The sequence below is a fragment of the Oncorhynchus mykiss genome, chromosome 3 (assembly GCF_057628025.1).
Source record: "Oncorhynchus mykiss isolate SJ-2025 chromosome 3, ASM5762802v1, whole genome shotgun sequence".
Taxonomy (NCBI): Eukaryota; Metazoa; Chordata; class Actinopteri; order Salmoniformes; family Salmonidae; genus Oncorhynchus; species Oncorhynchus mykiss.
Genome location: NC_143024.1, coordinates 13,072,923 through 13,141,053, shown reverse-complemented (window position 1 = coordinate 13,141,053; position 68,131 = coordinate 13,072,923). Strand labels below are relative to the sequence as shown.

The 68,131-nt window shown below is 51.6% G+C and overlaps 6 protein-coding genes and 2 long non-coding RNA genes across 8 annotated transcripts; 2 read left to right on the top strand and 6 right to left on the bottom strand.

Annotated features, from left to right (window-relative positions):
- Positions 1–10,435: 10,435 nt before the first annotated feature.
- Positions 10,436–12,781, bottom strand: LOC149984392 (uncharacterized; the record flags this gene model as incomplete). Its single annotated transcript, XM_090230549.1, has 4 exons — positions 12,715–12,781; positions 12,475–12,540; positions 12,254–12,337; positions 10,436–12,117 (listed from the first exon to the last, which is right to left on the bottom strand). Coding segments are annotated over exons 1-4 (1,893 nt in total), but the record flags the coding sequence as incomplete, so codon positions are not given.
- Positions 12,782–16,545: 3,764 nt separating this feature from the next.
- Positions 16,546–17,095, top strand: LOC149984391 (uncharacterized). Its single transcript, XR_016494900.1, has 2 exons — positions 16,546–16,952; positions 16,992–17,095. It is a non-coding gene; the product is annotated as an uncharacterized LOC149984391 (long non-coding RNA).
- Positions 17,096–17,224: 129 nt separating this feature from the next.
- Positions 17,225–19,564, bottom strand: LOC149984390 (uncharacterized; the record flags this gene model as incomplete). The annotated part of the gene is made up of 4 exons (XM_090230548.1): positions 19,504–19,564; positions 19,264–19,329; positions 19,043–19,126; positions 17,225–18,906 (listed from the first exon to the last, which is right to left on the bottom strand). Coding segments are annotated over exons 1-4 (1,893 nt in total), but the record flags the coding sequence as incomplete, so codon positions are not given.
- A 588-nt stretch (positions 19,565–20,152) lies between these two features.
- Positions 20,153–29,315, bottom strand: LOC149984389 (uncharacterized). Its single transcript, XM_090230547.1, has 5 exons — positions 29,255–29,315; positions 29,015–29,080; positions 28,794–28,877; positions 26,962–28,656; positions 20,153–20,184 (listed from the first exon to the last, which is right to left on the bottom strand). Exons 1-5 carry the CDS (start codon positions 29,313–29,315, stop codon positions 20,153–20,155), a joined length of 1,938 nt encoding a protein of 645 aa, XP_090086673.1.
- A 4,035-nt stretch (positions 29,316–33,350) lies between these two features.
- LOC149984388 (uncharacterized) lies at positions 33,351–35,742 on the bottom strand. The gene is made up of 4 exons (XM_090230536.1): positions 35,676–35,742; positions 35,436–35,501; positions 35,215–35,298; positions 33,351–35,079 (listed from the first exon to the last, which is right to left on the bottom strand). The coding sequence occupies exons 1-4, from the start codon at positions 35,734–35,736 to the stop codon at positions 33,437–33,439; spliced, it is 1,854 nt and encodes a 617-aa protein (XP_090086662.1). The 5' UTR covers positions 35,737–35,742; the 3' UTR covers positions 33,351–33,436.
- A 3,170-nt stretch (positions 35,743–38,912) lies between these two features.
- Positions 38,913–40,065, top strand: LOC149984387 (uncharacterized). The gene is made up of 2 exons (XR_016492037.1): positions 38,913–39,922; positions 39,962–40,065. It is a non-coding gene; the product is annotated as an uncharacterized LOC149984387 (long non-coding RNA).
- A 402-nt stretch (positions 40,066–40,467) lies between these two features.
- Positions 40,468–42,964, bottom strand: LOC149984386 (uncharacterized; the record flags this gene model as incomplete). Its single annotated transcript, XM_090230546.1, has 4 exons — positions 42,776–42,964; positions 42,536–42,601; positions 42,315–42,398; positions 40,468–42,179 (listed from the first exon to the last, which is right to left on the bottom strand). Coding segments are annotated over exons 1-4 (1,962 nt in total), but the record flags the coding sequence as incomplete, so codon positions are not given.
- Positions 42,965–47,737: 4,773 nt separating this feature from the next.
- On the bottom strand, positions 47,738–53,591 carry LOC149984385 (uncharacterized). The gene is made up of 5 exons (XM_090230545.1): positions 53,531–53,591; positions 53,291–53,356; positions 53,070–53,153; positions 51,207–52,934; positions 47,738–47,766 (listed from the first exon to the last, which is right to left on the bottom strand). The coding sequence occupies exons 1-5, from the start codon at positions 53,589–53,591 to the stop codon at positions 47,738–47,740; spliced, it is 1,968 nt and encodes a 655-aa protein (XP_090086671.1).
- Positions 53,592–68,131: the final 14,540 nt, after the last annotated feature.

The following is a 68,131-nucleotide window of genomic DNA, read 5'->3' as shown; positions in this document are numbered from 1 at the left end:
TTCCTACAGCATTTCTCTCCAGAAACCGTGAGAAAGTTGTCCGGCTGCGGGGACCGTGCGAGGGGATTTATACTAACGTTACTATCTGTACTTACTGGTGGCACAGACGCTGTTTCATCCTTTCCTACACTGAAATTACCCTTGCCTAACGATTGCGTCTGAAGCTGGGCTTGTAGCACAGCTATCCTCACCGTAAGGCGATCGTTCTCCTGTATGAGTACAGCGACTGCAATTAGAAGGCATCATGTTAATGTTACTACTTAGCTTCGGCTGTTGGAGGTCCTGACGAACCATGTCCAGATAAAGCGTCCGGAGTATGAGGATTCTGTGTTATGCACTATAGCCCGTTACCATATGTGATTTAATATTATCTGCTGTTGGCTTGTGTGGATGTATGTATGTGTTATGCAACATAGCTGACTTGAACCATTGTTCAGTCCTTGCCTTGACAGGAAGCCAGTGTAGGGAGGCTAGCACTGGAGTAATATGATATATTTTTGGGGTTCTAGTCAGGATTCTAGCAGCCGTATTTAGCACTAACTGAAGTTTATTTAGTGCTTTATCCGGGTAGCCGGAAAGTAAGAGCATTGCAGTAGTCTAACCTAGAAGTGACAAAAGCATGGATACATTTTTCTGCATCATTTTTGGACAGAAAGTTTGATTTTTGCAATGTTACGTAGATGGAAAAAAGCTGTCCTTGAAACAGTCTTGATATGTTCTTCAAAAGAGAGATCAGGGTCCAGAGTAACGCCGAGGGCCTTCACAGTTTTATTTGAGACGACTGTACAGCCATTAAGATTAATTGTCAGATTCAACAGAAGATCTCTTTGTTTCTTGGGACCTAGAACAAGCATCTCTGTTTTGTCCGAGTTTAAAAGTAGAACGTTTGCAGCCATCCACTTCCTTATGTCTGAAACACATGCTTCTAGCGAGGGCAATTTTGGGGCTTCACCATGTTTCATTGAAATGTTCAGCTGTGTGTCATCCGCATAGCAGTGAAAGTTAACATTATGTTTTCGAATGACATCCCCAAGAGGTAAAATATATAGTGAAAATCAATAGTGGTCCTAAAACGGAACCTTGAGGAACATCGAAATTTACAGTTGATTTGTCAGAGGACAAACCATTCACAGAGACTGTAACAGTTTTCTTCTATCTCCTCCTCTGACGAGGAAGGCAGAGGCTGCGCAACAGCCTTTTCTAAACATTTTGAGAGGAATGGAAGATTCGATATAGGCCGATAGTTTTTTATATTTTCTGGGTCAAGGTTTGGCTTTTTCAAGAGAGGCTTTATTACTGCCACTTTTAGTGAGTTTGGTACACATCCGGTGGATAGAGAGCCGTTTATTATGTTCAACATAGGAGGGCCAAGCACAGGAAACAGCTCTTTCAGTAGTTTAGTTGGAATAGGGTCCAGTATGGAGCTTGAAGGTTTAGAGGCCATGATTATTTTCATCATTGTGTCAAGGGATATAGTACTAAAACACTTGAGTGTCTCTCTTGATCCTAGGTCCTGGCAGAGTTGTGCAGACTCAGGACAACTGAGCTTTGAAGGAATACGCAGATTTAAAGAGGAGTCCGTAATTTACTTTGTAATAATCATCTTTTCCTCAAAGAAGTTCATGAATTTATTACTGCTGAGGTGAAAGCCATCCTCTCTTGGGGAATGCTGCTTTTTAGTTAGCTTTGCGACAGTATCAAAAACGAATTTCGGATTGTTCTTATTTTCCTCAATTAAGTTGGAAAAATAGGATGATCGAGCAGCAGCAAGGGCTCTTCGATACTGCACGGTACTGTCTTTCCAAGCTAGTCGGAAGACTTCCAGTTTGGTGTGGCGCCATTTCCGTTCCAATTTTCTGGAAGCTTGCTTCAGAGCTCGGGTATTTTCTGTATACCAGGGAGCTAGTTTCTTATGAGAAATGTTTTTAGTTTTTAGGGGTGCAACTGCATCTAGGGTATTGCGCAAGGTTAAATTGAGTTCCTCAGTTAGGTGGTTAACTGATTTTTGTCCTCTGGCGTCCTTGGGTAGACAGAGGGAGTCTGGAAGGACATCAAGGAATCTTTGTGTTGTCTGTGAATTTATAGCACGACTTTTGATGTTCCTTGGTTGGGGTCTGAGCAGATTATTTGTTGCAATTGCAAACGTAATAAAATGGTGGTCCGATAGTCCAGGATTATGAGGGAAAACATTAAGATCCACAACATTTATTCCATGGGACAAAACTAGGTCCAGAGTATGACTGTGACAGTGAGTAGGTCCAGAGACATGTCGGCTGATTATTCGTTTTAAGTCTAATACTGCGGGTAATGGAGTCGCCAATGACTAGAGTTTTCAATTTGTCAGAGCTAATGGTGGGAAGCTTCGGCGTCTCTGACCCCGTAACGGGAGGAGTAGAGACAAGAGAAGGCTCGGCCTTTGACTCCGACTCGCTGCTTAATGGGGAAAACCGGTTGAAGTTTGTCGGCTGAATGAGCGACACCGGTTGAGCATTCCTACAGCATTTCTCTCCAGAAACCGTGAGAAAGTTGTCCGGCTGCGGGGACCGTGCGAGGGGATTTATACTAACGTTACTATCTGTACTTACTGGTGGCACAGACGCTGTTTCATCCTTTCCTACACTGAAATTACCCTTGCCTAACGATTGCGTCTGAAGCTGGGCTTGTAGCACAGCTATCCTCACCGTAAGGCGATCGTTCTCCTGTATGAGTACAGCGACTGCAATTAGAAGGCATCATGTTAATGTTACTACTTAGCTTCGGCTGTTGGAGGTCCTGACGAACCATGTCCAGATAAAGCGTCCGGAGTATGAGGATTCTGTGTTATGCACTATAGCCCGTTACCATATGTGATTTAATATTATCTGCTGTTGGCTTGTGTGGATGTATGTATGTGTTATGCAACATAGCTGACTTGAACCATTGTTCAGTTTCAGGGCCATGGGCCTTTCTCATGATGGAAAAATACAGAACTGTGCAATGAGTTGGGGGGGGGCACATTCAGAACAGTCTTTTGTTAGATAACAGGAGCCAGGTGCCTGATAACTGCATATTCTACACAGCTACAACGACTGACCGCTGAAGTGCTTAAGGGGCTGGGACCAGCCTCTGCGCCAACAATCAACGATAGGCTGGGTGAGTCTAAACCACGCCCAGTCTACTCTGACAGGCCGGCTCGGAAGCAGGAACTACTGTCAGAGTATATTAAATATCTTTGTCAGGAACAAGTCAGTTCTGTTTTGCCCTGCGAGGTGGGACAGAGCCCATATATACGAAAATTGCATTTACCACTTATTGCTTAGCTAATAAAAGCCTCATTGTGATATTTATCCTGATACCAGATTCGAATTGACGCAACCCTGACACGAGTGAAAAAATTGAGGGAAAAACCAAAAATATAAACGGTAATTAAAAAGTAAAAACCGTAAAGTTGTCATGTAGCAACAAAACACCGCAACACGTAAACAAGTCTGCAAGTTGTGACCGGAAATGGCGTCAAAATGCTGTTGAGGTATCATGTGATGCTACTAGCATAAATGGACCAACACTGAGCACATGTAGCTTAAGTCAATTGGTAATTTAAAACACAGGGGTCTGAGTAATATTGCTGGCGCATGGATATAATGCAAAATAAATGTTGCCATCACCCCAGTTACTCAAGTCAGGTCATACACCTCAACTCCAAGTAGGAACCACCAAAACAATACAGAGGACACAAGTATTACAGTTAATGTTTAATTGAGCCAAAACAAGCAAATGCAGTTACACACTGGACTAGAGTACCCATGAACTCTTGCATGTCCCACGTCAGATATCCATGGCGTCGTCGCCGGACGGGCCGGTCGCAGCTTCAGAGGTGGCGCCGTCGCCAGACGGTCGCAGCTTCAGAGGTGGCGCCGTCGCCAGACGGGCCGGTCGCAGCTTCAGAGGTGGCGCCGTCGCCAGACGGGCCGGTCGCAGCTTCAGAGGTGGCGCCGTCGCCAGACGGGCCGGTCGCAGCTTCAGAGGTGGCGCCGTCGCCAGACGGGCCGGTCGCAGCTTCAGAGGTGGCGCCGTCGCCAGACGGGCCGGTCGCAGCTTCAGAGGTGGCGCCGTCGCCAGACGGGCCGGTCGCAGCTTCAGAGGTGGCGCCGTCGCCAGACGGGCCGGTCGCAGCTTCAGAGGTGGCGCCGTCGCCAGACGGGCCGGTCGCAGCTTCAGAGGTGGCGCCGTCGCCAGACGGGCCGGTCGCAGCTTCAGAGGTGGCGCCGTCGCCAGACGGGCCGGTCGCAGCTTCAGAGGTGGCGCCGTCGCCAGACGGGCCGGTCGCAGCTTCAGAGGTGGCGCCGTCGCCAGACGGGCCGGTCGCAGCTTCAGAGGTGGCGCCGTCGCCAGACGGGCCGGTCGCAGCTTCAGAGGTGGCGCCGTCGCCAGACGGGCCGGTCGCAGCTTCAGAGGTGGCGCCGTCGCCAGACGGGCCGGTCGCAGCTTCAGAGGTGGCGCCGTCGCCAGACGGGCCGGTCGCAGCTTCAGAGGTGGCGCCGTCGCCAGACGGGCCGGTCGCAGCTTCAGAGGTGGCGCCGTCGCCAGACGGGCCGGTCGCAGCTTCAGAGGTGGCGCCGTCGCCAGACGGGCCGGTCGCAGCTTCAGAGGTGGCGCCGTCGCCAGACGGGCCGGTCGCAGCTTCAGAGGTGGCGCCGTCGCCAGACGGGCCGGTCGCAGCTTCAGAGGTGGCGCCGTCGCCAGACGGGCCGGTCGCAGCTTCAGAGGTGGCGCCGTCGCCAGACGGGCCGGTCGCAGCTTCAGAGGTGGCGCCGTCGCCAGACGGGCCGGTCGCAGCTTCAGAGGTGGCGCCGTCGCCAGACGGGCCGGTCGCAGCTTCAGAGGTGGCGCCGTCGCCAGACGGGCCGGTCGCAGCTTCAGAGGTGGCGGCGTCGTCCGAGGACATGCGCCTCAGCTTCTCCTCAGGACAGGGCATCATTTGCCGGAGAGCTACCATGGTTTGGAGAAGCTTGGGATTCTACTTCATTGGTCTCTAAATACTCTTGAGAAAAAAACAAAAGGAACAGTTGGGTATTCTACAGCAACACATCTGTTCTACACGGTCTAGGCCAAATTGCTAATCGAATTTTGAGCAACATGAACCCAACAGTTTTCAAAGTATATGTTTCAGGCCGTACCTTCTCTGGCTTGTTTAGCGTCAGACCCTATGGATCGGAGCAAGGCCAGGGCATGCACAATGGAGACGTCATTTGACGACAGCTCTGAAAAATGTAGGTTAAGGTTTGACAACATTATTTAGACTGAGTTACTCTATGCTGTTGAATGAGTGTCAAACACAGCAGCACCATAGACAGTGACAAAGAACATAGCTAGAAGGGTTGCGGAAAGAAACACTTACCTCCAAGTCTCCTCTGCAGAGAGACTTGATCTTGCTTCTGGGACTTTCCAACAGGGTAACAAGAAACTGAGGAGAAAGTGTTGACAGAAGTTGAGTTCACACAAAATAGCTACATATATTAATAGCAGTGAAGAATAAAAGATGACCAACGCGGAAGATACAGACAGTCAAATATTAATACCCAACTTATAAAGTTAAGCATATTTACCAAACAAATCCCTTAAACATTAGTGAACCAACCTTTGACAACCCCCACAGTCATCACAACGAGCAGCAATTCTCTCACACCTCCCATGATCATGAAAATAGTCTGTGTTATCAACAGGTAATGTCTTCCCATGGCCTGTATGAGGCTTATATAGGCCACTAATGACCTTAGTTTACCTGACAAACATGGCTTAACGATCAATTAACAAGCTTGATTGAGTTGTTACGTTCAGATAGAAATAGACCATGTAGAACATATGTTGATTCTTATCAAGTTGGTGGGCAGGCAATCTTTTCTACTCCATATATTGCATTTATATCTGTAATGATTAACCCTAATGGTCTCAGATCAGCAGTAGAAAGAAGTATTCCTAATTATTTTAGGTGTAATCTTCAAAGATATTAGGGGGAAATAAACACTGTACCCAAATCCACGTTTTACGTTTTTCAGACAGTGAGAGAGAAGAGGGAGGGATAGGGGGAAGCACAACAGGCCCACACTCATCCTCTCGTACCACCAGGTTCCCTTCCAGCAGATACTGGACTTCAGAGGAACTTCTGCTGCTATACCCCATCTTTACCTTTACCCACAAAGGTCCTAAACGGTAGAAAGTGTCCGGCCAACAGACAGACGCACACCTTATGACGGCAATAACCTGTAGTCCAAGGGGATAGTAGCACTTCACTGAGAGCAAAACAGACAGGGACCAAAAGATGTGGAAGAAGCAATTAGGAGGCCTGCGTCTTGTGACCGTAGCGTACGTGTAGGTATGTACGGCAGGACCAAATCAGAGAGATAGGTACGAGCAAGCCCATGTAATGCTTTGTAGGTTAGCAGTAAAACCTTGAAATCAGCCCTTGCCTTGACAGGAAGCCAGTGTAGGGAGGCTAGCACTGGAGTAATATGATATATTTTTGGGGTTCTAGTCAGGATTCTAGCAGCCGTATTTAGCACTAACTGAAGTTTATTTAGTGCTTTATCCGGGTAGCCGGAAAGTAAGAGCATTGCAGTAGTCTAACCTAGAAGTGACAAAAGCATGGATACATTTTTCTGCATCATTTTTGGACAGAAAGTTTGATTTTTGCAATGTTACGTAGATGGAAAAAAGCTGTCCTTGAAACAGTCCTGATATGTTCTTCAAAAGAGAGATCAGGGTCCAGAGTAACGCCGAGGACCTTCACAGTTTTATTTGAGACGACTGTACAGCCATTAAGATTAATTGTCAGATTCAACAGAAGATCTCTTTGTTTCTTGGGACCTAGAACAAGCATCTCTGTTTTGTCCGAGTTTAAAAGTAGAACGTTTGCAGCCATCCACTTCCTTATGTCTGAAACACATGCTTCTAGCGAGGGCAATTTTGGGGCTTCACCATGTTTCATTGAAATGTTCAGCTGTGTGTCATCCGCATAGCAGTGAAAGTTAACATTATGTTTTCGAATGACATCCCCAAGAGGTAAAATATATAGTGAAAATCAATAGTGGTCCTAAAACGGAACCTTGAGGAACATCGAAATTTACAGTTGATTTGTCAGAGGACAAACCATTCACAGAGACTGTAACAGTTTTCTTCTATCTCCTCCTCTGACGAGGAAGGCAGAGGCTGCGCAACAGCCTTTTCTAAACATTTTGAGAGGAATGGAAGATTCGATATAGGCCGATAGTTTTTTATATTTTCTGGGTCAAGGTTGGGCTTTTTCAAGAGAGGCTTTATTACTGCCACTTTTAGTGAGTTTGGTACACATCCGGTGGATAGAGAGCCGTTTATTATGTTCAACATAGGAGGGCCAAGCACAGGAAACAGCTCTTTCAGTAGTTTAGTTGGAATAGGGTCCAGTATGGAGCTTGAAGGTTTAGAGGCCATGATTATTTTCATCATTGTGTCAAGGGATATAGTACTAAAACACTTGAGTGTCTCTCTTGATCCTAGGTCCTGGCAGAGTTGTGCAGACTCAGGACAACTGAGCTTTGAAGGAATACGCAGATTTAAAGAGGAGTCCGTAATTTACTTTGTAATAATCATCTTTTCCTCAAAGAAGTTCATGAATTTATTACTGCTGAGGTGAAAGCCATCCTCTCTTGGGGAATGCTGCTTTTTAGTTAGCTTTGCGACAGTATCAAAAACGAATTTCGGATTGTTCTTATTTTCCTCAATTAAGTTGGAAAAATAGGATGATCGAGCAGCAGCAAGGGCTCTTCGATACTGCACGGTACTGTCTTTCCAAGCTAGTCGGAAGACTTCCAGTTTGGTGTGGCGCCATTTCCGTTCCAATTTTCTGGAAGCTTGCTTCAGAGCTCGGGTATTTTCTGTATACCAGGGAGCTAGTTTCTTATGAGAAATGTTTTTAGTTTTTAGGGGTGCAACTGCATCTAGGGTATTGCGCAAGGTTAAATTGAGTTCCTCAGTTAGGTGGTTAACTGATTTTTGTCCTCTGGCGTCCTTGGGTAGACAGAGGGAGTCTGGAAGGACATCAAGGAATCTTTGTGTTGTCTGTGAATTTATAGCACGACTTTTGATGTTCCTTGGTTGGGGTCTGAGCAGATTATTTGTTGCAATTGCAAACGTAATAAAATGGTGGTCCGATAGTCCAGGATTATGAGGGAAAACATTAAGATCCACAACATTTATTCCATGGGACAAAACTAGGTCCAGAGTATGACTGTGACAGTGAGTAGGTCCAGAGACATGTCGGCTGATTATTCGTTTTAAGTCTAATACTGCGGGTAATGGAGTCGCCAATGACTAGAGTTTTCAATTTGTCAGAGCTAATGGTGGGAAGCTTCGGCGTCTCTGACCCCGTAACGGGAGGAGTAGAGACAAGAGAAGGCTCGGCCTTTGACTCCGACTCGCTGCTTAATGGGGAAAACCGGTTGAAGTTTGTCGGCTGAATGAGCGACACCGGTTGAGCATTCCTACAGCATTTCTCTCCAGAAACCGTGAGAAAGTTGTCCGGCTGCGGGGACCGTGCGAGGGGATTTATACTAACGTTACTATCTGTACTTACTGGTGGCACAGACGCTGTTTCATCCTTTCCTACACTGAAATTACCCTTGCCTAACGATTGCGTCTGAAGCTGGGCTTGTAGCACAGCTATCCTCACCGTAAGGCGATCGTTCTCCTGTATGAGTACAGCGACTGCAATTAGAAGGCATCATGTTAATGTTACTACTTAGCTTCGGCTGTTGGAGGTCCTGACGAATCATGTCCAGATAAAGCGTCCGGAGTATGAGGATTCTGTGTTATGCACTATAGCCCGTTACCATATGTGATTTAATATTATCTGCTGTTGGCTTGTGTGGATGTATGTGTTATGCAACATAGCTGACTTGAACCATTGTTCAGTTTCAGGGCCATGGGCCTTTCTCATGATGGAAAAATACAGAACTGTGCAATGAGTTGGGGGGGGGCACATTCAGAACAGTCTTTTGTTAGATAACAGGAGCCAGGTGCCTGATAACTGCATATTCTACACAGCTACAACGACTGACCGCTGAAGCGCTTAAGGGGCTGGGACCAGCCTCTGCGCCAACAATCAACGATAGGCTGGGTGAGTCTAAACCACGCCCAGTCTACTCTGACAGGCCGGCTCGGAAGCAGGAACTACTGTCAGAGTATATTAAATATCTTTGTCAGGAACAAGTCAGTTCTGTTTTGCCCTGCGAGGTGGGACAGAGCCCATATATACGAAAATTGCATTTACCACTTATTGCTTAGCTAATAAAAGCCTCATTGTGATATTTATCCTGATACCAGATTCGAATTGACGCAACCCTGACACGAGTGAAAAAATTGAGGGAAAAACCAAAAATATAAACGGTAATTAAAAAGTAAAAACCGTAAAGTTGTCATGTAGCAACAAAACACCGCAACACGTAAACAAGTCTGCAAGTTGTGACCGGAAATGGCGTCAAAATGCTGTTGAGGTATCATGTGATGCTACTAGCATAAATGGACCAACACTGAGCACATGTAGCTTAAGTCAATTGGTAATTTAAAACACAGGGGTCTGAGTAATATTGCTGGCGCATGGATATAATGCAAAATAAATGTTGCCATCACCCCAGTTACTCAAGTCAGGTCATACACCTCAACTCCAAGTAGGAACCACCAAAACAATACAGAGGACACAAGTATTACAGTTAATGTTTAATTGAGCCAAAACAAGCAAATGCAGTTACACACTGGACTAGAGTACCCATGAACTCTTGCATGTCCCACGTCAGATATCCATGGCGTCGTCGCCGGACGGGCCGGTCGCAGCTTCAGAGGTGGCGTCGTCGCCAGACGGGCCGGTCGCAGCTTCAGAGGTGGCGTCGTCGCCAGACGGGCCGGTCGCAGCTTCAGAGGTGGCGTCGTCGCCAGACGGGCCGGTCGCAGCTTCAGAGGTGGCGTCGTCGCCAGACGGGCCGGTCGCAGCTTCAGAGGTGGCGTCGTCGCCAGACGGGCCGGTCGCAGCTTCAGAGGTGGCGTCGTCGCCAGACGGGCCGGTCGCAGCTTCAGAGGTGGCGTCGTCGCCAGACGGGCCGGTCGCAGCTTCAGAGGTGGCGTCGTCGCCAGACGGGCCGGTCGCAGCTTCAGAGGTGGCGTCGTCGCCAGACGGGCCGGTCGCAGCTTCAGAGGTGGCGTCGTCGCCAGACGGGCCGGTCGCAGCTTCAGAGGTGGCGTCGTCGCCAGACGGGCCGGTCGCAGCTTCAGAGGTGGCGTCGTCGCCAGACGGGCCGGTCGCAGCTTCAGAGGTGGCGTCGTCGCCAGACGGGCCGGTCGCAGCTTCAGAGGTGGCGTCGTCGCCAGACGGGCCGGTCGCAGCTTCAGAGGTGGCGTCGTCGCCAGACGGGCCGGTCGCAGCTTCAGAGGTGGCGTCGTCGCCAGACGGGCCGGTCGCAGCTTCAGAGGTGGCGTCGTCGCCAGACGGGCCGGTCGCAGCTTCAGAGGTGGCGTCGTCGCCAGACGGGCCGGTCGCAGCTTCAGAGGTGGCGTCGTCGCCAGACGGGCCGGTCGCAGCTTCAGAGGTGGCGTCGTCGCCAGACGGGCCGGTCGCAGCTTCAGAGGTGGCGTCGTCGCCAGACGGGCCGGTCGCAGCTTCAGAGGTGGCGTCGTCGCCAGACGGGCCGGTCGCAGCTTCAGAGGTGGCGTCGTCGCCAGACGGGCCGGTCGCAGCTTCAGAGGTGGCGTCGTCGCCAGACGGGCCGGTCGCAGCTTCAGAGGTGGCGTCGTCGCCAGACGGGCCGGTCGCAGCTTCAGAGGTGGCGTCGTCGCCAGACGGGCCGGTCGCAGCTTCAGAGGTGGCGTCGTCGCCAGACGGGCCGGTCGCAGCTTCAGAGGTGGCGTCGTCGCCAGACGGGCCGGTCGCAGCTTCAGAGGTGGCGTCGTCGCCAGACGGGCCGGTCGCAGCTTCAGAGGTGGCGTCGTCGCCAGACGGGCCGGTCGCAGCTTCAGAGGTGGCGTCGTCGCCAGACGGGCCGGTCGCAGCTTCAGAGGTGGCGTCGTCGCCAGACGGGCCGGTCGCAGCTTCAGAGGTGGCGTCGTCGCCAGACGGGCCGGTCGCAGCTTCAGAGGTGGCGTCGTCGCCAGACGGGCCGGTCGCAGCTTCAGAGGTGGCGTCGTCGCCAGACGGGCCGGTCGCAGCTTCAGAGGTGGCGTCGTCGCCAGACGGGCCGGTCGCAGCTTCAGAGGTGGCGTCGTCGCCAGACGGGCCGGTCGCAGCTTCAGAGGTGGCGTCGTCGCCAGACGGGCCGGTCGCAGCTTCAGAGGTGGCGTCGTCGCCAGACGGGCCGGTCGCAGCTTCAGAGGTGGCGTCGTCGCCAGACGGGCCGGTCGCAGCTTCAGAGGTGGCGTCGTCGCCAGACGGGCCGGTCGCAGCTTCAGAGGTGGCGTCGTCGCCAGACGGGCCGGTCGCAGCTTCAGAGGTGGCGTCGTCGCCAGACGGGCCGGTCGCAGCTTCAGAGGTGGCGTCGTCGCCAGACGGGCCGGTCGCAGCTTCAGAGGTGGCGTCGTCGCCAGACGGGCCGGTCGCAGCTTCAGAGGTGGCGTCGTCGCCAGACGGGCCGGTCGCAGCTTCAGAGGTGGCGTCGTCGCCAGACGGGCCGGTCGCAGCTTCAGAGGTGGCGTCGTCGCCAGACGGGCCGGTCGCAGCTTCAGAGGTGGCGTCGTCGCCAGACGGGCCGGTCGCAGCTTCAGAGGTGGCGTCGTCGCCAGACGGGCCGGTCGCAGCTTCAGAGGTGGCGTCGTCGCCAGACGGGCCGGTCGCAGCTTCAGAGGTGGCGTCGTCGCCAGACGGGCCGGTCGCAGCTTCAGAGGTGGCGTCGTCGCCAGACGGGCCGGTCGCAGCTTCAGAGGTGGCGTCGTCGCCAGACGGGCCGGTCGCAGCTTCAGAGGTGGCGTCGTCGCCAGACGGGCCGGTCGCAGCTTCAGAGGTGGCGTCGTCGTCCGAGGACATGCGCCTCAGCTTCTCCTCAGAGGACAGGGCATCATTTGCCGGAGAGCTACCATGGTTTGGAGAAGCTTGGGATTCTACTTCATTGGTCTCTAAATACTCTTGAGAAAAAAACAAAAGGAACAGTTGGTTATTCTACAGCAACACATCTGTTCTACACGGTCTAGGCCAAATTGCTAATCGAATTTTGAGCAACATGAACCCTACAGTTTTCAAAGTATATGTTTCAGGCCGTACCTTCTCTGGCTTGTTTAGCGTCAGACCCTATGGATCGGAGCAAGGCCAGGGCATGCACAATGGAGACGTCATTTGACGACAGCTCTGAAAAATGTAGGTTAAGGTTTGACAACATTATTTAGACTGAGTTACTCTATGCTGTTGAATGAGTGTCAAACACAGCAGCACCATAGACAGTGACAAAGAACATAGCTAGAAGGGTTGCGGAAAGAAACACTTACCTCCAAGTCTCCTCTGCAGAGAGACTTGATCTTGCTTCTGGGACTTTCCAACAGGGTAACAAGAAACTGAGGAGAAAGTGTTGACAGAAGTTGAGTTCACACAAAATAGCTACATATATTAATAGCAGTGAAGAATAAAAGATGACCAACGCGGAAGATACAGACAGTCAAATATTAATACCCAACTTATAAAGTTAAGCATATTTACCAAACAAATCCCTTAAACATTAGTGAACCAACCTTTGACAACCCCCACAGTCATCACAACGAGCAGCAATTCTCTCACACCTCCCATGATCATGAAAATAGTCTGTGTTATCAACAGGTAATGTCTTCCCATGGCCTGTATGAGGCTTATATAGGCCACTAATGACCTTAGTTTACCTGACAAACATGGCTTAACGATCAATTAACAAGCTTGATTGAGTTGTTACGTTCAGATAGAAATAGACCATGTAGAACATATGTTGATTCTTATCAAGTTGGTGGGCAGGCAATCTTTTCTACTCCATATATTGCATTTATATCTGTAATGATTAACCCTAATGGTCTCAGATCAGCAGTAGAAAGAAGTATTCCTAATTATTTTAGGTGTAATCTTCAAAGATATTAGGGGGAAATAAACACTGTACCCAAATCCACGTTTTACGTTTTTCAGACAGTGAGAGAGAAGAGGGAGGGATAGGGGGAAGCACAACAGGCCCACACTCATCCTCTCGTACCACCAGGTTCCCTTCCAGCAGATACTGGACTTCAGAGGAACTTCTGCTGCTATACCCCATCTTTACCTTTACCCACAAAGGTCCTAAACGGTAGAAAGTGTCCGGCCAACAGACAGACGCACACCTTATGACGGCAATAACCTGTAGTCCAAGGGGATAGTAGCACTTCACTGAGAGCAAAACAGACAGGGACCAAAAGCTGTGGAAGAAGCAATTAGGAGGCCTGCGTCTTGTGACCGTAGCGTACGTGTAGGTATGTACGGCAGGACCAAATCAGAGAGATAGGTACGAGCAAGCCCATGTAATGCTTTGTAGGTTAGCAGTAAAACCTTGAAATCAGCCCTTGCCTTGACAGGAAGCCAGTGTAGGGAGGCTAGCACTGGAGTAATATGATATATTTTTGGGGTTCTAGTCAGGATTCTAGCAGCCGTATTTAGCACTAACTGAAGTTTATTTAGTGCTTTATCCGGGTAGCCGGAAAGTAAGAGCATTGCAGTAGTCTAACCTAGAAGTGACAAAAGCATGGATACATTTTTCTGCATCATTTTTGGACAGAAAGTTTGATTTTTGCAATGTTACGTAGATGGAAAAAAGCTGTCCTTGAAACAGTCTTGATATGTTCTTCAAAAGAGAGATCAGGGTCCAGAGTAACGCCGAGGGCCTTCACAGTTTTATTTGAGACGACTGTACAGCCATTAAGATTAATTGTCAGATTCAACAGAAGATCTCTTTGTTTCTTGGGACCTAGAACAAGCATCTCTGTTTTGTCCGAGTTTAAAAGTAGAACGTTTGCAGCCATCCACTTCCTTATGTCTGAAACACATGCTTCTAGCGAGGGCAATTTTGGGGCTTCACCATGTTTCATTGAAATGTTCAGCTGTGTGTCATCCGCATAGCAGTGAAAGTTAACATTATGTTTTCGAATGACATCCCCAAGAGGTAAAATATATAGTGAAAATCAATAGTGGTCCTAAAACGGAACCTTGAGGAACATCGAAATTTACAGTTGATTTGTCAGAGGACAAACCATTCACAGAGACTGTAACAGTTTTCTTCTATCTCCTCCTCTGACGAGGAAGGCAGAGGCTGCGCAACAGCCTTTTCTAAACATTTTGAGAGGAATGGAAGATTCGATATAGGCCGATAGTTTTTTATATTTTCTGGGTCAAGGTTTGGCTTTTTCAAGAGAGGCTTTATTACTGCCACTTTTAGTGAGTTTGGTACACATCCGGTGGATAGAGAGCCGTTTATTATGTTCAACATAGGAGGGCCAAGCACAGGAAACAGCTCTTTCAGTAGTTTAGTTGGAATAGGGTCCAGTATGGAGCTTGAAGGTTTAGAGGCCATGATTATTTTCATCATTGTGTCAAGGGATATAGTACTAAAACACTTGAGTGTCTCTCTTGATCCTAGGTCCTGGCAGAGTTGTGCAGACTCAGGACAACTGAGCTTTGAAGGAATACGCAGATTTAAAGATGAGTCCGTAATTTACTTTGTAATAATCATCTTTTCCTCAAAGAAGTTCATGAATGTATTACTGCTGAGGTGAAAGCCATCCTCTCTTGGGGAATGCTGCTTTTTAGTTAGCTTTGCGACAGTATCAAAAACGAATTTCGGATTGTTCTTATTTTCCTCAATTAAGTTGGAAAAATAGGATGATCGAGCAGCAGCAAGGGCTCTTCGATACTGCACGGTACTGTCTTTCCAAGCTAGTCGGAAGACTTCCAGTTTGGTGTGGCGCCATTTCCGTTCCAATTTTCTGGAAGCTTGCTTCAGAGCTCGGGTATTTTCTGTATACCAGGGAGCTAGTTTCTTATGAGAAATGTTTTTAGTTTTTAGGGGTGCAACTGCATCTAGGGTATTGCGCAAGGTTAAATTGAGTTCCTCAGTTAGGTGGTTAACTGATTTTTGTCCTCTGGCGTCCTTGGGTAGACAGAGGGAGTCTGGAAGGACATCAAGGAATCTTTGTGTTGTCTGTGAATTTATAGCACGACTTTTGATGTTCCTTGGTTGGGGTCTGAGCAGATTATTTGTTGCAATTGCAAACGTAATAAAATGGTGGTCCGATAGTCCAGGATTATGAGGGAAAACATTAAGATCCACAACATTTATTCCATGGGACAAAACTAGGTCCAGAGTATGACTGTGACAGTGAGTAGGTCCAGAGACATGTCGGCTGATTATTCGTTTTAAGTCTAATACTGCGGGTAATGGAGTCGCCAATGACTAGAGTTTTCAATTTGTCAGAGCTAATGGTGGGAAGCTTCGGCGTCTCTGACCCCGTAACGGGAGGAGTAGAGACAAGAGAAGGCTCGGCCTTTGACTCCGACTCGCTGCTTAATGGGGAAAACCGGTCGAAGTTTGTCGGCTGAATGAGCGACACCGGTTGAGCATTCCTACAGCATTTCTCTCCAGAAACCGTGAGAAAGTTGTCCGGCTGCGGGGACCGTGCGAGGGGATTTATACTAACGTTGCTATCTGTACTTACTGGTGGCACAGACGCTGTTTCATCCTTTCCTACACTGAAATTACCCTTGCCTAACGATTGCGTCTGAAGCTGGGCTTGTAGCACAGCTATCCTCACCGTAAGGCGATCGTTCTCCTGTATGAGTACAGCGACTGCAATTAGAAGGCATCATGTTAATGTTACTACTTAGCTTCGGCTGTTGGAGGTCCTGACGAACCATGTCCAGATAAAGCGTCCGGAGTATGAGGATTCTGTGTTATGCACTATAGCCCGTTACCATATGTGATTTAATATTATCTGCTGTTGGCTTGTGTGGATGTATGTATGTGTTATGCAACATAGCTGACTTGAACCATTGTTCAGTTTCAGGGCCATGGGCCTTTCTCATGATGGAAAAATACAGAACTGTGCAATGAGTTGGGGGGGGGCACATTCAGAACAGTCTTTTGTTAGATAACAGGAGCCAGGTGCCTGATAACTGCATATTCTACACAGCTACAACGACTGACCGCTGAAGCGCTTAAGGGGCTGGGACCAGCCTCTGCGCCAACAATCAACGATAGGCTGGGTGAGTCTAAACCACGCCCAGTCTACTCTGACAGGCCGGCTCGGAAGCAGGAACTACTGTCAGAGTATATTAAATATCTTTGTCAGGAACAAGTCAGTTCTGTTTTGCCCTGCGAGGTGGGACAGAGCCCATATATACGAAAATTGCATTTACCACTTATTGCTTAGCTAATAAAAGCCTCATTGTGATATTTATCCTGATACCAGATTCGAATTGACGCAACCCTGACACGAGTGAAAAAATTTAGGGAAAAACCAAAAATATAAACGGTAATTAAAAAGTAAAAACCGTAAAGTTGTCATGTAGCAACAAAACACCGCAACACGTAAACAAGTCTGCAAGTTGTGACCGGAAATGGCGTCAAAATGCTGTTGAGGTATCATGTGATGCTACTAGCATAAATGGACCAACACTGAGCACATGTAGCTTAAGTCAATTGGTAATTTAAAACACAGGGGTCTGAGTAATATTGCTGGCGCATGGATATAATGCAAAATAAATGTTGCCATCACCCCAGTTACTCAAGTCAGGTCATACACCTCACCTCCAAGTAGGAACCACCAAAACAATACAGAGGACACAAGTATTACAGTTAATGTTTAATTGAGCCAAAACAAGCAAATGCAGTTACACACTGGACTAGAGTACCCATGAACTCTTGCATGTCCCACGTCAGATATCCATGGCGTCGTCGCCGGACGGGCCGGTCGCAGCTTCAGAGGTGGCGTCGTCGCCGGACGGGCCGGTCGCAGCTTCAGAGGTGGCGTCGTCGCCAGACGGGCCGGTCGCAGCTTCAGAGGTGGCGTCGTCGCCAGACGGGCCGGTCGCAGCTTCAGAGGTGGCGTCGTCGCCAGACGGGCCGGTCGCAGCTTCAGAGGTGGCGTCGTCGCCAGACGGGCCGGTCGCAGCTTCAGAGGTGGCGTCGTCGCCAGACGGGCCGGTCGCAGCTTCAGAGGTGGCGTCGTCGCCAGACGGGCCGGTCGCAGCTTCAGAGGTGGCGTCGTCGCCAGACGGGCCGGTCGCAGCTTCAGAGGTGGCGTCGTCGCCAGACGGGCCGGTCGCAGCTTCAGAGGTGGCGTCGTCGCCAGACGGGCCGGTCGCAGCTTCAGAGGTGGCGTCGTCGCCAGACGGGCCGGTCGCAGCTTCAGAGGTGGCGTCGTCGCCAGACGGGCCGGTCGCAGCTTCAGAGGTGGCGTCGTCGCCAGACGGGCCGGTCGCAGCTTCAGAGGTGGCGTCGTCGCCAGACGGGCCGGTCGCAGCTTCAGAGGTGGCGTCGTCGCCAGACGGGCCGGTCGCAGCTTCAGAGGTGGCGTCGTCGCCAGACGGGCCGGTCGCAGCTTCAGAGGTGGCGTCGTCGCCAGACGGGCCGGTCGCAGCTTCAGAGGTGGCGTCGTCGCCAGACGGGCCGGTCGCAGCTTCAGAGGTGGCGTCGTCGCCAGACGGGCCGGTCGCAGCTTCAGAGGTGGCGTCGTCGCCAGACGGGCCGGTCGCAGCTTCAGAGGTGGCGTCGTCGCCAGACGGGCCGGTCGCAGCTTCAGAGGTGGCGTCGTCGCCAGACGGGCCGGTCGCAGCTTCAGAGGTGGCGTCGTCGCCAGACGGGCCGGTCGCAGCTTCAGAGGTGGCGTCGTCGCCAGACGGGCCGGTCGCAGCTTCAGAGGTGGCGTCGTCGCCAGACGGGCCGGTCGCAGCTTCAGAGGTGGCGTCGTCGCCAGACGGGCCGGTCGCAGCTTCAGAGGTGGCGTCGTCGCCAGACGGGCCGGTCGCAGCTTCAGAGGTGGCGTCGTCGCCAGACGGGCCGGTCGCAGCTTCAGAGGTGGCGTCGTCGCCAGACGGGCCGGTCGCAGCTTCAGAGGTGGCGTCGTCGCCAGACGGGCCGGTCGCAGCTTCAGAGGTGGCGTCGTCGCCAGACGGGCCGGTCGCAGCTTCAGAGGTGGCGTCGTCGCCAGACGGGCCGGTCGCAGCTTCAGAGGTGGCGTCGTCGCCAGACGGGCCGGTCGCAGCTTCAGAGGTGGCGTCGTCGCCAGACGGGCCGGTCGCAGCTTCAGAGGTGGCGTCGTCGCCAGACGGGCCGGTCGCAGCTTCAGAGGTGGCGTCGTCGCCAGACGGGCCGGTCGCAGCTTCAGAGGTGGCGTCGTCGCCAGACGGGCCGGTCGCAGCTTCAGAGGTGGCGTCGTCGCCAGACGGGCCGGTCGCAGCTTCAGAGGTGGCGTCGTCGCCAGACGGGCCGGTCGCAGCTTCAGAGGTGGCGTCGTCGCCAGACGGGCCGGTCGCAGCTTCAGAGGTGGCGTCGTCGCCAGACGGGCCGGTCGCAGCTTCAGAGGTGGCGTCGTCGCCAGACGGGCCGGTCGCAGCTTCAGAGGTGGCGTCGTCGCCAGACGGGCCGGTCGCAGCTTCAGAGGTGGCGTCGTCGCCAGACGGGCCGGTCGCAGCTTCAGAGGTGGCGTCGTCGCCAGACGGGCCGGTCGCAGCTTCAGAGGTGGCGTCGTCGCCAGACGGGCCGGTCGCAGCTTCAGAGGTGGCGTCGTCGCCAGACGGGCCGGTCGCAGCTTCAGAGGTGGCGGCGTCGTCCGAGGACATGCGCCTCAGCTTCTCCTCAGAGGACAGGGCATCATTTGCCGGAGAGCTACCATGGTTTGGAGAAGCTTGGGATTCTACTTCATTGGTCTCTAAATACTCTTGAGAAAAAAACAAAAGGAACAGTTGGGTATTCTACAGCAACACATCTGTTCTACACGGTCTAGGCCAAATTGCTAATCGAATTTTGAGCAACATGAACCCTACAGTTTTCAAAGTATATGTTTCAGGCCGTACCTTCTCTGGCTTGTTTAGCGTCAGACCCTATGGATCGGAGCAAGGCCAGGGCATGCACAATGGAGACGTCATTTGATGACAGCTCTGAAAAATGTAGGTTAAGGTTTGACAACATTATTTAGACTGAGTTACTCTATGCTGTTGAATGAGTGTCAAACACAGCAGCACCATAGACAGTGACAAAGAACATAGCTAGAAGGGTTGCGGAAAGAAACACTTACCTCCAAGTCTCCTCTGCAGAGAGACTTGATCTTGCTTCTGGGACTTTCCAACAGGGTAACAAGAAACTGAGGAGAAAGTGTTGACAGAAGTTGAGTTCACACAAAATAGCTACATATATTAATAGCAGTGAAGAATAAAAGATGACCAACGCGGAAGATACAGACAGTCAAATATTAATACCCAACTTATAAAGTTAAGCATATTTACCAAACAAATCCCTTAAACATTAGTGAACCAACCTTTGACAACCCCCACAGTCATCACAACGAGCAGCAATTCTCTCACACCTCCCATGATCATGAAAATAGTCTGTGTTATCAACAGGTAATGTCTTCCCATGGCCTGTATGAGGCTTATATAGGCCACTAATGACCTTAGTTTACCTGACAAACATGGCTTAACGATCAATTAACAAGCTTGATTGAGTTGTTACGTTCAGATAGAAATAGACCATGTAGAACATATGTTGATTCTTATCAAGTTGGTGGGCAGGCAATCTTTTCTACTCCATATATTGCATTTATATCTGTAATGATTAACCCTAATGGTCTCAGATCAGCAGTAGAAAGAAGTATTCCTAATTATTTTAGGTGTAATCTTCAAAGATATTAGGGGGAAATAAACACTGTACCCAAATCCACGTTTTACGTTTTTCAGACAGTGAGAGAGAAGAGGGAGGGATAGGGGGAAGCACAACAGGCCCACACTCATCCTCTCGTACCACCAGGTTCCCTTCCAGCAGATACTGGACTTCAGAGGAACTTCTGCTGCTATACCCCATCTTTACCTTTACCCACAAAGGTCCTAAACGGTAGAAAGTGTCCGGCCAACAGACAGACGCACACCTTATGACGGCAATAACCTGTAGTCCAAGGGGATAGTAGCACTTCACTGAGAGCAAAACAGACAGGGACCAAAAGCTGTGGAAGAAGCAATTAGGAGGCCTGCGTCTTGTGACCGTAGCGTACGTGTAGGTATGTACGGCAGGACCAAATCAGAGAGATAGGTACGAGCAAGCCCATGTAATGCTTTGTAGGTTAGCAGTAAAACCTTGAAATCAGCCCTTGCCTTGACAGGAAGCCAGTGTAGGGAGGCTAGCACTGGAGTAATATGATATATTTTTGGGGTTCTAGTCAGGATTCTAGCAGCCGTATTTAGCACTAACTGAAGTTTATTTAGTGCTTTATCCGGGTAGCCGGAAAGTAAGAGCATTGCAGTAGTCTAACCTAGAAGTGACAAAAGCATGGATACATTTTTCTGCATCATTTTTGGACAGAAAGTTTGATTTTTGCAATGTTACGTAGATGGAAAAAAGCTGTCCTTGAAACAGTCTTGATATGTTCTTCAAAAGAGAGATCAGGGTCCAGAGTAACGCCGAGGGCCTTCACAGTTTTATTTGAGACGACTGTACAGCCATTAAGATTAATTGTCAGATTCAACAGAAGATCTCTTTGTTTCTTGGGACCTAGAACAAGCATCTCTGTTTTGTCCGAGTTTAAAAGTAGAACGTTTGCAGCCATCCACTTCCTTATGTCTGAAACACATGCTTCTAGCGAGGGCAATTTTGGGGCTTCACCATGTTTCATTGAAATGTTCAGCTGTGTGTCATCCGCATAGCAGTGAAAGTTAACATTATGTTTTCGAATGACATCCCCAAGAGGTAAAATATATAGTGAAAATCAATAGTGGTCCTAAAACGGAACCTTGAGGAACATCGAAATTTACAGTTGATTTGTCAGAGGACAAACCATTCACAGAGACTGTAACAGTTTTCTTCTATCTCCTCCTCTGACGAGGAAGGCAGAGGCTGCGCAACAGCCTTTTCTAAACATTTTGAGAGGAATGGAAGATTCGATATAGGCCGATAGTTTTTTATATTTTCTGGGTCAAGGTTTGGCTTTTTCAAGAGAGGCTTTATTACTGCCACTTTTAGTGAGTTTGGTACACATCCGGTGGATAGAGAGCCGTTTATTATGTTCAACATAGGAGGGCCAAGCACAGGAAACAGCTCTTTCAGTAGTTTAGTTGGAATAGGGTCCAGTATGGAGCTTGAAGGTTTAGAGGCCATGATTATTTTCATCATTGTGTCAAGGGATATAGTACTAAAACACTTGAGTGTCTCTCTTGATCCTAGGTCCTGGCAGAGTTGTGCAGACTCAGGACAACTGAGCTTTGAAGGAATACGCAGATTTAAAGATGAGTCCGTAATTTACTTTGTAATAATCATCTTTTCCTCAAAGAAGTTCATGAATGTATTACTGCTGAGGTGAAAGCCATCCTCTCTTGGGGAATGCTGCTTTTTAGTTAGCTTTGCGACAGTATCAAAAACGAATTTCGGATTGTTCTTATTTTCCTCAATTAAGTTGGAAAAATAGGATGATCGAGCAGCAGCAAGGGCTCTTCGATACTGCACGGTACTGTCTTTCCAAGCTAGTCGGAAGACTTCCAGTTTGGTGTGGCGCCATTTCCGTTCCAATTTTCTGGAAGCTTGCTTCAGAGCTCGGGTATTTTCTGTATACCAGGGAGCTAGTTTCTTATGAGAAATGTTTTTAGTTTTTAGGGGTGCAACTGCATCTAGGGTATTGCGCAAGGTTAAATTGAGTTCCTCAGTTAGGTGGTTAACTGATTTTTGTCCTCTGGCGTCCTTGGGTAGACAGAGGGAGTCTGGAAGGACATCAAGGAATCTTTGTGTTGTCTGTGAATTTATAGCACGACTTTTGATGTTCCTTGGTTGGGGTCTGAGCAGATTATTTGTTGCAATTGCAAACGTAATAAAATGGTGGTCCGATAGTCCAGGATTATGAGGGAAAACATTAAGATCCACAACATTTATTCCATGGGACAAAACTAGGTCCAGAGTATGACTGTGACAGTGAGTAGGTCCAGAGACATGTCGGCTGATTATTCGTTTTAAGTCTAATACTGCGGGTAATGGAGTCGCCAATGACTAGAGTTTTCAATTTGTCAGAGCTAATGGTGGGAAGCTTCGGCGTCTCTGACCCCGTAACGGGAGGAGTAGAGACAAGAGAAGGCTCGGCCTTTGACTCCGACTCGCTGCTTAATGGGGAAAACCGGTCGAAGTTTGTCGGCTGAATGAGCGACACCGGTTGAGCATTCCTACAGCATTTCTCTCCAGAAACCGTGAGAAAGTTGTCCGGCTGCGGGGACCGTGCGAGGGGATTTATACTAACGTTGCTATCTGTACTTACTGGTGGCACAGACGCTGTTTCATCCTTTCCTACACTGAAATTACCCTTGCCTAACGATTGCGTCTGAAGCTGGGCTTGTAGCACAGCTATCCTCACCGTAAGGCGATCGTTCTCCTGTATGAGTACAGCGACTGCAATTAGAAGGCATCATGTTAATGTTACTACTTAGCTTCGGCTGTTGGAGGTCCTGACGAACCATGTCCAGATAAAGCGTCCGGAGTATGAGGATTCTGTGTTATGCACTATAGCCCGTTACCATATGTGATTTAATATTATCTGCTGTTGGCTTGTGTGGATGTATGTATGTGTTATGCAACATAGCTGACTTGAACCATTGTTCAGTTTCAGGGCCATGGGCCTTTCTCATGATGGAAAAATACAGAACTGTGCAATGAGTTGGGGGGGGGCACATTCAGAACAGTCTTTTGTTAGATAACAGGAGCCAGGTGCCTGATAACTGCATATTCTACACAGCTACAACGACTGACCGCTGAAGCGCTTAAGGGGCTGGGACCAGCCTCTGCGCCAACAATCAACGATAGGCTGGGTGAGTCTAAACCACGCCCAGTCTACTCTGACAGGCCGGCTCGGAAGCAGGAACTACTGTCAGAGTATATTAAATATCTTTGTCAGGAACAAGTCAGTTCTGTTTTGCCCTGCGAGGTGGGACAGAGCCCATATATACGAAAATTGCATTTACCACTTATTGCTTAGCTAATAAAAGCCTCATTGTGATATTTATCCTGATACCAGATTCGAATTGACGCAACCCTGACACGAGTGAAAAAATTTAGGGAAAAACCAAAAATATAAACGGTAATTAAAAAGTAAAAACCGTAAAGTTGTCATGTAGCAACAAAACACCGCAACACGTAAACAAGTCTGCAAGTTGTGACCGGAAATGGCGTCAAAATGCTGTTGAGGTATCATGTGATGCTACTAGCATAAATGGACCAACACTGAGCACATGTAGCTTAAGTCAATTGGTAATTTAAAACACAGGGGTCTGAGTAATATTGCTGGCGCATGGATATAATGCAAAATAAATGTTGCCATCACCCCAGTTACTCAAGTCAGGTCATACACCTCACCTCCAAGTAGGAACCACCAAAACAATACAGAGGACACAAGTATTACAGTTAATGTTTAATTGAGCCAAAACAAGCAAATGCAGTTACACACTGGACTAGAGTACCCATGAACTCTTGCATGTCCCACGTCAGATATCCATGGCGTCGTCGCCGGACGGGCCGGTCGCAGCTTCAGAGGTGGCGTCGTCGCCAGACGGGCCGGTCGCAGCTTCAGAGGTGGCGTCGTCGCCAGACGGTCCGGTCGCAGCTTCAGAGGTGGCGTCGTCGCCAGACGGTCCGGTCGCAGCTTCAGAGGTGGCGTCGTCGCCAGACGGGCCGGTCGCAGCTTCAGAGGTGGCGTCGTCGCCAGACGGGCCGGTCGCAGCTTCAGAGGTGGCGTCGTCGCCAGACGGGCCGGTCGCAGCTTCAGAGGTGGCGTCGTCGCCAGACGGGCCGGTCGCAGCTTCAGAGGTGGCGTCGTCGCCAGACGGGCCGGTCGCAGCTTCAGAGGTGGCGTCGTCGCCAGACGGGCCGGTCGCAGCTTCAGAGGTGGCGTCGTCGCCAGACGGGCCGGTCGCAGCTTCAGAGGTGGCGTCGTCGCCAGACGGGCCGGTCGCAGCTTCAGAGGTGGCGTCGTCGCCAGACGGGCCGGTCGCAGCTTCAGAGGTGGCGTCGTCGCCAGACGGGCCGGTCGCAGCTTCAGAGGTGGCGTCGTCGCCAGACGGGCCGGTCGCAGCTTCAGAGGTGGCGTCGTCGCCAGACGGGCCGGTCGCAGCTTCAGAGGTGGCGTCGTCGCCAGACGGGCCGGTCGCAGCTTCAGAGGTGGCGTCGTCGCCAGACGGGCCGGTCGCAGCTTCAGAGGTGGCGTCGTCGCCAGACGGGCCGGTCGCAGCTTCAGAGGTGGCGTCGTCGCCAGACGGGCCGGTCGCAGCTTCAGAGGTGGCGTCGTCGCCAGACGGGCCGGTCGCAGCTTCAGAGGTGGCGTCGTCGCCAGACGTGCCGGTCGCAGCTTCAGAGGTGGCGTCGTCGCCAGACGGGCCGGTCGCAGCTTCAGAGGTGGCGTCGTCGCCAGACGGGCCGGTCGCAGCTTCAGAGGTGGCGTCGTCGCCAGACGGGCCGGTCGCAGCTTCAGAGGTGGCGTCGTCGCCAGACGGGCCGGTCGCAGCTTCAGAGGTGGCGTCGTCGCCAGACGGGCCGGTCGCAGCTTCAGAGGTGGCGTCGTCGCCAGACGGGCCGGTCGCAGCTTCAGAGGTGGCGTCGTCGCCAGACGGGCCGGTCGCAGCTTCAGAGGTGGCGTCGTCGCCAGACGGGCCGGTCGCAGCGTCAGAGGTGGCGTCGTCGCCAGACGGGCCGGTCGCAGCGTCAGAGGTGGCGTCGTCGCCAGACGGGCCGGTCGCAGCGTCAGAGGTGGCGTCGTCGCCAGACGGGCCGGTCGCAGCGTCAGAGGTGGCGTCGTCGCCAGACGGGCCGGTCGCAGCGTCAGAGGTGGCGTCGTCGCCAGACGGGCCGGTCGCAGCGTCAGAGGTGGCGTCGTCGCCAGACGGGCCGGTCGCAGCGTCAGAGGTGGCGTCGTCGCCAGACGGGCCGGTCGCAGCGTCAGAGGTGGCGTCGTCGCCAGACGGGCCGGTCGCAGCGTCAGAGGTGGCGTCGTCGCCAGACGGGCCGGTCGCAGCGTCAGAGGTGGCGTCGTCGCCAGACGGGCCGGTCGCAGCGTCAGAGGTGGCGTCGTCGCCAGACGGGCCGGTCGCAGCGTCAGAGGTGGCGTCGTCGCCAGACGGGCCGGTCGCAGCGTCAGAGGTGGCGTCGTCGCCAGACGGGCCGGTCGCAGCGTCAGAGGTGGCGTCGTCGCCAGACGGAACGGTCGCAGCGTCAGAGGTGGCGTCGTCGCCAGACGGGCCGGTCGCAGCGTCAGAGGTGGCGTCGTCGCCAGACGGGCCGGTCGCAGCGTCAGAGGTGGCGTCGTCGCCAGACGGGCCGGTCGCAGCGTCAGAGGTGGCGTCGTCGCCAGACGGGCCGGTCGCAGCGTCAGAGGTGGCGTCGTCGCCAGACGGGCCGGTCGCAGCGTCAGAGGTGGCGTCGTCGCCAGACGGGCCGGTCGCAGCGTCAGAGGTGGCGTCGTCGCCAGACGGGCCGGTCGCAGCGTCAGAGGTGGCGTCGTCGCCAGACGGGCCGGTCGCAGCGTCAGAGGTGGCGTCGTCGCCAGACGGGCCGGTCGCAGCTTCAGAGGTGGCGTCGTCGCCAGACGGGCCGGTCGCAGCTTCAGAGGTGGCGCCGTCGCCAGACGGGCCGGTCGCAGCTTCAGAGGTGGCGCCGTCGCCAGACGGGCCGGTCGCAGCTTCAGAGGTGGCGCCGTCGCCAGACGGGCCGGTCGCAGCTTCAGAGGTGGCGCCGTCGCCAGACGGGCCGGTCGCAGCTTCAGAGGTGGCGCCGTCGCCAGACGGGCCGGTCGCAGCTTCAGAGGTGGCGCCGTCGCCAGACGGGCCGGTCGCAGCTTCAGAGGTGGCGCCGTCGCCAGACGGGCCGGTCGCAGCTTCAGAGGTGGCGCCGTCGCCAGACGGGCCGGTCGCAGCTTCAGAGGTGGCGCCGTCGCCAGACGGGCCGGTCGCAGCTTCAGAGGTGGCGCCGTCGCCAGACGGGCCGGTCGCAGCTTCAGAGGTGGCGTCGTCGCCAGACGGGCCGGTCGCAGCTTCAGAGGTGGCGTCGTCGCCAGACGGGCCGGTCGCAGCTTCAGAGGTGGCGCCGTCGCCAGACGGGCCGGTCGCAGCTTCAGAGGTGGCGCCGTCGCCAGACGGGCCGGTCGCAGCTTCAGAGGTGGCGCCGTCGCCAGACGGGCCGGTCGCAGCTTCAGAGGTGGCGCCGTCGCCAGACGGGCCGGTCGCAGCTTCAGAGGTGGCGCCGTCGCCAGACGGGCCGGTCGCAGCGTCAGAGGTGGCGTCGTCGCCAGACGGGCCGGTCGCAGCGTCAGAGGTGGCGTCGTCGCCAGACGGGCCGGTCGCAGCGTCAGAGGTGGCGTCGTCGCCAGACGGGCCGGTCGCAGCGTCAGAGGTGGCGCCGTCGCCAGACGGGCCGGTCGCAGCGTCAGAGGTGGCGCCGTCGCCAGACGGGCCGGTCGCAGCGTCAGAGGTGGCGCCGTCGCCAGACGGGCCGGTCGCAGCTTCAGAGGTGGCGCCGTCGCCAGACGGGCCGGTCGCAGCTTCAGAGGTGGCGCCGTCGCCAGACGGGCCGGTCGCAGCTTCAGAGGTGGCGCCGTCGCCAGACGGGCCGGTCGCAGCTTCAGAGGTGGCGTCGTCGCCAGACGGGCCGGTCGCAGCTTCAGAGGTGGCGTCGTCGCCAGACGGGCCGGTCGCAGCTTCAGAGGTGGCGTCGTCGCCAGACGGGCCGGTCGCAGCTTCAGAGGTGGCGTCGTCGCCAGACGGGCCGGTCGCAGCTTCAGAGGTGGCGTCGTCGCCAGACGGGCCGGTCGCAGCTTCAGAGGTGGCGTCGTCGCCAGACGGGCCGGTCGCAGCTTCAGAGGTGGCGTCGTCGCCAGACGGGCCGGTCGCAGCTTCAGAGGTGGCGTCGTCGCCAGACGGGCCGGTCGCAGCTTCAGAGGTGGCGTCGTCGCCAGACGGGCCGGTCGCAGCTTCAGAGGTGGCGTCGTCGCCAGACGGGCCGGTCGCAGCTTCAGAGGTGGCGTCGTCGCCAGACGGGCCGGTCGCAGCTTCAGAGGTGGCGTCGTCGCCAGACGGGCCGGTCGCAGCTTCAGAGGTGGCGTCGTCGCCAGACGGGCCGGTCGCAGCTTCAGAGGTGGCGTCGTCGCCAGACGGGCCGGTCGCAGCTTCAGAGGTGGCGTCGTCGCCAGACGGGCCGGTCGCAGCTTCAGAGGTGGCGTCGTCGCCAGACGGGCCGGTCGCAGCTTCAGAGGTGGCGTCGTCGCCAGACGGGCCGGTCGCAGCTTCAGAGGTGGCGTCGTCGCCAGACGGGCCGGTCGCAGCTTCAGAGGTGGCGTCGTCGCCAGACGGGCCGGTCGCAGCTTCAGAGGTGGCGTCGTCGCCAGACGGGCCGGTCGCAGCTTCAGAGGTGGCGTCGTCGCCAGACGGGCCGGTCGCAGCTTCAGAGGTGGCGTCGTCGCCAGACGGGCCGGTCGCAGCTTCAGAGGTGGCGTCGTCGCCAGACGGGCCGGTCGCAGCTTCAGAGGTGGCGTCGTCGCCAGACGGGCCGGTCGCAGCTTCAGAGGTGGCGTCGTCGCCAGACGGGCCGGTCGCAGCTTCAGAGGTGGCGTCGTCGCCAGACGGGCCGGTCGCAGCTTCAGAGGTGGCGTCGTCGCCAGACGGGCCGGTCGCAGCTTCAGAGGTGGCGTCGTCGCCAGACGGGCCGGTCGCAGCTTCAGAGGTGGCGTCGTCGCCAGACGGGCCGGTCGCAGCTTCAGAGGTGGCGTCGTCGCCAGACGGGCCGGTCGCAGCTTCAGAGGTGGCGTCGTCGCCAGACGGGCCGGTCGCAGCTTCAGAGGTGGCGTCGTCGCCAGACGGGCCGGTCGCAGCTTCAGAGGTGGCGTCGTCGCCAGACGGGCCGGTCGCAGCTTCAGAGGTGGCGTCGTCGCCAGACGGGCCGGTCGCAGCTTCAGAGGTGGCGTCGTCGCCAGACGGGCCGGTCGCAGCTTCAGAGGTGGCGTCGTCGCCAGACGGGCCGGTCGCAGCTTCAGAGGTGGCGTCGTCGCCAGACGGGCCGGTCGCAGCTTCAGAGGTGGCGTCGTCGCCAGACGGGCCGGTCGCAGCTTCAGAGGTGGCGTCGTCGCCAGACGGGCCGGTCGCAGCTTCAGAGGTGGCGTCGTCGCCAGACGGGCCGGTCGCAGCTTCAGAGGTGGCGTCGTCGCCAGACGGGCCGGTCGCAGCTTCAGAGGTGGCGTCGTCGCCAGACGGGCCGGTCGCAGCTTCAGAGGTGGCGTCGTCGCCAGACGGGCCGGTCGCAGCTTCAGAGGTGGCGTCGTCGCCAGACGGGCCGGTCGCAGCTTCAGAGGCGGCGTCGTCCGAGGACATGCGCCTCAGCTTCTCCTCAGAGGACAGGGCATCATTTGCCAGAGAGCTACCATGGTTTGGAGAAGCTTGGGATTCTACTTCATTGGTCTCTAAATACTCTTGAGAAAAAAAACAAAAGGAACAGTTGGGTATTCTACAGCAACACATCTGTTCTACACGGTCTAGGCCAAATTGCTAATCGAATTTTGAGCAACATGAACCCTACAGTTTTCAAAGTATATGTTTCAGGCCGTACCTTCTCTGGCTTGTTTAGCGTCAGACCCTATGGATCGGAGCAAGGCCAGGGCATGCACAATGGAGACGTCATTTGATGACAGCTCTGAAAAATGTAGGTTAAGGTTTGACAACATTATTTAGACTGAGTTACTCTATGCTGTTGAATGAGTGTCAAACACAGCAGCACCATAGACAGTGACAAAGAACATAGCTAGAAGGGTTGCGGAAAGAAACACTTACCTCCAAGTCTCCTCTGCAGAGAGACTTGATCTTGCTTCTGGGACTTTCCAACAGGGTAACAAGAAACTGAGGAGAAAGTGTTGACAGAAGTTGAGTTCACACAAAATAGCTACATATATTAATAGCAGTGAAGAATAAAAGATGACCAACGCGGAAGATACAGACAGTCAAATATTAATACCCAACTTATAAAGTTAAGCATATTTACCAAACAAATCCCTTAAACATTAGTGAACCAACCTTTGACAACCCCCACAGTCATCACAACGAGCAGCAATTCTCTCACACCTCCCATGATCATGAAAATAGTCTGTGTTATCAACAGGTAATGTCTTCCCATGGCCTGTATGAGGCTTATATAGGCCACTAATGACCTTAGTTTACCTGACAAACATGGCTTAACGATCAATTAACAAGCTTGATTGAGTTGTTACGTTCAGATAGAAATAGACCATGTAGAACATATGTTGATTCTTATCAAGTTGGTGGGCAGGCAATCTTTTCTACTCCATATATTGCATTTATATCTGTAATGATTAACCCTAATGGTCTCAGATCAGCAGTAGAAAGAAGTATTCCTAATTATTTTAGGTGTAATCTTCAAAGATATTAGGGGGAAATAAACACTGTACCCAAATCCACGTTTTACGTTTTTCAGACAGTGAGAGAGAAGAGGGAGGGATAGGGGGAAGCACAACAGGCCCACACTCATCCTCTCGTACCACCAGGTTCCCTTCCAGCAGATACTGGACTTCAGAGGAACTTCTGCTGCTATACCCCATCTTTACCTTTACCCACAAAGGTCCTAAACGGTAGAAAGTGTCCGGCCAACAGACAGACGCACACCTTATGACGGCAATAACCTGTAGTCCAAGGGGATAGTAGCACTTCACTGAGAGCAAAACAGACAGGGACCAAAAGATGTGGAAGAAGCAATTAGGAGGCCTGCGTCTTGTGACCGTAGCGTACGTGTAGGTATGTACGGCAGGACCAAATCAGAGAGATAGGTACGAGCAAGCCCATGTAATGCTTTGTAGGTTAGCAGTAAAACCTTGAAATCAGCCCTTGCCTTGACAGGAAGCCAGTGTAGGGAGGCTAGCACTGGAGTAATATGATATATTTTTGGGGTTCTAGTCAGGATTCTAGCAGCCGTATTTAGCACTAACTGAAGTTTATTTAGTGCTTTATCCGGGTAGCCGGAAAGTAAGAGCATTGCAGTAGTCTAACCTAGAAGTGACAAAAGCATGGATACATTTTTCTGCATCATTTTTGGACAGAAAGTTTGATTTTTGCAATGTTACGTAGATGGAAAAAAGCTGTCCTTGAAACAGTCTTGATATGTTCTTCAAAAGAGAGATCAGGGTCCAGAGTAACGCCGAGGGCCTTCACAGTTTTATTTGAGACGACTGTACAGCCATTAAGATTAATTGTCAGATTCAACAGAAGATCTCTTTGTTTCTTGGGACCTAGAACAAGCATCTCTGTTTTGTCCGAGTTTAAAAGTAGAACGTTTGCAGCCATCCACTTCCTTATGTCTGAAACACATGCTTCTAGCGAGGGCAATTTTGGGGCTTCACCATGTTTCATTGAAATGTTCAGCTGTGTGTCATCCGCATAGCAGTGAAAGTTAACATTATGTTTTCGAATGACATCCCCAAGAGGTAAAATATATAGTGAAAATCAATAGTGGTCCTAAAACGGAACCTTGAGGAACATCGAAATTTACAGTTGATTTGTCAGAGGACAAACCATTCACAGAGACTGTAACAGTTTTCTTCTATCTCCTCCTCTGACGAGGAAGGCAGAGGCTGCGCAACAGCCTTTTCTAAACATTTTGAGAGGAATGGAAGATTCGATATAGGCCGATAGTTTTTTATATTTTCTGGGTCAAGGTTGGGCTTTTTCAAGAGAGGCTTTATTACTGCCACTTTTAGTGAGTTTGGTACACATCCGGTGGATAGAGAGCCGTTTATTATGTTCAACATAGGAGGGCCAAGCACAGGAAACAGCTCTTTCAGTAGTTTAGTTGGAATAGGGTCCAGTATGGAGCTTGAAGGTTTAGAGGCCATGATTATTTTCATCATTGTGTCAAGGGATATAGTACTAAAACACTTGAGTGTCTCTCTTGATCCTAGGTCCTGGCAGAGTTGTGCAGACTCAGGACAACTGAGCTTTGAAGGAATACGCAGATTTAAAGAGGAGTCCGTAATTTACTTTGTAATAATCATCTTTTCCTCAAAGAAGTTCATGAATTTATTACTGCTGAGGTGAAAGCCATCCTCTCTTGGGGAATGCTGCTTTTTAGTTAGCTTTGCGACAGTATCAAAAACGAATTTCGGATTGTTCTTATTTTCCTCAATTAAGTTGGAAAAATAGGATGATCGAGCAGCAGCAAGGGCTCTTCGATACTGCACGGTACTGTCTTTCCAAGCTAGTCGGAAGACTTCCAGTTTGGTGTGGCGCCATTTCCGTTCCAATTTTCTGGAAGCTTGCTTCAGAGCTCGGGTATTTTCTGTATACCAGGGAGCTAGTTTCTTATGAGAAATGTTTTTAGTTTTTAGGGGTGCAACTGCATCTAGGGTATTGCGCAAGGTTAAATTGAGTTCCTCAGTTAGGTGGTTAACTGATTTTTGTCCTCTGGCGTCCTTGGGTAGACAGAGGGAGTCTGGAAGGACATCAAGGAATCTTTGTGTTGTCTGTGAATTTATAGCACGACTTTTGATGTTCCTTGGTTGGGGTCTGAGCAGATTATTTGTTGCAATTGCAAACGTAATAAAATGGTGGTCCGATAGTCCAGGATTATGAGGGAAAACATTAAGATCCACAACATTTATTCCATGGGACAAAACTAGGTCCAGAGTATGACTGTGACAGTGAGTAGGTCCAGAGACATGTCGGCTGATTATTCGTTTTAAGTCTAATACTGCGGGTAATGGAGTCGCCAATGACTAGAGTTTTCAATTTGTCAGAGCTAATGGTGGGAAGCTTCGGCGTCTCTGACCCCGTAACGGGAGGAGTAGAGACAAGAGAAGGCTCGGCCTTTGACTCCGACTCGCTGCTTAATGGGGAAAACCGGTTGAAGTTTGTCGGCTGAATGAGCGACACCGGTTGAGCATTCCTACAGCATTTCTCTCCAGAAACCGTGAGAAAGTTGTCCGGCTGCGGGGACCGTGCGAGGGGATTTATACTAACGTTACTATCTGTACTTACTGGTGGCACAGACGCTGTTTCATCCTTTCCTACACTGAAATTACCCTTGCCTAACGATTGCGTCTGAAGCTGGGCTTGTAGCACAGCTATCCTCACCGTAAGGCGATCGTTCTCCTGTATGAGTACAGCGACTGCAATTAGAAGGCATCATGTTAATGTTACTACTTAGCTTCGGCTGTTGGAGGTCCTGACGAACCATGTCCAGATAAAGCGTCCGGAGTATGAGGATTCTGTGTTATGCACTATAGCCCGTTACCATATGTGATTTAATATTATCTGCTGTTGGCTTGTGTGGATGTATGTATGTGTTATGCAACATAGCTGACTTGAACCATTGTTCAGTTTCAGGGCCATGGGCCTTTCTCATGATGGAAAAATACAGAACTGTGCAATGAGTTGGGGGGGGGCACATTCAGAACAGTCTTTTGTTAGATAACAGGAGCCAGGTGCCTGATAACTGCATATTCTACACAGCTACAACGACTGACCGCTGAAGCGCTTAAGGGGCTGGGACCAGCCTCTGCGCCAACAATAGGCTGGGTGAGTCTAAACCACGCCCAGTCTACTCTGACAGGCCGGCTCGGAAGCAGGAACTACTGTCAGAGTATATTAAATATCTTTGTCAGGAACAAGTCAGTTCTGTTTTGCCCTGCGAGGTGGGACAGAGCCCATATATACGAAAATTGCATTTACCACTTATTGCTTAGCTAATAAAAGCCTCATTGTAATATTTATCCTGATACCAGATTCGAATTGACGCAACCCTGACACGAGTGAAAAAATTGAGGGAAAAACCAAAAATATAAACGGTAATTAAAAAGTAAAAACCGTAAAGTTGTCATGTAGCAACAAAACACCGCAACACGTAAACAAGTCTGCAAGTTGTGACCGGAAATGGCGTCAAAATGCTGTTGAGGTATCATGTGATGCTACTAGCATAAATGGACCAACACTGAGCACATGTAGCTTAAGTCAATTGGTAATTTAAAACACAGGGGTCTGAGTAATATTGCTGGCGCATGGATATAATGCAAAATAAATGTTGCCATCACCCCAGTTACTCAAGTCAGGTCATACACCTCACCTCCAAGTAGGAACCACCAAAACAATACAGAGGACACAAGTATTACAGTTAATGTTTAATTGAGCCAAAACAAGCAAATGCAGTTACACACTGGACTAGAGTACCCATGAACTCTTGCATGTCCCACGTCAGATATCCATGGCGTCGTCGCCGGACGGGCCGGTCGCAGCTTCAGAGGTGGCGTCGTCGCCAGACGGGCCGGTCGCAGCTTCAGAGGTGGCGTCGTCGCCAGACGGGCCGGTCGCAGCTTCAGAGGTGGCGTCGTCGCCAGACGGGCCGGTCGCAGCTTCAGAGGTGGCGTCGTCGCCAGACGGGCCGGTCGCAGCTTCAGAGGTGGCGTCGTCGCCAGACGGGCCGGTCGCAGCTTCAGAGGTGGCGTCGTCGCCAGACGGGCCGGTCGCAGCTTCAGAGGTGGCGTCGTCGCCAGACGGGCCGGTCGCAGCTTCAGAGGTGGCGTCGTCGCCAGACGGGCCGGTCGCAGCTTCAGAGGTGGCGTCGTCGCCAGACGGGCCGGTCGCAGCTTCAGAGGTGGCGTCGTCGCCAGACGGGCCGGTCGCAGCTTCAGAGGTGGCGTCGTCGCCAGACGGGCCGGTCGCAGCTTCAGAGGTGGCGTCGTCGCCAGACGGGCCGGTCGCAGCTTCAGAGGTGGCGTCGTCGCCAGACGGGCCGGTCGCAGCTTCAGAGGTGGCGTCGTCGCCAGACGGGCCGGTCGCAGCTTCAGAGGTGGCGTCGTCGCCAGACGGGCCGGTCGCAGCTTCAGAGGTGGCGTCGTCGCCAGACGGGCCGGTCGCAGCTTCAGAGGTGGCGTCGTCGCCAGACGGGCCGGTCGCAGCTTCAGAGGTGGCGTCGTCGCCAGACGGGCCGGTCGCAGCTTCAGAGGTGGCGTCGTCGCCAGACGGGCCGGTCGCAGCTTCAGAGGTGGCGTCGTCGCCAGACGGGCCGGTCGCAGCTTCAGAGGTGGCGTCGTCGCCAGACGGGCCGGTCGCAGCTTCAGAGGTGGCGTCGTCGCCAGACGGGCCGGTCGCAGCTTCAGAGGTGGCGTCGTCGCCAGACGGGCCGGTCGCAGCTTCAGAGGTGGCGTCGTCGCCAGACGGGCCGGTCGCAGCTTCAGAGGTGGCGTCGTCGCCAGACGGGCCGGTCGCAGCTTCAGAGGTGGCGTCGTCGCCAGACGGGCCGGTCGCAGCTTCAGAGGTGGCGTCGTCGCCAGACGGGCCGGTCGCAGCTTCAGAGGTGGCGTCGTCGCCAGACGGGCCGGTCGCAGCTTCAGAGGTGGCGTCGTCGCCAGACGGGCCGGTCGCAGCTTCAGAGGTGGCGTCGTCGCCAGACGGGCCGGTCGCAGCTTCAGAGGTGGCGTCGTCGCCAGACGGGCCGGTCGCAGCTTCAGAGGTGGCGTCGTCGCCAGACGGGCCGGTCGCAGCTTCAGAGGTGGCGTCGTCGCCAGACGGGCCGGTCGCAGCTTCAGAGGTGGCGTCGTCGCCAGACGGGCCGGTCGCAGCTTCAGAGGTGGCGTCGTCGCCAGACGGGCCGGTCGCAGCTTCAGAGGTGGCGTCGTCGCCAGACGGGCCGGTCGCAGCTTCAGAGGTGGCGTCGTCGCCAGACGGGCCGGTCGCAGCTTCAGAGGTGGCGTCGTCGCCAGACGGGCCGGTCGCAGCTTCAGCGTCGTCCGAGGACATGCGCCTCAGCTTCTCCTCAGAGGACAGGGCATCATTTGCCGGAGAGCTACCATGGTTTGGAGAAGCTTGGGATTCTACTTCATTGGTCTCTAAATACTCTTGAGAAAAAACAAAAGGAACAGTTGGGTATTCTACAACAACACATCTGTTCTACACGGTCTAGGCCAAATTGCTAATCGAATTTTGAGCAACATGAACCCTACAGTTTTCAAAGTATATGTTTCAGGCCGTACCTTCTCTGGCTTGTTTAGCGTCAGACCCTATGGATCGGAGCAAGGCCAGGGCATGCACAATGGAGACGTCATTTGATGACAGCTCTGAAAAATGTAGGTTAAGGTTTGACAACATTATTTAGACTGAGTTACTCTATGCTGTTGAATGAGTGTCAAACACAGCAGCACCATAGACAGTGACAAAGAACATAGCTAGAAGGGTTGCGGAAAGAAACACTTACCTCCAAGTCTCCTCTGCAGAGAGACTTGATCTTGCTTCTGGGACTTTCCAACAGGGTAACAAGAAACTGAGGAGAAAGTGTTGACAGAAGTTGAGTTCACACAAAATAGCTACATATATTAATAGCAGTGAAGAATAAAAGATGACCAACGCGGAAGATACAGACAGTCAAATATTAATACCCAACTTATAAAGTTAAGCATATTTACCAAACAAATCCCTTAAACATTAGTGAACCAACCTTTGACAACCCCCACAGTCATCACAACGAGCAGCAATTCTCTCACACCTCCCATGATCATGAAAATAGTCTGTGTTATCAACAGGTAATGTCTTCCCATGGCCTGTATGAGGCTTATATAGGCCACTAATGACCTTAGTTTACCTGACAAACATGGCTTAACGATCAATTAACAAGCTTGATTGAGTTGTTACGTTCAGATAGAAATAGACCATGTAGAACATATGTTGATTCTTATCAAGTTGGTGGGCAGGCAATCTTTTCTACTCCATATATTGCATTTATATCTGTAATGATTAACCCTAATGGTCTCAGATCAGCAGTAGAAAGAAGTATTCCTAATTATTTTAGGTGTAATCTTCAAAGATATTAGGGGGAAATAAACACTGTACCCAAATCCACGTTTTACGTTTTTCAGACAGTGAGAGAGAAGAGGGAGGGATAGGGGGAAGCACAACAGGCCCACACTCATCCTCTCGTACCACCAGGTTCCCTTCCAGCAGATACTGGACTTCAGAGGAACTTCTGCTGCTATACCCCATCTTTACCTTTACCCACAAAGGTCCTAAACGGTAGAAAGTGTCCGGCCAACAGACAGACGCACACCTTATGACGGCAATAACCTGTAGTCCAAGGGGATAGTAGCACTTCACTGAGAGCAAAACAGACAGGGACCAAAAGATGTGGAAGAAGCAATTAGGAGGCCTGCGTCTTGTGACCGTAGCGTACGTGTAGGTATGTACGGCAGGACCAAATCAGAGAGATAGGTACGAGCAAGCCCATGTAATGCTTTGTAGGTTAGCAGTAAAACCTTGAAATCAGCCCTTGCCTTGACAGGAAGCCAGTGTAGGGAGGCTAGCACTGGAGTAATATGATATATTTTTGGGGTTCTAGTCAGGATTCTAGCAGCCGTATTTAGCACTAACTGAAGTTTATTTAGTGCTTTATCCGGGTAGCCGGAAAGTAAGAGCATTGCAGTAGTCTAACCTAGAAGTGACAAAAGCATGGATACATTTTTCTGCATCATTTTTGGACAGAAAGTTTGATTTTTGCAATGTTACGTAGATGGAAAAAAGCTGTCCTTGAAACAGTCTTGATATGTTCTTCAAAAGAGAGATCAGGGTCCAGAGTAACGCCGAGGGCCTTCACAGTTTTATTTGAGACGACTGTACAGCCATTAAGATTAATTGTCAGATTCAACAGAAGATCTCTTTGTTTCTTGGGACCTAGAACAAGCATCTCTGTTTTGTCCGAGTTTAAAAGTAGAACGTTTGCAGCCATCCACTTCCTTATGTCTGAAACACATGCTTCTAGCGAGGGCAATTTTGGGGCTTCACCATGTTTCATTGAAATGTTCAGCTGTGTGTCATCCGCATAGCAGTGAAAGTTAACATTATGTTTTCGAATGACATCCCCAAGAGGTAAAATATATAGTGAAAATCAATAGTGGTCCTAAAACGGAACCTTGAGGAACATCGAAATTTACAGTTGATTTGTCAGAGGACAAACCATTCACAGAGACTGTAACAGTTTTCTTCTATCTCCTCCTCTGACGAGGAAGGCAGAGGCTGCGCAACAGCCTTTTCTAAACATTTTGAGAGGAATGGAAGATTCGATATAGGCCGATAGTTTTTTATATTTTCTGGGTCAAGGTTGGGCTTTTTCAAGAGAGGCTTTATTACTGCCACTTTTAGTGAGTTTGGTACACATCCGGTGGATAGAGAGCCGTTTATTATGTTCAACATAGGAGGGCCAAGCACAGGAAACAGCTCTTTCAGTAGTTTAGTTGGAATAGGGTCCAGTATGGAGCTTGAAGGTTTAGAGGCCATGATTATTTTCATCATTGTGTCAAGGGATATAGTACTAAAACACTTGAGTGTCTCTCTTGATCCTAGGTCCTGGCAGAGTTGTGCAGACTCAGGACAACTGAGCTTTGAAGGAATACGCAGATTTAAAGAGGAGTCCGTAATTTACTTTGTAATAATCATCTTTTCCTCAAAGAAGTTCATGAATTTATTACTGCTGAGGTGAAAGCCATCCTCTCTTGGGGAATGCTGCTTTTTAGTTAGCTTTGCGACAGTATCAAAAACGAATTTCGGATTGTTCTTATTTTCCTCAATTAAGTTGGAAAAATAGGATGATCGAGCAGCAGCAAGGGCTCTTCGATACTGCACGGTACTGTCTTTCCAAGCTAGTCGGAAGACTTCCAGTTTGGTGTGGCGCCATTTCCGTTCCAATTTTCTGGAAGCTTGCTTCAGAGCTCGGGTATTTTCTGTATACCAGGGAGCTAGTTTCTTATGAGAAATGTTTTTAGTTTTTAGGGGTGCAACTGCATCTAGGGTATTGCGCAAGGTTAAATTGAGTTCCTCAGTTAGGTGGTTAACTGATTTTTGTCCTCTGGCGTCCTTGGGTAGACAGAGGGAGTCTGGAAGGACATCAAGGAATCTTTGTGTTGTCTGTGAATTTATAGCACGACTTTTGATGTTCCTTGGTTGGGGTCTGAGCAGATTATTTGTTGCAATTGCAAACGTAATAAAATGGTGGTCCGATAGTCCAGGATTATGAGGGAAAACATTAAGATCCACAACATTTATTCCATGGGACAAAACTAGGTCCAGAGTATGACTGTGACAGTGAGTAGGTCCAGAGACATGTCGGCTGATTATTCGTTTTAAGTCTAATACTGCGGGTAATGGAGTCGCCAATGACTAGAGTTTTCAATTTGTCAGAGCTAATGGTGGGAAGCTTCGGCGTCTCTGACCCCGTAACGGGAGGAGTAGAGACAAGAGAAGGCTCGGCCTTTGACTCCGACTCGCTGCTTAATGGGGAAAACCGGTTGAAGTTTGTCGGCTGAATGAGCGACACCGGTTGAGCATTCCTACAGCATTTCTCTCCAGAAACCGTGAGAAAGTTGTCCGGCTGCGGGGACCGTGCGAGGGGATTTATACTAACGTTACTATCTGTACTTACTGGTGGCACAGACGCTGTTTCATCCTTTCCTACACTGAAATTACCCTTGCCTAACGATTGCGTCTGAAGCTGGGCTTGTAGCACAGCTATCCTCACCGTAAGGCGATCGTTCTCCTGTATGAGTACAGCGACTGCAATTAGAAGGCATCATGTTAATGTTACTACTTAGCTTCGGCTGTTGGAGGTCCTGACGAACCATGTCCAGATAAAGCGTCCGGAGTATGAGGATTCTGTGTTATGCACTATAGCCCGTTACCATATGTGATTTAATATTATCTGCTGTTGGCTTGTGTGGATGTATGTATGTGTTATGCAACATAGCTGACTTGAACCATTGTTCAGTTTCAGGGCCATGGGCCTTTCTCATGATGGAAAAATACAGAACTGTGCAATGAGTTGGGGGGGGGCACATTCAGAACAGTCTTTTGTTAGATAACAGGAGCCAGGTGCCTGATAACTGCATATTCTACACAGCTACAACGACTGACCGCTGAAGCGCTTAAGGGGCTGGGACCAGCCTCTGCGCCAACAATCAACGATAGGCTGGGTGAGTCTAAACCACGCCCAGTCTACTCTGACAGGCCGGCTCGGAAGCAGGAACTACTGTCAGAGTATATTAAATATCTTTGTCAGGAACAAGTCAGTTCTGTTTTGCCCTGCGAGGTGGGACAGAGCCCATATATACGAAAATTGCATTTACCACTTATTGCTTAGCTAATAAAAGCCTCATTGTGATATTTATCCTGATACCAGATTCGAATTGACGCAACCCTGACACGAGTGAAAAAATTGAGGGAAAAACCAAAAATATAAACGGTAATTAAAAAGTAAAAACCGTAAAGTTGTCATGTAGCAAAGTAGGCAACAAAACACCGCAACACGTAAACAAGTCTGCAAGTTGTGACCGGAAATGGCGTCAAAATGCTGTTGAGGTATCATGTGATGCTACTAGCATAAATGGACCAACACTGAGCACATGTAGCTTAAGTCAATTGGTAATTTAAAACACAGGGGTCTGAGTAATATTGCTGGCGCATGGATATAATGCAAAATAAATGTTGCCATCACCCCAGTTACTCAAGTCAGGTCATACACCTCAACTCCAAGTAGGAACCACCAAAACAATACAGAGGACACAAGTATTACAGTTAATGTTTAATTGAGCCAAAACAAGCAAATGCAGTTACACACTGGACTAGAGTACCCATGAACTCTTGCATGTCCCACGTCAGATATCCATGGCGTCGTCGCCGGACGGGCCGGTCGCAGCTTCAGAGGTGGCGTCGTCGCCGGACGGGCCGGTCGCAGCTTCAGAGGTGGCGTCGTCGCCAGACGGGCCGGTCGCAGCTTCAGAGGTGGCGTCGTCGCCAGACGGGCCGGTCGCAGCTTCAGAGGTGGCGTCGTCGCCAGACGGGCCGGTCGCAGCTTCAGAGGTGGCGTCGTCGCCAGACGGGCCGGTCGCAGCTTCAGAGGTGGCGTCGTCGCCAGACGGGCCGGTCGCAGCTTCAGAGGTGGCGTCGTCGCCAGACGGGCCGGTCGCAGCTTCAGAGGTGGCGTCGTCGCCAGACGGGCCGGTCGCAGCTTCAGAGGTGGCGTCGTCGCCAGACGGGCCGGTCGCAGCTTCAGAGGTGGCGTCGTCGCCAGACGGGCCGGTCGCAGCTTCAGAGGTGGCGTCGTCGCCAGACGGGCCGGTCGCAGCTTCAGAGGTGGCGTCGTCGCCAGACGGGCCGGTCGCAGCTTCAGAGGTGGCGTCGTCGCCAGACGGGCCGGTCGCAGCTTCAGAGGTGGCGTCGTCGCCAGACGGGCCGGTCGCAGCTTCAGAGGTGGCGTCGTCGCCAGACGGGCCGGTCGCAGCTTCAGAGGTGGCGTCGTCGCCAGACGGGCCGGTCGCAGCTTCAGAGGTGGCGTCGTCGCCAGACGGGCCGGTCGCAGCTTCAGAGGTGGCGTCGTCGCCAGACGGGCCGGTCGCAGCTTCAGAGGTGGCGTCGTCGCCAGACGGGCCGGTCGCAGCTTCAGAGGTGGCGTCGTCGCCAGACGGGCCGGTCGCAGCTTCAGAGGTGGCGTCGTCGCCAGACGGGCCGGTCGCAGCTTCAGAGGTGGCGTCGTCGCCAGACGGGCCGGTCGCAGCTTCAGAGGTGGCGTCGTCGCCAGACGGGCCGGTCGCAGCTTCAGAGGTGGCGTCGTCGCCAGACGGGCCGGTCGCAGCTTCAGAGGTGGCGTCGTCGCCAGACGGGCCGGTCGCAGCTTCAGAGGTGGCGTCGTCGCCAGACGGGCCGGTCGCAGCTTCAGAGGTGGCGTCGTCGCCAGACGGGCCGGTCGCAGCTTCAGAGGTGGCGTCGTCGCCAGACGGGCCGGTCGCAGCTTCAGAGGTGGCGTCGTCGCCAGACGGGCCGGTCGCAGCTTCAGAGGTGGCGTCGTCGCCAGACGGGCCGGTCGCAGCTTCAGAGGTGGCGTCGTCGCCAGACGGGCCGGTCGCAGCTTCAGAGGTGGCGTCGTCGCCAGACGGGCCGGTCGCAGCTTCAGAGGTGGCGTCGTCGCCAGACGGGCCGGTCGCAGCTTCAGAGGTGGCGTCGTCGCCAGACGGGCCGGTCGCAGCTTCAGAGGTGGCGTCGTCGCCAGACGGGCCGGTCGCAGCTTCAGAGGTGGCGTCGTCGCCAGACGGGCCGGTCGCAGCTTCAGAGGTGGCGTCGTCGCCAGACGGGCCGGTCGCAGCTTCAGAGGTGGCGTCGTCGCCAGACGGGCCGGTCGCAGCTTCAGAGGTGGCGTCGTCGCCAGACGGGCCGGTCGCAGCTTCAGAGGTGGCGTCGTCGCCAGACGGGCCGGTCGCAGCTTCAGAGGTGGCGTCGTCGCCAGACGGGCCGGTCGCAGCTTCAGAGGTGGCGTCGTCGCCAGACGGGCCGGTCGCAGCTTCAGAGGTGGCGTCGTCGCCAGACGGGCCGGTCGCAGCTTCAGAGGTGGCGTCGTCGCCAGACGGGCCGGTCGCAGCTTCAGAGGTGGCGTCGTCGCCAGACGGGCCGGTCGCAGCTTCAGAGGTGGCGTCGTCGCCAGACGGGCCGGTCGCAGCTTCAGAGGTGGCGTCGTCGCCAGACGGGCCGGTCGCAGCTTCAGAGGTGGCGTCGTCGCCAGACGGGCCGGTCGCAGCTTCAGAGGTGGCGTCGTCGCCAGACGGGCCGGTCGCAGCTTCAGAGGTGGCGTCGTCGCCAGACGGGCCGGTCGCAGCTTCAGAGGTGGCGTCGTCGCCAGACGGGCCGGTCGCAGCTTCAGAGGTGGCGTCGTCGCCAGACGGGCCGGTCGCAGCTTCAGAGGTGGCGTCGTCGCCAGACGGGCCGGTCGCAGCTTCAGAGGTGGCGTCGTCGCCAGACGGGCCGGTCGCAGCTTCAGAGGTGGCGTCGTCGCCAGACGGGCCGGTCGCAGCTTCAGCGTCGTCCGAGGACATGCGCCTCAGCTTCTCCTCAGAGGACAGGGCATCATTTGCCGGAGAGCTACCATGGTTTGGAGAAGCTTGGGATTCTACTTCATTGGTCTCTAAATACTCTTGAGAAAAAACAAAAGGAACAGTTGGGTATTCTACAGCAACACATCTGTTCTACACGGTCTAGGCCAAATTGCTAATCGAATTTTGAGCAACATGAACCCTACAGTTTTCAAAGTATATGTTTCAGGCCGTACCTTCTCTGGCTTGTTTAGCGTCAGACCCTATGGATCGGAGCAAGGCCAGGGCATGCACAATGGAGACGTCATTTGATGACAGCTCTGAAAAATGTAGGTTAAGGTTTGACAACATTATTTAGACTGAGTTACTCTATGCTGTTGAATGAGTGTCAAACACAGCAGCACCATAGACAGTGACAAAGAACATAGCTAGAAGGGTTGCGGAAAGAAACACTTACCTCCAAGTCTCCTCTGCAGAGAGACTTGATCTTGCTTCTGGGACTTTCCAACAGGGTAACAAGAAACTGAGGAGAAAGTGTTGACAGAAGTTGAGTTCACACAAAATAGCTACATATATTAATAGCAGTGAAGAATAAAAGATGACCAATGCGGAAGATACAGACAGTCAAATATTAATACCCAACTTATAAAGTTAAGCATATTTACCAAACAAATCCCTTACACATTAGTGAACCAACCTTTGACAACCCCCACAGTCATCACAACGAGCAGCAATTCTCTCACACCTCCCATGATCATGAAAATAGTCTGTGTTATCAACAGGTAATGTCTTCCCATGGCCTGTATGAGGCTTATATATGACAAACATGGCTTAACGATCAATTAACAAGCTTGATTGAGTTGTTACGTTCAGATAGAAATAGACCATGTAGAACATATGTTGATTCTTATCAAGTTGGTGGGAAGGCAATCTTTTCTACTCCATATATTGCATTTATATCTGTAATGATTAACCCTAATGGTCTCAGATCAGCAGTAGAAAGAAGTATTCCTAATTATTTTAGGTGTAATCTTCAAAGATATTAGGGGGAAATAAACACTGCACCCAAATCCACGTTTTACAATGCTCCTGGGAAATGGGTAGGCCTCCACCTATAGTCCTTCACAGTTTTACAGCTGTGATATATTTATTTATTTACATAGATCACATACATAAATAAATATGTTAGCTGTAGGTAGCGTTGAGATAAAATTCCCATATTCTATTGCTACTAACATAAATCCTAATATATCATGTTTTCCTCATTTGCTCTGTAGGAGGTTCGTCATATGAAGGACATTCAAGTGGATGTGACCCCTAACCTGCAATAGGGGCTCAGTGAGGTGACAGACATCCTGTAATGGATCTCCAGCTAGTGTCTGAGGACCTGGAGAAGGCTGTGTCTACAGCTGTGGGGCAGGACAAGCATGGTAACCTAACCTCACTGTATGAAGGATTTTATTGTTATGGATAGTCATCTCCAATCTGTTCAAATATCACTGTTGTTGATAACACACATTACCAAAATGATTCACACTTGTCTTCCTATTTCCACATAATCTGTCATGGTTCCCCACCCCAACAGGGCATAAAACCAACCTCTCTTTATTGCTACTGCTAATACACCCAAATCCAACAGCGTTTGAGTATCTTTTTGCTGTTCTTCTAACCCTGAATGGCAACATTTTATCCTAGTACACAAGCATGTCACTTTATCCATCCACACCCACTCTACTGCCGCATGGCCACTGCGGCTGAGACTTTCACCCTCTCGTTACAGGTATAGCAGGTTACCCTCTACAGGTTTGGGTTTACCTTCCGGGACTTACCATATACCACAAAGCTACGACCGGTCGTAATACAATGGGACTACTGAATAAGCTCAGGCTTTCTAGGTTTGTACCCTATAATTGGTTCAGCCTACGACTCTCATCTCCCCAAGATGTCAGAATTAGTGATAACGGGTGTAGGAACTTTGCTTACCTTGTTTCTGTTTCACTGTTTCTTAATCTCTAGTTCGACTGCAAATCGCGGTGAACCCTGCTCGCAGTGCCAACTGTTAGGTTCTAATTCTCAGAGTAAAAACTCGACGGACACCATGAATGCTTGAACCAAGTTTATTCTTCCCAGAGGGTCAAGACAGCTGCATTAGACAAAAAACATATTCACACAAGCACTGATATTTAATCCTCTCTCCTATGCTGAGTCTGCTCCTATACCTCTAAACAGCCAATGCATCTCTGTTGCTAGACAGAACCTTGGTGATATCTGTTCTTCCTCACTTCATCTGACCTGACCGCTACCCCAAAGTGCTCACTCCTCCCCAACTCAAGGCTGACATGGTGATTGGTACCAGACTGTGTCTCTTCTCATCCCAGAGGATCCCACCCATAGGATGCCTGATGGCTAACAATAACATATCCTGACATAATGTAAACGTTATACATTAAGCTCTCTCCCTCAGTGACATGAATTAGTATATTTCATATTTTCAGAACCCAACAGTAGGTTTTAAGGTGTGGCTGCATGTTTGTCGTGGACGCATCGTCACTCTTGATGTTCTTTTTCCAAGTCTGAACTGGCCGTTCTTGTCTTTCCTCAACTAATTGAAACCTCAGGGACAGACATCCTGAACGACTCTGATGTCAGAGCTCCCATCAGCCTCGCTGTGAGTAAAGCCTACCTGCTCCTGTAGTGGTCTCCATATGACAAATGGCACCCTATTCCCTATTTAGTACACTACGTTTGACCAGATCCTTATAGGCCCTGATCAAAAGTAGTTCACTACATAGGGAATAGGGTGCTATCTGGGATGCAAGCATGGTGTAGATTTTCCACAGGAAGTTGACTGTCCAGACAGACTTACACACCATATTCCGATCTATTCCCGATTAGTGTAAAATACATGCATATTCTACACAGTGATGATGAGGATGATTTCCTTATTTTGCCATTTGAGTTAATCAACCTCAGAAGAGAAGTAGAGTGTTTGTTTCTCAATCCCACGCTTGGCAGGAACCTCCGATGTTGATGCTGGGCGGGAGCAAAAATGGGCTCCCGATTGAAAGACTCTGGTCTACTTTAGAGGTCTAGCACTGTATTTCTGTTCAGGCGTACCACGGGTCTACTCTAGGACATTGATTATATTAAGAGTGAATATCTATTCAGGCGTACCACAGTCACCACCATGCTATGGAGGTCCTGGTTCAGTCTCTGCTGGATCTAGACGTGCGGGAAAGCCAGGGGCGCACCCCTCTGGACCTGGCTGCCTTAAAAAGCCATGTGGAGTGTGTTGACGTCCTCATCAACCAGGAAGCCTCCATCCTGGTTAAAGACTTCACTCTGAAGAGGACCCCCATCCACGCTGCAGGTAGACATTTATTTTATTTATTTATTTATTTTTAGCAGAGGTGTATTTAGAGGGCAAGTTGGTTAGGATGATATCTATGAGGGTGCCCGTGTTTAAGGCTTTGGGGAGGTACCTGGTAGGTTCATTGATAATTTGTGTGAGGTTGAGGGCATCAAGTTTAGATTGTAGGATGGCTGGGGTGTTAAGCATGTTCCAGTTTAGGTCGCCTAGCAGCACAAGCTCTGAAGATAGATGGGGGGCAATCAGTTCACATATGGTGTCCAGAGCACAGCTGGGGGCAGAGGGTGGTCTATAGCAGGCGGCAACGGTGAGAGACTTGTTTTTAGAGAGGTGGATTTTTAACAGTAGAAGTTCAAATTGTTTGGGTACAGACCTGGATAGTAGGACAGAACTCTGCAGGCTATCTTTGCAGTAGATTGCAACACCGCCCCCTTTGGCAGTTCTATCTTGTCTGAAAATGTTGTAGTTTGGAATTAAAATGTATGAATTTTTGGTGGTCTTCCTAAGCCAGGATTCAGACACAGCTAGAACATCCGGGTTGGCAGAGTGTGCTAAAGCAGTGAATAGAACAAACTTAGGGAGGAGGCTTCTAATGTTAACATGCATGAAACCAAGGCTATTACGGTTACAGAAGTCGTCAAAAGAGAGCGCCTGGGGGATAGGAGTGGAGCTAGGCACTGCAGGGCCTGGATTCACCTCTACATCGCCAGAGGAACAGAGTAGGAGTAGAATAAGGGTGCGGCTAAAAGCAATAAGAATTGGTCGTTTAGAACGTCTGGAACAGAGAGTAAAAGGAGGTTCCTGGGGGCGATAAAATAGCATCAAGGTATAATGTACAGACAAAGGTAAGGTAGGATGTGAATACAGTGGAGGTAAACCTAGGTATTGAGTGATGAAGAGAGAGATATTGTCTCTAGAAACATCATTGAAACCAGGAGATGTCATTGCATGTGTGGGTGGTGGAACTAATAGGTTGGATAAGGTATAATGAGCAGGACTAGAGGCTCTACAGTGAAATAAGCCAATAAACACTAACCAGAACAGCAATGGACAAGGCATATTGACATTAAGGAGAGGCATGCTCAGTCGAGTGATCAAAAGGGTCCAGTGAGTGGAGAGGTTGGTTGGGGGTCACGGCAATTTAGACAGCTAAATCGGTAGCAAGCTAGCATAGGAGCAAGCTAGCATAAGATGGAGGTCTGTTATTAGCCAACTCTTGCGTTCCGTCAGTAGATTAGTGGGTTTCCGTGTGGTAGAGGGGATTAATCCAAATCACACAACAACAACAAAAATAAAAACAATAGAAATAGTTATAGAGGCCCAAGAAGAAAAATAAGTAAATAAAAATAAAATAAACATAGAGCTTCTGTAATTAAAATGTTTTCCTGACCAAGATGGCCATTTGTTTGGTCATGTTGCTAGGACGACAATGTCCACTCTAGGGATGTTACATGGTATCGTGTGAAAATACCCACGAGACACTGATCTAAGGTCATTTTTTGTCATGTTCTCCACTAATGATTGAGGATCTAGAGAGGGTAAGCTGATCCTAGATCAGTGCACAGGGGAGACTTCTATCCAGAGCCAGGTACACAGCTAGCAGGTGACAGGCTTCGATGGCCTCAGCCCCAAAATTCTTTATTATCTGCTGTGTTAACATCATGAGGATGTCATCTACCAACACCACTGTTCTAGAAATCTGTCTGTTCATGTGAAGGTTATAGTCGTCCAGCAATCTGCTCATATCCTCTCTGTTTATCCTACTCTAGCTACCAACGGTCAATCATCTGACATTCTTATATCCTCTCTGTTTATCCTCCTCTAGTTACCAATGGTCAATCATCTCACATTCTTATATCCTCTCTGTTTATCTTCCTCTGGCAACCAACGGTCATTCGGAGTGTTTGCGTTTGCTGATTGGAAATGCTGACCTCCAGAGTGCAGTGGACATTCAAGACGGGAATAGTCACTTGGGTTTTGGATACAATTCCTGAAATAAAGAGATTTTGAAACTGGGGCTGCATCCCAAATGGCAACCTATACCCTACTTGGTACAGTACTTTAAACCAAAGTCCTATGGGCTCAGGTCAAGAGTAGTGTACCATATAGGGAATAGGTTGCCATTTGGGACTCAGCCTGGTTATTACCAGTTTGTAATATGACCTGTTGTCTTGTGTATCAGAACCCCTCTGACGCTGTCGGTGCTGAGCGGCCACACAGACTGTGTGTACTCACTGTTTCAACAAGGGAGCCAGCGTAGAAGCCAAAGACAAATGGCACAGAACAGCTCTACACAGAAGGGTTGCGAGGAGAGTTGGCTGTACGCGCTCACACACAGAAAGAGAGGGGGAGGCTTGTTCTGATCTAGGGATGGGGCCATTGAACTACTAGGGATGGCTTTGGTGTGGGATCTAGCATGGAATATGAATTATGCCCAAATATACCTATTATGATTCCTTATTATTTAATTGATTATAAATTATTGAAATCCATTCTTGCCTCCCCTCCTTTCCCTTCCCTTCCTCCTAGGCGGTGATCTTCACCTTTACCCACAAAGGTCCTAAACGGTAGAAAGTGTCCGGCCAACAGACAGACGCACACCTTATGACGGCAATAACCTGTAGTCCGAGGGGATAGTAGCACTTCACTGAGAGCAAAACAGACAGGGACCAAAAGATGTGGAAGAAGCAATTAGGAGTCCAGAGACAATTACTCGATGCCGACACATCTTTCTAGCTGATTTACACGCTGAAGCTATGTTGGTGGTGATCTCTGACTGTTTCATCCTAACATCGTTGGTGCCGACGTGGATAACAATATCTCTATACTCGCCAGTTTTAGCTTTAGCCAGCACCATCTTCAGATTAGCTCTAACGTCGGTTGCCCTGCCCCCTGGTAAACAGTGTATGATCGCTGGATGATTCGTTTTAAGTCTAATACTGCGGGTAATGGAGTCGCCAATGACTAGAGTTTTCAATTTGTCAGAGCTAATGGTGGGAAGCTTCGGCGTCTCTGACCCCGTAACGGGAGGAGTAGAGACAAGAGAAGGCTCGGCCTTTGACTCCGACTCGCTGCTTAATGGGGAAAACCGGTTGAAGTTTGTCGGCTGAATGAGCGACACCGGTTGAGCATTCCGACAGCATTTCCCTCCAGAAACCGTGAGAAAGTTGTCCGGCTGCGGGGACCGTGCGAGGGGATTTATACTAACGTTACTATCTGTACTTACTGGTGGCACAGACGCTGTTTCATCCTTTCCTACACTGAAATTACCCTTGCCTAACGATTGCGTCTGAAGCTGGGCTTGTAGCACAGCTATCCTCACCGTAAGGCGATCGTTCTCCTGTATGAGTACAGCGACTGCAATTAGAAGGCATCACGTTAATGTTACTACTTAGCTTCGGCTGTTGGAGGTCCTGACGAACCATGTCCAGATAAAGCGTCCGGAGTATGAGGATTCTGTGTTATGCACTATAGCCCGTTACCATATGTGATTTAATATTATCTGCTGTTGGCTTGTGTGGATGTATGTATGTGTTATGCAACATAGCTGACTTGAACCATTGTTCAGTTTCAGGGCCATGGGCCTTTCTCATGATGGAAAAAAACAGAACTGTGCAATGAGTTGGGGGGGGGCACATTCAGAACAGTCTTTTGTTAGATAACAGGAGCCAGGTGCCTGATAACTGCATATTCTACACAGCTACAACGACTGACCGCTGAAGCGCTTAAGGGGCTGGGACCAGCCTCTGCGCCAACAATCAACGATAGGCTGGGTGAATCTAAACCACGCCCAGTCTACTCTGACAGGCCGGCTCGGAAGCAGGAACTACTTCTGTCAGAGTATATTAAATATCTTTGTCAGGAACAAGTCAGTTCTGTTTTGCCCTGCGAGGTGGGACAGAGCCCATATATACGAAAATTGCATTTACCACTTATTGCTTAGCTAATAAAAAAGCCTCATTGTCATATTTATCCTGATACCAGATTCGAATTGACGCAACCCTGACACAAGGGGAAAAACCAAATACATAAACGGTAATTAAAAAGTAAAAACCGTAAAGTTGTCATGTAGCAAAGTAGGCAACAAAACACCGCAACAAGTCTGCAAGTTGTGACCGGAAATGGCGTCAAAATGCTGTTGAGGTATCATGTGATGCTACTAGCATAAATGGACCAACACTGAGCACATGTAGCTTAAGTCAATTGGTAATTTAAAACACAGGGGTCTGAGTAATATTGCTGGCGCATGGATATAATGCAAAATAAATGTTGCCATCACCCCAGTTACTCAAGTCAGGTCATACACCTCAACTCCAAGTAGGAACCACCAAAACAATACAGAGGACACAAGTATTACAGTTAATGTTTAATTGAGCCAAAACAAGCAAATGCAGTTACACACTGGACTAGAGTACCCATGAACTCTTGCATGTCCCACGTCAGATATCCATGGCGTCGTCGCCGGACGGGCCGGTCGCAGCTTCAGAGGTGGCGTCGTCGCCAGACGGGCCGGTCGCAGCTTCAGAGGTGGCGTCGTCGCCGGACGGGCCGGTCGCAGCTTCAGAGGTGGCGTCGTCGCCGGACGGGCCGGTCGCAGCTTCAGAGGTGGCGTCGTCGCCGGACGGGCCGGTCGCAGCTTCAGAGGTGGCGTCGTCGCCGGACGGGCCGGTCGCAGCTTCAGAGGTGGCGTCGTCGCCAGACGGGCCGGTCGCAGCTTCAGAGGTGGCGTCGTCGCCAGACGGGCCGGTCGCAGCTTCAGAGGTGGCGTCGTCGCCAGACGGGCCGGTCGCAGCTTCAGAGGTGGCGTCGTCGCCAGACGGGCCGGTCGCAGCTTCAGAGGTGGCGTCGTCGCCAGACGGGCCGGTCGCAGCTTCAGAGGTGGCGTCGTCGCCAGACGGGCCGGTCGCAGCTTCAGAGGTGGCGTCGTCGCCAGACGGGCCGGTCGCAGCTTCAGAGGTGGCGTCGTCGCCAGACGGGCCGGTCGCAGCTTCAGAGGTGGCGTCGTCGCCAGACGGGCCGGTCGCAGCTTCAGAGGTGGCGTCGTCGCCAGACGGGCCGGTCGCAGCTTCAGAGGTGGCGTCGTCGCCAGACGGGCCGGTCGCAGCTTCAGAGGTGGCGTCGTCGCCAGACGGGCCGGTCGCAGCTTCAGAGGTGGCGTCGTCGCCAGACGGGCCGGTCGCAGCTTCAGAGGTGGCGTCGTCGCCAGACGGGCCGGTCGCAGCTTCAGAGGTGGCGTCGTCGCCAGACGGGCCGGTCGCAGCTTCAGAGGTGGCGTCGTCGCCAGACGGGCCGGTCGCAGCTTCAGAGGTGGCGTCGTCGCCAGACGGGCCGGTCGCAGCTTCAGAGGTGGCGTCGTCGCCAGACGGGCCGGTCGCAGCTTCAGAGGTGGCGTCGTCGCCAGACGGGCCGGTCGCAGCTTCAGAGGTGGCGTCGTCGCCAGACGGGCCGGTCGCAGCTTCAGAGGTGGCGTCGTCGCCAGACGGGCCGGTCGCAGCTTCAGAGGTGGCGTCGTCGCCAGACGGGCCGGTCGCAGCTTCAGAGGTGGCGTCGTCGCCAGACGGGCCGGTCGCAGCTTCAGAGGTGGCGTCGTCGCCAGACGGGCCGGTCGCAGCTTCAGAGGTGGCGTCGTCGCCAGACGGGCCGGTCGCAGCTTCAGAGGTGGCGTCGTCGCCAGACGGGCCGGTCGCAGCTTCAGAGGTGGCGTCGTCGCCAGACGGGCCGGTCGCAGCTTCAGAGGTGGCGTCGTCGCCAGACGGGCCGGTCGCAGCTTCAGAGGTGGCGTCGTCGCCAGACGGGCCGGTCGCAGCTTCAGAGGTGGCGTCGTCGCCAGACGGGCCGGTCGCAGCTTCAGAGGTGGCGTCGTCGCCAGACGGGCCGGTCGCAGCTTCAGAGGTGGCGTCGTCGCCAGACGGGCCGGTCGCAGCTTCAGAGGTGGCGTCGTCGCCAGACGGGCCGGTCGCAGCTTCAGAGGTGGCGTCGTCGCCAGACGGGCCGGTCGCAGCTTCAGAGGTGGCGTCGTCGCCAGACGGGCCGGTCGCAGCTTCAGAGGTGGCGTCGTCGCCAGACGGGCCGGTCGCAGCTTCAGAGGTGGCGTCGTCGCCAGACGGGCCGGTCGCAGCTTCAGAGGTGGCGTCGTCGCCAGACGGGCCGGTCGCAGCTTCAGAGGTGGCGTCGTCGCCAGACGGGCCGGTCGCAGCTTCAGAGGTGGCGTCGTCGCCAGACGGGCCGGTCGCAGCTTCAGAGGTGGCGTCGTCGCCAGACGGGCCGGTCGCAGCTTCAGAGGTGGCGTCGTCGCCAGACGGGCCGGTCGCAGCTTCAGAGGTGGCGTCGTCGCCAGACGGGCCGGTCGCAGCTTCAGAGGTGGCGTCGTCGCCAGACGGGCCGGTCGCAGCTTCAGAGGTGGCGTCGTCGCCAGACGGGCCGGTCGCAGCTTCAGAGGTGGCGTCGTCGCCAGACGGGCCGGTCGCAGCTTCAGAGGTGGCGTCGTCGCCAGACGGGCCGGTCGCAGCTTCAGAGGTGGCGTCGTCGCCAGACGGGCCGGTCGCAGCTTCAGAGGTGGCGTCGTCGCCAGACGGGCCGGTCGCAGCTTCAGAGGTGGCGTCGTCGCCAGACGGGCCGGTCGCAGCTTCAGAGGTGGCGTCGTCGCCAGACGGGCCGGTCGCAGCTTCAGAGGTGGCGTCGTCGCCAGACGGGCCGGTCGCAGCTTCAGAGGTGGCGTCGTCGCCAGACGGGCCGGTCGCAGCTTCAGAGGTGGCGTCGTCGCCAGACGGGCCGGTCGCAGCTTCAGAGGTGGCGTCGTCGCCAGACGGGCCGGTCGCAGCTTCAGAGGTGGCGTCGTCGCCAGACGGGCCGGTCGCAGCTTCAGAGGTGGCGTCGTCGCCAGACGGGCCGGTCGCAGCTTCAGAGGTGGCGTCGTCGCCAGACGGGCCGGTCGCAGCTTCAGAGGTGGCGTCGTCGCCAGACGGGCCGGTCGCAGCTTCAGAGGTGGCGTCGTCGCCAGACGGGCCGGTCGCAGCTTCAGAGGTGGCGTCGTCGCCAGACGGGCCGGTCGCAGCTTCAGAGGTGGCGTCGTCGCCAGACGGGCCGGTCGCAGCTTCAGAGGTGGCGTCGTCGCCAGACGGGCCGGTCGCAGCTTCAGAGGTGGCGTCGTCGCCAGACGGGCCGGTCGCAGCTTCAGAGGTGGCGTCGTCGCCAGACGGGCCGGTCGCAGCTTCAGAGGTGGCGTCGTCGCCAGACGGGCCGGTCGCAGCTTCAGAGGTGGCGTCGTCGCCAGACGGGCCGGTCGCAGCTTCAGAGGTGGCGTCGTCGCCAGACGGGCCGGTCGCAGCTTCAGAGGTGGCGTCGTCGCCAGACGGGCCGGTCGCAGCTTCAGCGTCGTCCGAGGACATGCGCCTCAGCTTCTCCTCAGAGGACAGGGCATCATTTGCCGGAGAGCTACCATGGTTTGGAGAAGCTTGGGATTCTACTTCATTGGTCTCTAAATACTCTTGAGAAAAAACAAAAGGAACAGTTGGGTATTCTACAGCAACACATCTGTTCTACACGGTCTAGGCCAAATTGCTAATCGAATTTTGAGCAACATGAACCCAACAGTTTTCAAAGTATATGTTTCAGGCCGTACCTTCTCTGGCTTGTTTAGCGTCAGACCCTATGGATCGGAGCAAGGCCAGGGCATGCACAATGGAGACGTCATTTGATGACAGCTCTGAAAAATGTAGGTTAAGGTTTGACAACATTATTTAGACTGAGTTACTCTATGCTGTTGAATGAGTGTCAAACACAGCAGCACCATAGACAGTGACAAAGAACATAGCTAGAAGGGTTGCGGAAAGAAACACTTACCTCCAAGTCTCCTCTGCAGAGAGACTTGATCTTGCTTCTGGGACTTTCCAACAGGGTAACAAGAAACTGAGGAGAAAGTGTTGACAGAAGTTGAGTTCACACAAAATAGCTACATATATTAATAGCAGTGAAGAATAAAAGATGACCAACGCGGAAGATACAGACAGTCAAATATTAATACCCAACTTATAAAGTTAAGCATATTTACCAAACAAATCCCTTAAACATTAGTGAACCAACCTTTGACAACCCCCACAGTCATCACAACGAGCAGCAATTCTCTCACACCTCCCATGATCATGAAAATAGCCTGTGTTATCAACAGGTAATGTCTTCCCATGGCCTGTATGAGGCTTATATAGGCCACTAATGACCTTAGTTTACCTGACAAACATGGCTTAACGATCAATTAACAAGCTTGATTGAGTTGTTACGTTCAGATAGAAATAGACCATGTAGAACATATGTTGATTCTTATCAAGTTGGTGGGCAGGCAATCTTTTCTACTCCATATATTGCATTTATATCTGTAATGATTAACCCTAATGGTCTCAGATCAGCAGTAGAAAGAAGTATTCCTAATTATTTTAGGTGTAATCTTCAAAGATATTAGGGGGAAATAAACACTGTACCCAAATCCACGTTTTACGTTTTTCAGACAGTGAGAGAGAAGAGGGAGGGATAGGGGGAAGCACAACAGGCCCACACTCATCCTCTCGTACCACCAGGTTCCCTTCCAGCAGATACTGGACTTCAGAGGAACTTCTGCTGCTATACCCCATCTTTACCTTTACCCACAAAGGTCCTAAACGGTAGAAAGTGTCCGGCCAACAGACAGACGCACACCTTATGACGGCAATAACCTGTAGTCCAAGGGGATAGTAGCACTTCACTGAGAGCAAAACAGACAGGGACCAAAAGATGTGGAAGAAGCAATTAGGAGGCCTGCGTCTTGTGACCGTAGCGTACGTGTAGGTATGTACGGCAGGACCAAATCAGAGAGATAGGTACGAGCAAGCCCATGTAATGCTTTGTAGGTTAGCAGTAAAACCTTGAAATCAGCCCTTGCCTTGACAGGAAGCCAGTGTAGGGAGGCTAGCACTGGAGTAATATGATATATTTTTGGGGTTCTAGTCAGGATTCTAGCAGCCGTATTTAGCACTAACTGAAGTTTATTTAGTGCTTTATCCGGGTAGCCGGAAAGTAAGAGCATTGCAGTAGTCTAACCTAGAAGTGACAAAAGCATGGATACATTTTTCTGCATCATTTTTGGACAGAAAGTTTGATTTTTGCAATGTTACGTAGATGGAAAAAAGCTGTCCTTGAAACAGTCTTGATATGTTCTTCAAAAGAGAGATCAGGGTCCAGAGTAACGCCGAGGGCCTTCACAGTTTTATTTGAGACGACTGTACAGCCATTAAGATTAATTGTCAGATTCAACAGAAGATCTCTTTGTTTCTTGGGACCTAGAACAAGCATCTCTGTTTTGTCCGAGTTTAAAAGTAGAACGTTTGCAGCCATCCACTTCCTTATGTCTGAAACACATGCTTCTAGCGAGGGCAATTTTGGGGCTTCACCATGTTTCATTGAAATGTTCAGCTGTGTGTCATCCGCATAGCAGTGAAAGTTAACATTATGTTTTCGAATGACATCCCCAAGAGGTAAAATATATAGTGAAAATCAATAGTGGTCCTAAAACGGAACCTTGAGGAACATCGAAATTTACAGTTGATTTGTCAGAGGACAAACCATTCACAGAGACTGTAACAGTTTTCTTCTATCTCCTCCTCTGACGAGGAAGGCAGAGGCTGCGCAACAGCCTTTTCTAAACATTTTGAGAGGAATGGAAGATTCGATATAGGCCGATAGTTTTTTATATTTTCTGGGTCAAGGTTTGGCTTTTTCAAGAGAGGCTTTATTACTGCCACTTTTAGTGAGTTTGGTACACATCCGGTGGATAGAGAGCCGTTTATTATGTTCAACATAGGAGGGCCAAGCACAGGAAACAGCTCTTTCAGTAGTTTAGTTGGAATAGGGTCCAGTATGGAGCTTGAAGGTTTAGAGGCCATGATTATTTTCATCATTGTGTCAAGGGATATAGTACTAAAACACTTGAGTGTCTCTCTTGATCCTAGGTCCTGGCAGAGTTGTGCAGACTCAGGACAACTGAGCTTTGAAGGAATACGCAGATTTAAAGAGGAGTCCGTAATTTACTTTGTAATAATCATCTTTTCCTCAAAGAAGTTCATGAATTTATTACTGCTGAGGTGAAAGCCATCCTCTCTTGGGGAATGCTGCTTTTTAGTTAGCTTTGCGACAGTATCAAAAACGAATTTCGGATTGTTCTTATTTTCCTCAATTAAGTTGGAAAAATAGGATGATCGAGCAGCAGCAAGGGCTCTTCGATACTGCACGGTACTGTCTTTCCAAGCTAGTCGGAAGACTTCCAGTTTGGTGTGGCGCCATTTCCGTTCCAATTTTCTGGAAGCTTGCTTCAGAGCTCGGGTATTTTCTGTATACCAGGGAGCTAGTTTCTTATGAGAAATGTTTTTAGTTTTTAGGGGTGCAACTGCATCTAGGGTATTGCGCAAGGTTAAATTGAGTTCCTCAGTTAGGTGGTTAACTGATTTTTGTCCTCTGGCGTCCTTGGGTAGACAGAGGGAGTCTGGAAGGACATCAAGGAATCTTTGTGTTGTCTGTGAATTTATAGCACGACTTTTGATGTTCCTTGGTTGGGGTCTGAGCAGATTATTTGTTGCAATTGCAAACGTAATAAAATGGTGGTCCGATAGTCCAGGATTATGAGGGAAAACATTAAGATCCACAACATTTATTCCATGGGACAAAACTAGGTCCAGAGTATGACTGTGACAGTGAGTAGGTCCAGAGACATGTCGGCTGATTATTCGTTTTAAGTCTAATACTGCGGGTAATGGAGTCGCCAATGACTAGAGTTTTCAATTTGTCAGAGCTAATGGTGGGAAGCTTCGGCGTCTCTGACCCCGTAACGGGAGGAGTAGAGACAAGAGAAGGCTCGGCCTTTGACTCCGACTCGCTGCTTAATGGGGAAAACCGGTTGAAGTTTGTCGGCTGAATGAGCGACACCGGTTGAGCATTCCTACAGCATTTCTCTCCAGAAACCGTGAGAAAGTTGTCCGGCTGCGGGGACCGTGCGAGGGGATTTATACTAACGTTACTATCTGTACTTACTGGTGGCACAGACGCTGTTTCATCCTTTCCTACACTGAAATTACCCTTGCCTAACGATTGCGTCTGAAGCTGGGCTTGTAGCACAGCTATCCTCACCGTAAGGCGATCGTTCTCCTGTATGAGTACAGCGACTGCAATTAGAAGGCATCATGTTAATGTTACTACTTAGCTTCGGCTGTTGGAGGTCCTGACGAACCATGTCCAGATAAAGCGTCCGGAGTATGAGGATTCTGTGTTATGCACTATAGCCCGTTACCATATGTGATTTAATATTATCTGCTGTTGGCTTGTGTGGATGTATGTATGTGTTATGCAACATAGCTGACTTGAACCATTGTTCAGTTTCAGGGCCATGGGCCTTTCTCATGATGGAAAAATACAGAACTGTGCAATGAGTTGGGGGGGGGCACATTCAGAACAGTCTTTTGTTAGATAACAGGAGCCAGGTGCCTGATAACTGCATATTCTACACAGCTACAACGACTGACCGCTGAAGCGCTTAAGGGGCTGGGACCAGCCTCTGCGCCAACAATCAACGATAGGCTGGGTGAGTCTAAACCACGCCCAGTCTACTCTGACAGGCCGGCTCGGAAGCAGGAACTACTGTCAGAGTATATTAAATATCTTTGTCAGGAACAAGTCAGTTCTGTTTTGCCCTGCGAGGTGGGACAGAGCCCATATATACGAAAATTGCATTTACCACTTATTGCTTAGCTAATAAAAGCCTCATTGTGATATTTATCCTGATACCAGATTCGAATTGACGCAACCCTGACACGAGTGAAAAAATTGAGGGAAAAACCAAAAATATAAACGGTAATTAAAAAGTAAAAACCGTAAAGTTGTCATGTAGCAACAAAACACCGCAACACGTAAACAAGTCTGCAAGTTGTGACCGGAAATGGCGTCAAAATGCTGTTGAGGTATCATGTGATGCTACTAGCATAAATGGACCAACACTGAGCACATGTAGCTTAAGTCAATTGGTAATTTAAAACACAGGGGTCTGAGTAATATTGCTGGCGCATGGATATAATGCAAAATGTTGCCATCACCCCAGTTACTCAAGTCAGGTCATACACCTCAACTCCAAGTAGGAACCACCAAAACAATACAGAGGACACAAGTATTACAGTTAATGTTTAATTGAGCCAAAACAAGCAAATGCAGTTACACACTGGACTAGAGTACCCATGAACTCTTGCATGTCCCACGTCAGATATCCATGGCGTCGTCGCCGGACGGGCCGGTCGCAGCTTCAGAGGTGGCGTCGTCGCCAGACGGGCCGGTCGCAGCTTCAGAGGTGGCGTCGTCGCCAGACGGGCCGGTCGCAGCTTCAGAGGTGGCGTCGTCGCCAGACGGGCCGGTCGCAGCTTCAGAGGTGGCGTCGTCGCCAGACGGGCCGGTCGCAGCTTCAGAGGTGGCGTCGTCGCCAGACGGGCCGGTCGCAGCTTCAGAGGTGGCGTCGTCGCCAGACGGGCCGGTCGCAGCTTCAGAGGTGGCGTCGTCGCCAGACGGGCCGGTCGCAGCTTCAGAGGTGGCGTCGTCGCCAGACGGGCCGGTCGCAGCTTCAGAGGTGGCGTCGTCGCCAGACGGGCCGGTCGCAGCTTCAGAGGTGGCGTCGTCGCCAGACGGGCCGGTCGCAGCTTCAGAGGTGGCGTCGTCGCCAGACGGGCCGGTCGCAGCTTCAGAGGTGGCGTCGTCGCCAGACGGGCCGGTCGCAGCTTCAGAGGTGGCGGCGTCGTCCGAGGACATGCGCCTCAGCTTCTCCTCAGAGGACAGGGCATCATTTGCCGGAGAGCTACCATGGTTTGGAGAAGCTTGGGATTCTACTTCATTGGTCTCTAAATACTCTTGAGAAAAAACAAAAGGAACAGTTGGGTATTCTACAGCAACACATCTGTTCTACACGGTCTAGGCCAAATTGCTAATCGAATTTTGAGCAACATGAACCCAACAGTTTTCAAAGTATATGTTTCAGGCCGTACCTTCTCTGGCTTGTTTAGCGTCAGACCCTATGGATCGGAGCAAGGCCAGGGCATGCACAATGGAGACGTCATTTGATGACAGCTCTGAAAAATGTAGGTTAAGGTTTGACAACATTATTTAGACTGAGTTACTCTATGCTGTTGAATGAGTGTCAAACACAGCAGCACCATAGACAGTGACAAAGAACATAGCTAGAAGGGTTGCGGAAAGAAACACTTACCTCCAAGTCTCCTCTGCAGAGAGACTTGATCTTGCTTCTGGGACTTTCCAACAGGGTAACAAGAAACTGAGGAGAAAGTGTTGACAGAAGTTGAGTTCACACAAAATAGCTACATATATTAATAGCAGTGAAGAATAAAAGATGACCAACGCGGAAGATACAGACAGTCAAATATTAATACCCAACTTATAAAGTTAAGCATATTTACCAAACAAATCCCTTAAACATTAGTGAACCAACCTTTGACAACCCCCACAGTCATCACAACGAGCAGCAATTCTCTCACACCTCCCATGATCATGAAAATAGTCTGTGTTATCAACAGGTAATGTCTTCCCATGGCCTGTATGAGGCTTATATAGGCCACTAATGACCTTAGTTTACCTGACAAACATGGCTTAACGATCAATTAACAAGCTTGATTGAGTTGTTACGTTCAGATAGAAATAGACCATGTAGAACATATGTTGATTCTTATCAAGTTGGTGGGCAGGCAATCTTTTCTACTCCATATATTGCATTTATATCTGTAATGATTAACCCTAATGGTCTCAGATCAGCAGTAGAAAGAAGTATTCCTAATTATTTTAGGTGTAATCTTCAAAGATATTAGGGGGAAATAAACACTGTACCCAAATCCACGTTTTACGTTTTTCAGACAGTGAGAGAGAAGAGGGAGGGATAGGGGGAAGCACAACAGGCCCACACTCATCCTCTCGTACCACCAGGTTCCCTTCCAGCAGATACTGGACTTCAGAGGAACTTCTGCTGCTATACCCCATCTTTACCTTTACCCACAAAGGTCCTAAACGGTAGAAAGTGTCCGGCCAACAGACAGACGCACACCTTATGACGGCAATAACCTGTAGTCCAAGGGGATAGTAGCACTTCACTGAGAGCAAAACAGACAGGGACCAAAAGATGTGGAAGAAGCAATTAGGAGGCCTGCGTCTTGTGACCGTAGCGTACGTGTAGGTATGTACGGCAGGACCAAATCAGAGAGATAGGTACGAGCAAGCCCATGTAATGCTTTGTAGGTTAGCAGTAAAACCTTGAAATCAGCCCTTGCCTTGACAGGAAGCCAGTGTAGGGAGGCTAGCACTGGAGTAATATGATATATTTTTGGGGTTCTAGTCAGGATTCTAGCAGCCGTATTTAGCACTAACTGAAGTTTATTTAGTGCTTTATCCGGGTAGCCGGAAAGTAAGAGCATTGCAGTAGTCTAACCTAGAAGTGACAAAAGCATGGATACATTTTTCTGCATCATTTTTGGACAGAAAGTTTGATTTTTGCAATGTTACGTAGATGGAAAAAAGCTGTCCTTGAAACAGTCTTGATATGTTCTTCAAAAGAGAGATCAGGGTCCAGAGTAACGCCGAGGGCCTTCACAGTTTTATTTGAGACGACTGTACAGCCATTAAGATTAATTGTCAGATTCAACAGAAGATCTCTTTGTTTCTTGGGACCTAGAACAAGCATCTCTGTTTTGTCCGAGTTTAAAAGTAGAACGTTTGCAGCCATCCACTTCCTTATGTCTGAAACACATGCTTCTAGCGAGGGCAATTTTGGGGCTTCACCATGTTTCATTGAAATGTTCAGCTGTGTGTCATCCGCATAGCAGTGAAAGTTAACATTATGTTTTCGAATGACATCCCCAAGAGGTAAAATATATAGTGAAAATCAATAGTGGTCCTAAAACGGAACCTTGAGGAACATCGAAATTTACAGTTGATTTGTCAGAGGACAAACCATTCACAGAGACTGTAACAGTTTTCTTCTATCTCCTCCTCTGACGAGGAAGGCAGAGGCTGCGCAACAGCCTTTTCTAAACATTTTGAGAGGAATGGAAGATTCGATATAGGCCGATAGTTTTTTATATTTTCTGGGTCAAGGTTTGGCTTTTTCAAGAGAGGCTTTATTACTGCCACTTTTAGTGAGTTTGGTACACATCCGGTGGATAGAGAGCCGTTTATTATGTTCAACATAGGAGGGCCAAGCACAGGAAACAGCTCTTTCAGTAGTTTAGTTGGAATAGGGTCCAGTATGGAGCTTGAAGGTTTAGAGGCCATGATTATTTTCATCATTGTGTCAAGGGATATAGTACTAAAACACTTGAGTGTCTCTCTTGATCCTAGGTCCTGGCAGAGTTGTGCAGACTCAGGACAACTGAGCTTTGAAGGAATACGCAGATTTAAAGAGGAGTCCGTAATTTACTTTGTAATAATCATCTTTTCCTCAAAGAAGTTCATGAATTTATTACTGCTGAGGTGAAAGCCATCCTCTCTTGGGGAATGCTGCTTTTTAGTTAGCTTTGCGACAGTATCAAAAACGAATTTCGGATTGTTCTTATTTTCCTCAATTAAGTTGGAAAAATAGGATGATCGAGCAGCAGCAAGGGCTCTTCGATACTGCACGGTACTGTCTTTCCAAGCTAGTCGGAAGACTTCCAGTTTGGTGTGGCGCCATTTCCGTTCCAATTTTCTGGAAGCTTGCTTCAGAGCTCGGGTATTTTCTGTATACCAGGGAGCTAGTTTCTTATGAGAAATGTTTTTAGTTTTTAGGGGTGCAACTGCATCTAGGGTATTGCGCAAGGTTAAATTGAGTTCCTCAGTTAGGTGGTTAACTGATTTTTGTCCTCTGGCGTCCTTGGGTAGACAGAGGGAGTCTGGAAGGACATCAAGGAATCTTTGTGTTGTCTGTGAATTTATAGCACGACTTTTGATGTTCCTTGGTTGGGGTCTGAGCAGATTATTTGTTGCAATTGCAAACGTAATAAAATGGTGGTCCGATAGTCCAGGATTATGAGGGAAAACATTAAGATCCACAACATTTATTCCATGGGACAAAACTAGGTCCAGAGTATGACTGTGACAGTGAGTAGGTCCAGAGACATGTCGGCTGATTATTCGTTTTAAGTCTAATACTGCGGGTAATGGAGTCGCCAATGACTAGAGTTTTCAATTTGTCAGAGCTAATGGTGGGAAGCTTCGGCGTCTCTGACCCCGTAACGGGAGGAGTAGAGACAAGAGAAGGCTCGGCCTTTGACTCCGACTCGCTGCTTAATGGGGAAAACCGGTTGAAGTTTGTCGGCTGAATGAGCGACACCGGTTGAGCATTCCTACAGCATTTCTCTCCAGAAACCGTGAGAAAGTTGTCCGGCTGCGGGGACCGTGCGAGGGGATTTATACTAACGTTACTATCTGTACTTACTGGTGGCACAGACGCTGTTTCATCCTTTCCTACACTGAAATTACCCTTGCCTAACGATTGCGTCTGAAGCTGGGCTTGTAGCACAGCTATCCTCACCGTAAGGCGATCGTTCTCCTGTATGAGTACAGCGACTGCAATTAGAAGGCATCATGTTAATGTTACTACTTAGCTTCGGCTGTTGGAGGTCCTGACGAACCATGTCCAGATAAAGCGTCCGGAGTATGAGGATTCTGTGTTATTACCATATGTGATTTAATATTATCTGCTGTTGGCTTGTGTGGATGTATGTATGTGTTATGCAACATAGCTGACTTGAACCATTGTTCAGTTTCAGGGCCATGGGCCTTTCTCATGATGGAAAAATACAGAACTGTGCAATGAGTTGGGGGGGGGCACATTCAGAACAGTCTTTTGTTAGATAACAGGAGCCAGGTGCCTGATAACTGCATATTCTACACAGCTACAACGACTGACCGCTGAAGCGCTTAAGGGGCTGGGACCAGCCTCTGCGCCAACAATCAACGATAGGCTGGGTGAGTCTAAACCACGCCCAGTCTACTCTGACAGGCCGGCTCGGAAGCAGGAACTACTGTCAGAGTATATTAAATATCTTTGTCAGGAACAAGTCAGTTTTGTTTTGCCCTGCGAGGTGGGACAGAGCCCATATATACGAAAATTGCATTTACCACTTATTGCTTAGCTAATAAAAGCCTCATTGTGATATTTATCCTGATACCAGATTCGAATTGACGCAACCCTGACACGAGTGAAAAAATTGAGGGAAAAACCAAAAATATAAACGGTAATTAAAAAGTAAAAACCGTAAAGTTGTCATGTAGCAAAGTAGGCAACAAAACACCGCAACACGTAAACAAGTCTGCAAGTTGTGACCGGAAATGGCGTCAAAATGCTGTTGAGGTATCATGTGATGCTACTAGCATAAATGGACCAACACTGAGCACATGTAGCTTAAGTCAATTGGTAATTTAAAACACAGGGGTCTGAGTAATATTGCTGGCGCATGGATATAATGCAAAATAAATGTTGCCATCACCCCAGTTACTCAAGTCAGGTCATACACCTCAACTCCAAGTAGGAACCACCAAAACAATACAGAGGACACAAGTATTACAGTTAATGTTTAATTGAGCCAAAACAAGCAAATGCAGTTACACACTGGACTAGAGTACCCATGAACTCTTGCATGTCCCACGTCAGATATCCATGGCGTCGTCGGCGGACGGGCCAGTCGCAGCTCCAGAGGTGGCGTCGTCGCCAGACGGGCCGGTCGCAGCTCCAGAGGTGGCGTCGTCGCCAGACGGGCCGGTCGCAGCTCCAGAGGTGGCGTCGTCGCCAGACGGGCCGGTCGCAGCTCCAGAGGTGGCGTCGTCGCCAGACGGGCCGGTCGCAGCTCCAGAGGTGGCGTCGTCGCCAGACGGGCCGGTCGCAGCTCCAGAGGTGGCGTCGTCGCCAGACGGGCCGGTCGCAGCTCCAGAGGTGGCGTCGTCGCCAGACGGGCCGGTCGCAGCTCCAGAGGTGGCGTCGTCGCCAGACGGGCCGGTCGCAGCTCCAGAGGTGGCGTCGTCGCCAGACGGGCCGGTCGCAGCTCCAGAGGTGGCGTCGTCGCCAGACGGGCCGGTCGCAGCTCCAGAGGTGGCGTCGTCGCCAGACGGGCCGGTCGCAGCTCCAGAGGTGGCGTCGTCGCCAGACGGGCCGGTCGCAGCTCCAGAGGTGGCGTCGTCGCCAGACGGGCCGGTCGCAGCTCCAGAGGTGGCGTCGTCGCCAGACGGGCCGGTCGCAGCTCCAGAGGTGGCGTCGTCGCCAGACGGGCCGGTCGCAGCTCCAGAGGTGGCGTCGTCGCCGGACGGGCCGGTCGCAGCTCCAGAGGTGGCGTCGTCGCCGGACGGGCCGGTCGCAGCTCCAGAGGTGGCGTCGTCGCCGGACGGGCCGGTCGCAGCTCCAGAGGTGGCGTCGTCGCCAGACGGGCCGGTCGCAGCTCCAGAGGTGGCGTCGTCGCCGGACGGGCCGGTCGCAGCTCCAGAGGTGGCGTCGTCGCCAGACGGGCCGGTCGCAGCTCCAGAGGTGGCGTCGTCGCCGGACGGGCCGGTCGCAGCTCCAGAGGTGGCGTCGTCGCCAGACGGGCCGGTCGCAGCTCCAGAGGTGGCGTCGTCGCCAGACGGGCCGGTCGCAGCTCCAGAGGTGGCGTCGTCGCCAGACGGGCCGGTCGCAGCTCCAGAGGTGGCGTCGTCGCCAGACGGGCCGGTCGCAGCTCCAGAGGTGGCGTCGTCGCCAGACGGGCCGGTCGCAGCTCCAGAGGTGGCGTCGTCGCCAGACGGGCCGGTCGCAGCTCCAGAGGTGGCGTCGTCGCCAGACGGGCCGGTCGCAGCTCCAGAGGTGGCGTCGTCGCCAGACGGGCCGGTCGCAGCTCCAGAGGTGGCGTCGTCGCCAGACGGGCCGGTCGCAGCTCCAGAGGTGGCGTCGTCGCCAGACGGGCCGGTCGCAGCTCCAGAGGTGGCGTCGTCGCCAGACGGGCCGGTCGCAGCTCCAGAGGTGGCGTCGTCGCCAGACGGGCCGGTCGCAGCTCCAGAGGTGGCGTCGTCGCCAGACGGGCCGGTCGCAGCTCCAGAGGTGGCGTCGTCGCCAGACGGGCCGGTCGCAGCTCCAGAGGTGGCGTCGTCGCCAGACGGGCCGGTCGCAGCTCCAGAGGTGGCGTCGTCGCCAGACGGGCCGGTCGCAGCTCCAGAGGTGGCGTCGTCGCCAGACGGGCCGGTCGCAGCTCCAGAGGTGGCGTCGTCGCCGGACGGGCCGGTCGCAGCTCCAGAGGTGGCGTCGTCGCCAGACGGGCCGGTCGCAGCTCCAGAGGTGGCGTCGTCGCCGGACGGGCCGGTCGCAGCTCCAGAGGTGGCGTCGTCGCCGGACGGGCCGGTCGCAGCTCCAGAGGTGGCGTCGTCGCCGGACGGGCCGGTCGCAGCTCCAGAGGTGGCGTCGTCGCCGGACGGGCCGGTCGCAGCTCCAGAGGTGGCGTCGTCGCCGGACGGGCCGGTCGCAGCTCCAGAGGTGGCGTCGTCGCCGGACGGGCCGGTCGCAGCTCCAGAGGTGGCGTCGTCGCCAGACGGGCCGGTCGCAGCTCCAGAGGTGGCGTCGTCGCCAGACGGGCCGGTCGCAGCTCCAGAGGTGGCGTCGTCGCCAGACGGGCCGGTCGCAGCTCCAGAGGTGGCGTCGTCGCCAGACGGGCCGGTCGCAGCTCCAGAGGTGGCGTCGTCGCCAGACGGGCCGGTCGCAGCTCCAGAGGTGGCGTCGTCGCCAGACGGGCCGGTCGCAGCTCCAGAGGTGGCGTCGTCGCCAGACGGGCCGGTCGCAGCTCCAGAGGTGGCGTCGTCGCCAGACGGGCCGGTCGCAGCTCCAGAGGTGGCGTCGTCGCCAGACGGGCCGGTCGCAGCTCCAGAGGTGGCGTCGTCGCCAGACGGGCCGGTCGCAGCTCCAGAGGTGGCGTCGTCGCCAGACGGGCCGGTCGCAGCTCCAGAGGTGGCGTCGTCGCCAGACGGGCCGGTCGCAGCTCCAGAGGTGGCGTCGTCGCCAGACGGGCCGGTCGCAGCTCCAGAGGTGGCGTCGTCGCCAGACGGGCCGGTCGCAGCTCCAGAGGTGGCGTCGTCGCCAGACGGGCCGGTCGCAGCTCCAGAGGTGGCGTCGTCGCCAGACGGGCCGGTCGCAGCCCCAGAGGTGGCGTCGTCGCCAGACGGGCCGGTCGCAGCTCCAGAGGTGGCGTCGTCGCCAGACGGGCCGGTCGCAGCTCCAGAGGTGGCGTCGTCGCCAGACGGGCCGGTCGCAGCTTCAGAGGTGGCGTCGTCGCCAGACGGGCCGGTCGCAGCTTCAGAGGTGGCGTCGTCGCCAGACGGGCCGGTCGCAGCTTCAGAGGTGGCGGCGTCGTCCGAGGACATGCGCCTCAGCTTCTCCTCAGAGGACAGGGCATCATTTGCCGGAGAGCTACCATGGTTTGGAGAAGCTTGGGATTCTACTTCATTGGTCTCTAAATACTCTTGAGAAAAAACAAAAGGAACAGTTGGGTATTCTACAGCAACACATCTGTTCTACACGGTCTAGGCCAAATTGCTAATCGAATTTTGAGCAACATGAACCCTACAGTTTTCAAAGTATATGTTTCAGGCCGTACCTTCTCTGGCTTGTTTAGCGTCAGACCCTATGGATCGGAGCAAGGCCAGGGCATGCACAATGGAGACGTCATTTGATGACAGCTCTGAAAAATGTAGGTTAAGGTTTGACAACATTATTTAGACTGAGTTACTCTATGCTGTTGAATGAGTGTCAAACACAGCAGCACCATAGACAGTGACAAAGAACATAGCTAGAAGGGTTGCGGAAAGAAACACTTACCTCCAAGTCTCCTCTGCAGAGAGACTTGATCTTGCTTCTGGGACTTTCCAACAGGGTAACAAGAAACTGAGGAGAAAGTGTTGACAGAAGTTGAGTTCACACAAAATAGCTACATATATTAATAGCAGTGAAGAATAAAAGATGACCAACGCGGAAGATACAGACAGTCAAATATTAATACCCAACTTATAAAGTTAAGCATATTTACCAAACAAATCCCTTAAACATTAGTGAACCAACCTTTGACAACCCCCACAGTCATCACAACGAGCAGCAATTCTCTCACACCTCCCATGATCATGAAAATAGTCTGTGTTATCAACAGGTAATGTCTTCCCATGGCCTGTATGAGGCTTATATATGACAAACATGGCTTAACGATCAATTAACAAGCTTGATTGAGTTGTTACGTTCAGATAGAAATAGACCATGTAGAACATATGTTGATTCTTATCAAGTTGGTGGGCAGGCAATCTTTTCTACTCCAAATATTGCATTTATATCTGTAATGATTAACCCTAATGGTCTCAGATCAGCAGTAGAAAGAAGTAGGCCTAATTATTTTAGGTGTAATCTTCAAAGATATTAGGGGGAAATAAACACTGCACCCAAATCCACGTTTTACAATGCTCCTGGGAAATGGGTAGGCCTCCACCTATAGTCCTTCACAGTTTTACAGCTGTGATATATTTATTTATTTACATAGATCACATACATAAATAAATATGTTAGCTGTAGGTAGCGTTGAGATAAAATTCCCATATTCTATTGCTACTAACATAAATCCTAATATATCATGTTTTCCTCATTTGCTCTGTAGGAGGTTCGTCATATGAAGGACATTCAAGTGGATGTGACCCCTAACCTGCAATAGGGGCTCAGTGAGGTGACAGACATCCTGTAATGGATCTCCAGCTAGTGTCTGAGGACCTGGAGAAGGCTGTGTCTACAGCTGTGGGGCAGGACAAGCATGGTAACCTAACCTCACTGTATGAAGGATTTTATTGTTATGGATAGTCATCTCCAATCTGTTCAAATATCACTGTTGTTGATAACACACATTACCAAAATGATTCACACTTGTCTTCCTATTTCCACATAATCTGTCATGGTTCCCCACCCCAACAGGGCATAAAACCAACCTCTCTTTATTGCTACTGCTAATACACCCAAATCCAACAGCGTTTGAGTATCTTTTTGCTGTTCTTCTAACCCTGAATGGCAACATTTTATCCTAGTACACAAGCATGTCACTTTATCCATCCACACCCACTCTACTGCCGCATGGCCACTGCGGCTGAGACTTTCACCCTCTCGTTACAGGTATAGCAGGTAACCAACCCCACCCGGGTCTTACCCCCTAGGACTTACCCTTTGCAGGTACCTGCCTGCTCGGGCTTACCTTCCGGGACTCACCCTATTCTTATAGTACAAGCAGGAACCAACCTACTCGGGATTTACCCCCTAGGAGTTACCCTCTACAGGTTTGGGTTTACCTTCCGGGACTTACCATATACCACAAAGCTACGACCGGTCGTAATACAATGGGACTACTGAATAAGCTCAGGCTTTCTAGGTTCGTACCCTATAATTGGTTCAGCCTACGACTCTCATCTCCCCAAGATGTCAGAATTAGTGATAACGGGTGTAGGAACTTTGCTTACCTTGTTTCTGTTTCACTGTTTCTTAATCTCTAGTTCGACTGCAAATCGCGGTGAACCCTGCTCGCAGTGCCAACTGTTAGGTTCTAATTCTCAGAGTAAAAACTCGACGGACACTATGAATGCTTGAACCAACTTTATTCTTCCCAGAGGGTCAAG

Excerpts from the sequence above, each read along its gene's own strand:
- LOC149984389 (XM_090230547.1), bottom strand. The coding sequence starts at position 29,315 with ATGATCATGGGAGGTGTGAGAGAATTGCTGCTCGTTGTGATGACTGTG. Across the intron at positions 29,081-29,254 it reads GACTGTGGGGGTTGTCAAAG|TTTCTTGTTACCCTGTTGGA; the intron begins GTTGGTTCACTA and ends CTTTCTCCTCAG. Across the intron at positions 28,657-28,793 it reads CGCTAAACAAGCCAGAGAAG|AGTATTTAGAGACCAATGAA; the intron begins GTACGGCCTGAA and ends TTTTTTCTCAAG.
- LOC149984385 (XM_090230545.1), bottom strand. The coding sequence starts at position 53,591 with ATGATCATGGGAGGTGTGAGAGAATTGCTGCTCGTTGTGATGACTGTG. Across the intron at positions 53,357-53,530 it reads GACTGTGGGGGTTGTCAAAG|TTTCTTGTTACCCTGTTGGA; the intron begins GTTGGTTCACTA and ends CTTTCTCCTCAG. Across the intron at positions 53,154-53,290 it reads TCTGCAGAGGAGACTTGGAG|AGCTGTCATCAAATGACGTC; the intron begins GTAAGTGTTTCT and ends TACATTTTTCAG.
- LOC149984388 (XM_090230536.1), bottom strand. The coding sequence starts at position 35,736 with ATGATCATGGGAGGTGTGAGAGAATTGCTGCTCGTTGTGATGACTGTG. Across the intron at positions 35,502-35,675 it reads GACTGTGGGGGTTGTCAAAG|TTTCTTGTTACCCTGTTGGA; the intron begins GTTGGTTCACTA and ends CTTTCTCCTCAG. Across the intron at positions 35,299-35,435 it reads TCTGCAGAGGAGACTTGGAG|AGCTGTCATCAAATGACGTC; the intron begins GTAAGTGTTTCT and ends TACATTTTTCAG.